The 55,530-nt window shown below is 38.7% G+C and overlaps 1 protein-coding gene across 1 annotated transcript; it reads left to right on the top strand.

Annotated features, from left to right (window-relative positions):
• Window positions 1–27,241: 27,241 nt before the first annotated feature.
• Window positions 27,242–44,850, top strand: LOC122071784 (putative ubiquitin-conjugating enzyme E2 38). Its single transcript, XM_042636191.1, has 8 exons — window positions 27,242–27,487; window positions 27,585–27,678; window positions 41,582–41,716; window positions 41,799–42,230; window positions 42,352–42,415; window positions 42,832–42,971; window positions 43,058–43,369; window positions 44,264–44,850. The coding sequence occupies exons 1-8, from the start codon at window positions 27,444–27,446 to the stop codon at window positions 44,537–44,539; spliced, it is 1,497 nt and encodes a 498-aa protein (XP_042492125.1). The 5' UTR covers window positions 27,242–27,443; the 3' UTR covers window positions 44,540–44,850.
• The last annotated feature ends 10,680 nt before the right edge of the window (window positions 44,851–55,530 follow it).

Consider the following 55,530-nt stretch of genomic DNA (forward strand, 5'->3'; position numbering starts at 1 on the left):
GTTTAACATTAAACATGTCCGTAGCCCGGTTAAGGCCCGATTAAAGCCCGATTAAGGTAGCCCGATTATAGACCGAGACCGACCGACCGAATATAAAGTGTACCATGCCCTCAATAACTAAGCCCAATTAGTTAAATGGGCGGACACGGTGTAGCCTTTGAAGGTCTTCAAGCCCGATTAAGCCCGACCGAAACCGAACCGGCCCGACCGGTTGACACTCCTCGGTTGAAATTCTAAACAACCTAGTTTAGATCATCCCTAGATATTCAATGGTTGGAATTATTACATTACCTTTTCACTTGGTACAATTAGGTGGACCATTTAAGAGATTCTTTCCATGAAGAGCATCCAAGGTCCTTGTTGACTAACTTGAGGATGTTGAGTGTTAGAGCAATTGTTATAATCCAATGGATATTTCATTGAATGTTCTTTGGGTAGGTTAAATATCAAATTTCAGTGTTGTTTTCAATAGATCCTCACTGCAACAATAAAAACAATGACAAATCCTTATCCCGATTAAATGGGGTCGATTACACAGATTTGTAATAGATAAATTTGCAAAATAAAAAGCAAAGGAAAGAAAGGGGAAAAGAATGGGAAAGAATAAAGCAACAACTCCGGGACCTCCCACCTAAAAGCGATCGGCAACAAGGATCTTTACCCCTAAATAGGTCTATTTGATGTCACTATGATCTAGACTGAGCTTTTACATGCCTTTCCTTATCAACTCTTCAATGGTCATTTTAGGCCTACCCCTAGTTGTCCTAGCTCCCTCCATCTGGATCTGGTCATTACTCCTTACAAGAGCATTCAAAGGTCTATGTTGAATTTGTCCAAACCAATATAAACGATAATTTTTAAGCTTGTCTTGAATCGGAGCAACTCCCAGCTGAATCGGCTCTAACCCATTCATTCCTTAACCTATCACTCCTAGTTTTGTTGCACATCCATCTCAACATTCTCATCTCTGTTACACTCAATTTATCTATGTTATGCTTCTTAACTGCCCAACATTCTACTTCATACATCATTACCTGTTTTAGATTGTCCTATAGAATTTTCCTTTAATATTAGGGATATACATTGATCACACAACACTTCAGAAGCACTTCTCCACTTTGTTTATTCTACTTTAATTACATGAGACACATCATCATCTATCTCACCATCTTTGTTTATGATTGATCCCAAATATCTGAAATTATTGTTTTAAGGGATCACTCTCCCTCAAGCCTCACCACATCGATATCTGTCCTTAAGTGACTAAAGTTACATACCATATACTCTATATGTTTTCTACTAATCTTAAGACCCCTAGATTCCATGATAGATCTCAATAACTCTAACCTTTGTTTGATCTCTGCCACTATCTCAGCCAATAGCATAAATATCATCGGCAAAGAGTGTACACTATGAAACCTCCCCTTGAATGTTCTTGGTTAAATCTTCCATAATAAACGTAAATTAATAAGGACTTAAAGCATATCCTTGATATAACCCAATAGTGATCTTTACCAAAAAAAAAATGTAACCCAATAGTGATTGGGAACTCATATCCTTGACTTGCCACGGTTCTTACACTCGTCACCACACCCTCATTATGTCTTTAATAATATGTACATATCTATATGATACCCATTTCTTCTCAATACATGTTAGATGAGCTCCCTGGGGACTCTCGTAGGATTTTTCTATGTCAATGAAGACCATATAGAGATCCTTCTTGTAGATTCTCAAATTCCATAAGCTTCTAAAGAAGGTAATCGCTTCCGTTGTGGATCTCCCAGGCATAAAACCGAATTGATTCCTTGAGATACTAGTTTTTCTTCTTAAGTAAACTTCAATAACCTTCTCCCATAATTTTATGATATGACTAATAATTTTTATGCCTCTACAATTATTGCAACTTTGAATTTCACCTTTATTTTTGTAGATTAATACAAAAATGTTACAATAACCTTTTTCTATAATTTTATGATATGGCTCATGAGTTTTATACCTCTATAGTTATTGCAACTCTGTACATAACCTTTATTTTGTAGATTGGTATAATACTTCTACTTCCTTCATCAGGCATTTTCCTCATGCTCATAATATTGTTAAATAATTTGGTAAGCCATTCAACTTTACATAGTCTCAAATTCTTCCACACTTCATGTCACACTCCATTCACATAAAACCGGATCGGTAACCGGACTAACACCTATTAACCCAAAACTTGTCAAGATCATCTGACGCAGTAGCCACAACACAGCATACACACAACTAAAGAAGCAAATTATGTATTTCAGCGGAAGTTGTATATGTATATACCTATAAATACCCCAATACTCTTGATAAACAAATTATATTAGATAATACATTTACATGTAGACTCGTAGGCGTGATATATACACAAAAATTATAATTTAGACATCCAGAGCACAAAAGGAGTTACATCACAAAATAATAAAAAAGAATCCCGAGTAGATATCAATGTTACTATCTCGCAACACAACTCTCACACGGGCACTCGACCTAGTTGTCAAGATCTTTGGGGACCCACCAATCCTCAGTTGAAAACTCCACAGTAGGTTCTGACTCTAGCTCTTTAGTCGGATAACCTGCAAGTTCATCTTAAAATGGTGTGCATGTGGGATGAGCTCACTAGCTCAGTAAGTGAAAAGAAAGATCAATCAATCATTCGCAATACAAATGCACCTATATATATATATATATATATATATGCAAGTTCATTTTTATAACCTAGATTACCTAAGAATCACATCTAAGTCATAGGTTATGTGCTACTCACGACCACATTGAGCGTATGCCTAGGGTACGAGTTACAAACTCTATCTAGCGATAGCCCCATAAGGTTGTCGGAGAAGACCAGCCGTGGGTACCAAAAAAGTAAATTGGGCCTTTCCTTGCATTAAATTAAAAGCAGTATGATTGGCCCTCTTGTTATATCACTAAAGTTGTCGACCGTTCTAGTGATCCACCGAGCGTACTTCTAACTGCCACCGTTGGTACACAATCTCGGGCTTCCCCCAGTGAGATACCTAACACCTAAACCCCTACTGGAAAGGGTCGTACCACAGGGACATGTCATTCCTAACCGCAAACTCCTATATGAGATAGTATGACTGTATAGTGCCACCGTGTCTCATTCCACGGGCCACCAATGCATTCATTTCCAAGTCGACTACGGCATCTAGTCTAGCAATGCATCACATTTAATAATTTAAAATCATCCATCTCATAACCCATAACAAGAAAAAGCATTTAACAATTAAGGATTTCAACATAACAATCATAAATGAATTTCATAATGTACAAGGCAATGCATGCAGATGGCATCCATGGATGACTAGTCTACACAATAGTAATAAAGTGAGGACATGGCTAATCTACAACGATAATGGAATGATGCAAAAATACTCCTAAAAATAAATTCAATGTCCTCTTCCCACTTACCTAGTTGTATACAATGATAACGCTTGGCATAAGGAAGATCCGACGTACGATGACGTGAGTTTCTAGAACAACCTATCATAAAAGAGGCTGAGTTTAGTATAACTCCATTTTAGGTTCACAACCAACAGAGTACGATGATCTCAACTCGTTTAGAATCACCAAAAAGGTTGCTTGATAAATTTAGGCACAATTAAAACCCAAAGGATCGGATTGGTAGGTCAACCGACGGGTGAGGTACCCATCAGTCCTTGCTTACCGCTTGACTCAGGGGCCTTGTAAGGACCGACAGGCTAGGTGCCCACCAGTCCTTGCTCGTCGTCAACCTAGGGGGCTCTGCCTGGACAGGCGGGCCAAGAGCGACGGGCCAGGTGCCTACAATTCTTGCTCGTCAGACGAGCCTGCAGGCCATCCAGGGCAAGCGGGCTCTGGATTGGTGGGTCCGACCATTTATAGGTACCCACCACTCAGAATCGAAATTTTTCTGTTCACTTTCATTTTTTATCCCACCTTGGGAAACCACCACGGGTCGATTCGACCATATTTTTCATAAATCAAAGGTCTCATATTGTGATCCTAACCTAGATATAGGACCAATTCAAAGTTTCAAGCATGGATCTTACCTCTTTACTCAAGAACAACTTCAAAAACCTCAAATCTCCTCTCTAGCTCAAGAGATCAACAAATGCTTCTCAAATCTTGCAATTTCTTCCTCTAAAACCTTCATAAACAATGTGTAGGTCCTTCATTATACCTTAGATTCATATTCTAAAGAGGGATTAACAAGATCTAAAAGGATTCCTATCCAAATCATAGGATTTCACTTAGGGTCTTATGAGGGTTTAAGAAATATAGTCTTTATTCACCCCATATTGTAGATCTTGAGATGAGGGTCACTAATCCGGTGTCAGATTCAAAAGATATGATCCCGGCGATGCACAATGATCATCTTCTTCCTCATTTCTTCTTTCTTTTTTCCTTCTCTCTCCTTTGTTTCTCTGTCTTCTTTACTTTTCTCACCCACCTTGTAAAACAATAAATGAGGGAAAGAAAAAGTAATAAATACTATTTATACTTGGTCAAAATATCTAATGACCAAAGTGGTAGGTCACACTAGTGGATCCGACCCACCTATGAGCACTCACCAATCGACCAAAACTTAGCTGAATTATTAGGAATTTGATGGGGCTAAGCCCCCAACACGTATATCACACCCGGTAATTGATTAATATGTATACTCATCATAAAATACGACTACGTATCTTTATTGTGCATACATGGCCTTGTGATATGTGCAAGTACACGGTTTCGACACGCAGACTTCACTAGGTGTCGACTCCAACTCATCTGGTCAACCTGAGTTTAGAGTCACCCTTGCCATCATGTTCCATAAGGTACTTGACTCAATTCGCTCAGGTTCTGGTCCTCCAAGACCAAATCGAACAACCGGGTCATTAGACCAAGTTTAAAAAGTAGGGTATCACATTTATCCTCCCCCCATTTTTAAAAATTTTCATCCTCGAAATTGTAGTACCTTGTTGTCCTAGAAGATGAGGATACTTGGCTTGGATATCATCTTCTTTCTCCCAAGATGCTTCTTCAAGTGAATGATTGGCCCATTGAACCTTCACAAAAGCTATGAAGCGATTCAAAGAGTCTTTATTTTTTGGTTTAGGATTTCAGTAGGCTATTCTTCTTAGGTTATATTAGCTTCTAAATATTCAGGTTCCACGAGCAGCACATGTGATGGATCATGGATGTACCGCTTCAGCATAGACACGTGGAACACATTGTGAATATTGCTGAGGGAAGGTGGAAGAGCCAACATATATGTTACGGAGCCGAATCGATCCAAGATTTCAAATGGGCTAATATATCTCAGACTTAGCTTGCCCTTCCTGTGGAATCTATGCAACCCTTTGGTAGGAGAGATTTTGAGGAACACCTTTTCCCCCTCTTGGAATTTAATGTCCTTTCTGCGGTTGTTTGCATAGTTCTTTTGGCGTGATTGTGCTGCTTTAATCCTTTCCCAAATGACGTTGACCTTTTCACACGTCATTTGTATCATTTCTGTTTCAAACATCTGTCGCTCACCTACTTCATCCCTATATAGGGGAGTTCTGCACTTTTTGCCATACAATGCCTCATATGGAGCCATCTTAATTGTGGTTTGATAACTATTATTATAGGAAAACTCCATAAGAGGTATATTCTTCCCAACAGCCACTCATTTTCTTGCACAGACCCTGAGCATGTCTTCTAGTATTTGTATGGTTCGTTCTGATTGCCCATCGGTCTATGGATGGAAAACAGTACTCAGATTCACTTGTGTCCCCAAGGCTTGCTGGAGACTTTTCTAGAATCTAGATGTGAATCTCGGGTCTCTATCTGAAACAATGCTTACCAGTACCCTATGTAAACAGATTATGTTATCCATATAGAGTTGGGTTGACTTGTCCATGGAGTAATTGGTCTTGATTGGGATAAAATAAGCAGTCTTGAAAAGCTTGTCAACTACCACCCAAATTGCATCTATTCCCTTGGGTGTACGGGGTAGCCCTATGATAAAGTCCATGGTGATCCTGTCCTATTTCCACTCCAGTATGGGGAGTGGTTGAAGAGTGCCATATGGTTGATTTCGTTATGCCTTGAACTTCTAACACATGAGACACTGAGCCACATATAAGGCAATAGTGGTCTTCATTGCTGGCCACCAATAGCTTTGTTTAAGATCTTTGTATATCTTTGTACTCCGGGATGAAGTGAGTATTTAGAACTATGTGCCTCCTTCACAATATTGTCCTATATCTCCATGTCATTGGGCACACACAACCTGTCCCAAAATAGTAATGCCCTGTTATTGGCTATTATGAAGTCAGGGTCATTCATTGTCTGCTCTTGAATTTTCAGTCTAATCCTTTGCAGCCCAGGATCTAAATATTGTTTCATTATCACCTCTTGTCTGATGGATGGGTGTACTTGTAAGACTGTCAGAGATATAGTCAATTGCTTAACATAATCTGGCTGATATTCTAGCTCCAAGATTGCTCCTTCATATAGAAGGATTTCATCCATCAACACCGCCTCTTGTATCAACTATGGACTGACAGCTAAGTACGAAAGTGATATTGTCTGAGCCTTCTGACTTGGAGCGTTAGCTACCACATTAGCTTTTCCTGGGGGATACTGAATGTCACAATCATAGTCTTTCATGAGTTCAAGCCATCATCTCTGCCTCATATTTAAATCTCATTGGGTGAAGAAGTATTTAAGACTCTTGTGGTCACTGTATATTTCACACTTCTCCCCATACAGAAAATAGCGCTAGATCTTTAAGGCAAAGATGACCACCGCCAGCTCTAAATCATGAGTGGGGTAGTTCTTCTTATACTCCTTAAGTTAACTTGATGCATAAGCTACTACCTTGTCATGTTGCATGAGAACACACCCCAACCCTATCTTGGATGCGTCGATATAGGCTGTCATCCAACCGGTACTATTTGGAATTGTCAATATAGGGGCCGCCACTAACCGCTTCTTCAACTCTTGAAAACTATTTTTACATTCTTCTGACCATTCAAACTTTACACATTTCCTAGTCAACTTAGTCATCGGCGTAGAAATTCGAGAATAGTTTTTAATAAAGCACAGATAGTAGCCTGCTAAGCCCAAGAAGCTTCTGATTTCTGTTATATTCTGGGTGCCTCCCACTTTACTACAGTCTTTACCTTGTCTGGGTCCACTTCGATCCCATTCTTAGACACCACATGTCCTAGGAATCCTACTTGCTTGAGCCAAAATTCACATTTACTGAATTTGGCTTATGACTGCTATTCTCTTAATCTTTATAACACCATCCTCAAGTATCTTGCATGTTCTTCTTTCGATTTCTAGTAAATCAAGATGTCATCAATGAAAACGATGATCCACTTATCAAGGACATCATGAAATACCAGGTTCATTAGATCCATGAAAGTAGCCGGTGCATTAGTTAACCCGAAAGACAACACTAAGAATTCATAATGACCATATCGAGTTCTAAAAGTTGTCTTTGGAATGTCACTGCTCCTAATCTTGAGCTGATAATAACCCGACCTGAGATCAATCTTTGAAAACACCTTAGCACCTTGCAGTTGATCGAAGAGATCATCGATGTACAGCAACGGATATCGGTTCTAAATGGTTAACTTGTTCAATTCCCGGTAGTTGATTCACATACATAAACTACCATCCTTCTTCTTAACAAATAAGACTGGTGCACCCCAAGGAGAGACACTTGGGTGAATAAATCCCTTTTTTAATAAATTTTGCAACTATGTCTATAGCTCTTTTAATTAGGCTGATGCCATTCTGTATAAAGCCTTAGACATTGGGGCAGCTCCAGGAATTAGATCAATGGCAAACTCCAGCTCTCTGTCCGGCGGTAGCTAAGTTAGATCATCTAGAAAGACATCAGGGAATTCCTTGACTACCTCCAATCCCTCTAATGGCATAACCTTCGCATCAACATCTAGTACTAATGCAAGGTAGCCCTGACATCCACTCTCCATTAGTTTTACTGCCTGCAATGTAGAGATGAGAGTCCTTCTAGGTCACTTTAACCCTTTAGCTTGATATACAAACTCTTCTCCTTCATCATCCACCACTTTAACTTGTTTTTCGACACACATCACATTTGCTCGATGAGCTGACAACCAATCTATGCCCAGAATGAGGTCAAAATTTTACATGTTGAATTTAATAAGCTAGCCATCCAGCTTCTTTCCACTAATCTCAACTGAACATGGCCCACACACTTCTTTCAAATGTTCCACCATGCCTATAGGTGTGCTAACCACTAACTTGCATTCTAAGGTCTTAGATGCCACATCAAGCCTCCTAGCAAATCTCTTAGACACAAATGAATGTGAAGCCCTAGAATCGAATAAGACATATGCATGTATACTTGATACAAATAAGACACCTAGCATTGCATTGCATATAAGTATAACAGGTTAGTCAAAATTTATCACAAAATCTTTTAATTTAAAGTTTTCATGCTACTACTTCAGTACTGGCTTCGGCCTCCTTAGCTGTTAAGGTATACATCCTTCCTTGAGGCCAGTTTCCCTGAGTCAATGTAGGTCTATAGACAGGAGGCCGATTTGGTGGTGCCACTATTGGGTATCGGCAATCCTTGGCAAAGTGTCCGTATGAATGACAATTATAGCATTGGTTCGGTGGTGCTTGAACCGGAGTTGGAGCTCTCTGTATTGATCCTGGTGTAACTGGAGGATGAGGGGGTCTCAAAGCCGTAGGTCTTTGGCGAAGTGCCCGTACGAATGACAATTATATCATCGATTCAGTGGTGTTTGAATCAAAGCGGGAGCTCTCTATACTGATCCTGGTGTAACTGGAGGAGGGGGGTCTCAAGGCCGCAGGCACCATACTAGTATTGGGGCAAAAAGATGTAGCACCTGGCCCACTAGCCAATCGGGAAGGATAACCAAATGGCCTGTAAGGCTACCGGTAAGAGGGACCATAAGAGTATGACTCACGAAAGTTCTTGTTCGAGCTATCCGAATTAGCATATAGATTTGCCCTCTTCCATAGTCCCAGTGTAAGGGGTGGCTCTCCCTTCTGCTTGTCTTTCATTGTCTTGACTTTTTGCATAATCTGTGCATAATCAGTTAAGTCCAATGCCTCCAGCACTTTACCAATAGATGTCTTTAGCCCCTTCAAAAATTTCTGGGATTTTTCCTCAGCCGACTTCATATGGTGAGGAGAAAAATAAAATAAGCTTTGAAACTATTGTTGATAATCTAGAACAGTTTTGCTTCCTTGAGTTAGTGTCATAAACTCTGCCTCTTTGCTGTCTCTGAAGCTCTTTGGATAGTAATTTGATAAGAACAATTCCTTGAATTGTTCTTAAGTAGGCTCCGGGTGAGTTGCCATCAATATAGGCTTGGAAGCTTTCCACCAAGAATCAGCTTTATTTCTAAGTTGCAACCCTGCACAGATAAGCTTTTGTGCCTCTGTGCACTCTACAATATCAAATACTTTCTCTAACTCTTGGATCCATCGATCCAGCTCCAATAGGTCATTATCCACCTTGGTGAAGATGGGTGGCATGTACTTCTTAAAAGACTCCACCACCTTTGTCATAGTGGTGGATGGTGGGTGATAAGGTGGATAAGTTGAATAGTAGGGATAGGGTGGATGCATCATGAATGGAGGAGTTCCAAATGGTGGAACCGGAGGGGTACCTCCCGGCTGATCTTGAGGTGAAACCTCGGGCAGTATTCCTCCGAATTGTACTCCAACACCTGACCCCATAGGAGGATCCTGTGGAATAACCCCTCTAGGAGGCTGACCCTATAGAGTAGGGTTTAAGTATTGTTGCATACCAGGTATGAAAGTTTGTTACTGTTGAAGCAACTACTGCTGAAAGGCCTCTTGCGACCGTTGTATAAATCTTACAACATCACCTAGAGTGATGATCTGTGGGGGACCTGGAAGCTCATTCTCAGGTGGGTTACCCTAGACTTCCCTTGATCTATGGTCCACTTGTGGTGGTGGATGTGAGGATTGCCCCATGGGTTAAGGTCCACGAGGATTAGGTGGTTGACCAATGGGTCGGGAACCCCGGGTGGTACCTCAAGCATTACCACGGGATCTGGTGCGTACCATGGTGTTCTGTACCTAGATTATTCTAAAATGTAAGCATTGATCGAATGCCACAACATTTAGATATACATTCACAACCAATTGCATTTTATATCACAGGTTACATTGATGCACCACACCACATGACCAACATGCCCACACTTAATTACTAATACATAGTTCGGTCTCACAACGATGTTTAACTAAGCAGCAAAACACCCCTATTGGCATCCAATTGGGGCCCATTAGGAATGAAATACGTAAAATTCTAGACTTAGGCTATTCTGGGCCTTAATACCCAAACCGACTGGATAATTCGACGGGCAAGGTCAGGCTGGGGCTCGTCGGTCACGTCCGAGCCACTTAAAAAGGGGTTTCAAACCTTATTTTATTATTTTTCTCATTTCTTCTTTCCAACTCAGAGCAAGGGCGATTTGGGGACCTATCCAACATGTCAACTCACATTCTCACCCACGAAATCGGTGTTCAACTCTTCTTCATCTCCTCAAGTTCTTAAGTAAGTTCCTTTTCTCCATTTTCTCTCTGAGAATCATGTTTTTCAGTGTTCTTTCCTTTTAGAAACTTAGAATCTCATCATATACTTCATTTCTTCCATGGAATGTTTGTTTCCTAACAATGTGGTGGTTCATTTGTGACTTCCATTTTTTATTGGTCTTGCTTGACCGATTATGGAGAGAAAATCTTAACTTTTTGCCCTAATTTTTCTATTTTAGGGTTTTCTTCTCATTTCATTTATTTCTTGCAAATTGATGGTTCATATGATATTCTTCACTCTCAATGCACACACACATTAGTAGAGAAATCATTTCCATTCATGTGTGCTTGGGATTCCCTTCATTTACTATGAATTTACCCCCTTTATGGTCAAAATCCTTTAAAAATTTGGGAGTTTTCCTCATTTCCTTTCCTTTCCTTATGAACGATGGTTACAACTATGCCCACCTCTATCAATTTGTAATACACTTGTCTTAGAATAATTCTTTTGCAAGAATACATCAATTTTCCACTATGATTGACTCAACTTTTCTCATATAAAATCCTCTATTTTTCCCCAAATGCTGTTTTTGGGATTTCTATCCATTTTTCTTCAGTATTAATGAAACTATTTGACACCATTGTGCTCTTTGTTGTCTATTTATTGCATTTAGGCCTTGAGAAAATATCGTTACCCTCACTTCCTTTCATCTCCATTTAATTGATGAGCATCATTGACTCATTTATTATTACATATATATATATATATATATATTTACCTCTTTGCTTCATTTAAATTTCACCACTTAGCATCATTGAATTTTGACATTGGCAAACACATTTTGAAGTTTTATCATTTATGTCACCTTTCTTAGGGTTCATCTCAACCCCCCCCCCCCTTTTTATGATATTGCTTATCACCTTCTCTTCATACTCCTTTGTTCATTACACTTATACATCATCCTTGGTATTTTCAGGATGTCTTCAAGGAAGGGTAAAGAGGCAGCTTCTTCCTCCAAAAGAAGAAAAACCACCACATCCAGGGGAAGAAATGCAGTCCCAGGTTCCTCTTCATCGTGGGTCCGACCCGTAAAGGAGCCTTCTGTCGATCCCACGGACTTTGACGAGGGGTTGTTCCATAACCTCGAAGCGGCTGTGGCATGGCTGGTCTTCTCCAAGAAATTGGTTATGATGGAGAAGACAGTGGTGATAGAGGATTTTGCAGTTTTTCAGTTGATGGAGAAATTCACAGCCCTAGGTTGGCAACCTATGCTCCACCCCGACAGTCTATGCTACGAGGACCTCGTCCAATACTTTTATTGTAATTTGGAAGTCTCCTATGAGAATGGGGAGTACTCCCTCACCATCCTGGTGAAGGGGGTAAACATTGTCTTGGCTGTGGACCTACTAGTTGGAATTCTAGGGATATCCTCTGAGGGTGCCTATTTTTACAATCCCCCAAGGATCAAGGCTGTGGGCTCGGACTTGAGCCCAGAGATGCAGAAGAGCATCTATATGACTATCAGTGGTAGGAAGGAGCATCCATCGTCTAAGACAACTTATACCGCCGATGCCAGAATGTTTATACGCCTTGCCTAGTTCAACTTGCTCCCCAGAGCGGGTCACAGGAACCAGGTGAGCTTTATGACATCCTACATTGCCTACTGCATCTATGTGGCCTTGGAAGGGGGTGCTTCCCGACTCTGCCTCCCCTACGTCATGATGAAAACAATGGAGTACCATACGACTCACCCCAATGACTCCGATTTCCCCTATGGTAGGCCACTTACCAAGGTGTTTGAGGATTTCTAGGTGGACATGTTGGGCGAGGAAGGGAAGTACCCAGGGGACAGATTCACCAGAGAAAACTTGAGAAGGATGGGGTTGCCAGTTCCAATGGGTGCACCACAGGAGGCAGGGGCCACGATGCGGAGGGCATGGAGGGAGAGGAGGATGAGGACTACTTTCCTGATCCCGACGAGGAAGTGATTGATGAGGAGGATATCCTTGAGGAGGAGCCCTTAGAGTCTCGAGCTGCAGATCTGCACTTTAGAGCTCCACCACCTTCAGATGGGGATTTTGATTTTCAGAGATTGATGGATAGTCTGAGTGCCGTGAAAGACGGGCAAGACAGGATTTTAAAACACATGGAGGAGAGTGTCGTCCGGGAGTTAGCGATACAACATAGATTGGGGAGAATGGAGGCTGATTTCTAGACTCTAACACAGGACTTGGACAAGTTTTCCAAGGGTATCACCGTCGATTTTCGTCGAGTGCATAGGGAGGTCACCTTGACAAACGATTGGCTAGACTTTTATAACTACCACTTTCATTGCAATTCGCGGCCTAAAAGGGGAAATACATCCACCGCGCCCAACGACAATTGAAGAAGTGGTAGATCCTCCCTCTACTTTTCTTCTTTACTATCTTTTCTATCTGATGGTGATTATCTTGATACCTTAGTGGTTGTATATTCTGATACATTCCTATGGTTTAGAACTTGGTAGTATTTTATGTGGATGTTTATAATTTTTTGGATAAGTTTTACTTGTTTAATTATCCTATTGTAGTTTGGTGGTGATAGTATCTGTCACCCCTCTTTTTGTTTGTTATATTTGTATAATTGCTTTGTTAGGTGACTTCTTTCTAAAAAAAATAAAAAATTCAATATAGTGTTGTTATGCTGCCAAATTTTTTTTATTAATTTAAGAATTTCGATGGTTTATGAAATCGACCAATTGATCTTTTGTTAATCTATTTAAGTTCTACTCTCATATATGAAATGAAATGCAAGAATTTAGACTTTTCATCTTATTACAAGTTTTAGTTCTTTAAAGTTTTTATGTTTATCCAACCCCAGGGTCCTATCATAAGATTCTAAGGGATCTATTATATATGCTGTGAGTGAGTAGAGCATCATGCTCTGATACCACCGTTGTCACACCCCGTTCACACATAATTGGACTGGTGATCGGGCTAACACTTGTTAACCCAAAACCTACCAGGATCATCTGATGCAGTAGCCACTACACAGCATACTCACAACTAAAGGTGTAATTTATGTATTGCAGCAGAAGTCTTACAAGCATATACATGTGAATACCCCAATACTCTTGATACCCAAATTGTATTACATAATACATTTACATATAGGCCCGTAGGTGTGATATATACACAAAAATTATAATTTAGACATCTAGAGCACAAAAGAGGTAATATCACAAAATAATTAAAAAGAATTCTGAGTAGGTATCAATGTTGCTGTCCCGCAACACAACTCTCGCATGGGCACTCGGTCTCGTGCCCAAGATCTTCAAAGACCCACCAGTCTTCAACTAAAAACTCCACAATGGGTCCCAACTCTAGCTCTTCAACCGAATAACCTGCAAGATCATTTAAAAATGGTATGCACATGGGATGAGCTCACTAGCCTAGTATGTGAAAAGAAAGATCAATCAATCATTCGCAATACAAATGCACCTATATGTATGCAAGTCTATTTTTTTTAACCTAGATCACCTAAGCATCACATCTAAGTCATAGGTGATGTGCTACTCACAACCACAGTGTGCGTATGCCCTGAGTACGAGTCACGAACTCCATCCTGCGATACTCACATAGGGTTGTCGGAGAAGGCCAAACGTGGGTACCCAAAAAGTAAATTGGGCCTTACCCTGCATTAAATTAAAAGCAGTATGATTGGCCCTCTTGTTATATCACTAAAGTTGCTGACCGTCCTAGTGATCTACCGGGAGTACTTTAAATTGTCACCATTGGTATACAACCTCAGGCTTGATATACCCAACACCTAAACCCTTGCTAGGAAGGGTCGTAGCACAAGGACATGTCATTCCTATCCGCATGCTCCTATATGAGATAGTATGACTGCATAGTACCACCCTGTCCTATTCTACTAGCCACCAATGCATTCGTTTCCAAGCCGACTACGGCATCTAGTCTAGCAATGCATCACATTCAATAATTTAAAATCATCCATCTTATAACCCATAACAAGAATAAGCATTTAACAATTAAGGATTTGAACATAACAATCATAAATGAATTTCATGATGCACAAGGCAATGTATGCAGATGGCATTCATAGATGACTAGTCTACACAACAGTAATAAAGTGATGACATGGCTAATCTACAACTATAATGGAATGATGTAAAAACACTCTAAAAAATAATGTCAATGTCCTCTTTCCACTTACCTAGTTGTATACAATGATCACCCTGGCACAAGGAAGATTCGGCGTGCAATTAGGGGTGTCAACCGGTCGGGTCGGTTCGGTTTCAGTCGGGCTTAATCGGACTTGAAGACTTTCAAAGGCTACACCGTGTCCGCCCATTTAACTAATCGGGCTTAGTTATTGAGGGCATGGTACACTTTATATTCGGTAGGTCAACTGATGGGCGAGCTAGCCATCGGTCCTTGCACGTCGCTCGACTCAATGGCCCTATAAGGATCGGCAGGCCAGGAGCAACGGGCCAGGTGCCAACCGATCTTACTTGCTGGTGGAGCCAGCAACCCAACCAGGACAGGCGGGCTCAAGATTGGTGGGTCCCTAAAGATCTTGAGCACAGGGCCGAGTGTCCGTGAGAGAGTTGTGTTGCTGGACAGCAACATTGAATACCAACTCGGGAACATGTCTTTACTTTTTAGTTTTTATTCTTTAATTTGGGGGGTAAAATATGTATTCTACAATCATTAAAGGGTCGGGCCAAGTCGGTGCACAATAGGCCGGTCTCGGTCGGGCTTTATTTGGTCGGTCTCGATCGGGTGCCCGACGGTTCAAGTAGCAAAATCGAGACCATTTATAAACGGGCCGGGCTCAAGCCCGACACGTTTAATAAACGGTTCGGGCCGGGCCGATCTATAAACGGTCGGTCCCGATCGATTTAGCCGGTTCGGGCCACGAATTGACACCCCTACGTGCAATGACATGAGTTTCTAGTATAACCTATCATAAAAGATGTTGAATTTAGTATAACTCCATTTTAGGTTCACAATCAATGGAGTACGATGATCTCAACACGTTTAGAATCACCATAGAAGGTTGTCTGATAAATTTAGGCCTAATCGAAACCCGAAGAGTCGGATTAGTAGGTCAACCGATGGGTGAGCTACCTATTGGTCCTTGCCCATCGCTCAACTCAGTGACCCTATAAGGATCGGCGGGCCAGGAGCGACAGGCCAGGTTCCAACTGGTCTTGCTTGCTGGTCGAGCCAGCAGCCCAACCAAGACAGGCGGGCTCAGGATTGGTGGGTCCCTGAAGATCTTGAGTACAGGGCCGAGTGCCCGTGAGAGAGTTGTGTTGCGGGACAGCAACATTGAATACCAATCCGGGATTCCTTTTGATTATTTTGTGATGTTACCCCTTCCATGCTCTGGATGTTTAAATTGTAATTCTTTTGTATATATCACGCCGTCTATGGGTTCACATGTAAATATATTATGTAATACAAATTGGATATCAAGAGTATTGGGGTTTTTACAGGTATATACAGGTATGACTTTTGCTGAAGGGGCAGTCTGATGATCCTGGCAGGTTTGGGTTAACAGGAGTTAACTCGATCACCGATCCGATTCTGTGTGAACGGGGTGTGACACTTCTATTGTGACCTCATCTTGGCTTGGTGTCTTTCCTGCTTTCATCTTTCTTAGGGATTCTTTAACCTTAGATATATACTCTTATCTTTGTATATATCTATGAAGTCTGTGGTCATTTTAATTACTCACACCACTTTTATTAGAGCTTTTTTTTTTTTTTTTTTTTTTGCTATCGCCAGGTATCCAAGCCTTCAGCTTGACTAGTACCGTGGGCCCATACTGACCCCACAACCACATGGACTGGGTCATACTGGGGTTGAATGAGAACCTTTCAACTTTCACTGAAAGCAATGAAGAACACTAAACACCCCCATGTGAGTGGCCCAAGGTGTGTCTAGTGTGAGTCAAACTTAGGACGTCCAAGTTTACTGCTCGTACCAAGTTCGTTGCTTACCAACTGCACTACCCCCTTGGGTTCTCTTATTAGAGCTATCCCCATTCTGTAATTCGAAAAAATACTCACTCCATCTCCTGTTAAAATTTTCATCCTTAACAAGCACTTTATAGTCATCACTTTTAATACACCGAACATGATCGAGATCTCTACTCTTTTTTTCCATAAATTTTGTCAATCTTGTAGATAGTATTTTTCCCTTCCTTGGTATCCAAATTATTGTACAAGTCATCATATTTCTTTGCTCAAGCTTTTCCCACAATCTTCTTAGCCGCATTTTTGGTAGCCTTATATCTCTTTTTCTTCCATCTCCACAGACCTTTGCCAAATCTTAAGATTATCCTTCTTAGTCTTGATGCCTGCCTGTACTTTTTCATCCCACCACCAAGTCACCTAAGGGCCTGCCAAGTACCCTTAGCCATCCTTAGTACCTCTTTAGCAGCTTTCTTAATACAATTTGTCATATCTGTTCACATCATGTTGGTGTCTCCTTCAAACTCCTACTTCCCATATTTTGTCACTTCATCTGTAAAAGACCCAGCTAAATCACCTTTCAATCTCTACCACCTTACCTTTAGGAAAACATCTCTACTAGACTAATGTTTCGATAAAATGAGGCACATATCCAAGATAAGTAATCTATGTTGTATTGTTAAGCTCTTTCCAGGTCTACCTTACAATTCTTACATTGCACTCTGTCAAGCTTCTAGTAAGGATGATGTCAATTTGGTTGGCATGATATCGACTCTTGTAGGTAATCAGGTGCTTTTCTCTTTTGGCGAAGAAGGTGTTAGCAATGGAAAGGTCAAGCGCAGTAGTAAAGTCTAAAAAAAATTTGCTTATCCCTACACTGCACTCTTCGATAGGTCCCCACTCTTATCAATAATCTCATATAATTGAAAATATTTTAAGAACTTAAGTAACTTAAAATTTCATATATATATATATATATATATATATTTCATTTTAATATATTTTTTATTCACCCAAAAAAAAAATCCCTTGCATATAATTAAAAAATTTTAGAAAAAGGAACTTTTTTCGAAAGCGTGGACTACACAGTGCTCCCATGATTCTATCTCTATCTTTCTCCTATGAAATGACTTCTCTATCCCTTGTTTGGAGGAGAAGAGATAAAGACGCAAGAAGTGAAAGTGTAGGCCGTGCTCTCAAATAGAGAACTACTTCCCTAAAATTTCTTTCTACCATAATTATAATGTTCTTGAAGAAAAGGAGAACCTATGATATGTAAACAAAATTATTTATTTCATCCCTTATTCCAATACCCTTCTTCACATTGCCTTCCTTCTTCTAACTCCTATACTATAGGAAAGAGTTACTTGAGAAGTGTAACATGTGAATTGGATTTTCTATCTACTTTTATATCCTTCAAAAAAAAAAAAAAAAAGTCGCACACTATATTTGGACCAAGTTTTCCTTTAAGCCGGTGGGAGAGTAATTCCTTTATTTGATTTTATTTTTATTTTTATTGTCATTGTTATTTATTTATTTATTTATTTATTTATTTATTATTATTATTATTATTTATTTATTTATTTATTTGTATGTGTGTGTCCTTTAATGACCATCGTCTGCTCAATGAAGGGCATTTGATACCTTCAACATATAAAGAGAGTAATGATGACCTTAGTTTTGTGGGTGAATCCTTCATGGGTGAAGGAAAACTTTCCCCTATTATAAACTCAAGGGAAAAGGTTCTCTAAACCTATGGTGCTTCCCAATCCATCTCCATTTCACATAGATATTGTTTATTATTTTTAGGAAGAAATGTGTGGCATCTACACCAATTTGGGGGTAAATGAGGATGCACATAAGAGCATCAATAGGGGTGGGGCAATCATTTCATCACTCTCTATTCTTAGACACGAGCACCACTTATTTTTCTCTTTTTCTTTAAAGTGTCATGGCATCCATAAACTAAATTCTTCTAGTTTTAATGCTTGATTTTCATGCACATATAACGCATGTGTTGGTGTACGATGTCTTGTATTCCGTCACAATTTAATCCAGGGAGTATTGGTGCAGTGCCTCGACAGGAAGGACGGCAGTCCCGCTATATATTTGTAGCGAGGGTCTCTTTCTCTGTAATATAAGCAATACTAAGAGGTGTGAGGGATGAGAATTGTAACCCTATTTTCCATTGATAGTGAAGCAGAATCTCATCTCATCGGGGACGTAGAAAATCTTGCAAAAACCTTGTAAATCTGTGTGCATTGCTTGTTCTTATTTTTTCCATTATCTTTTGCATCGTTTTAGGGTTGCGTTTCTACAACATGTACTTCCACCATGTGTATCTTTCATTTTGCTCCATCAAAAATTGCCACCAGGTAAATTTTCTTTGCATTGACGCCTAAACTAAAGAAGGTAATGAAAAGGGTTACTATCAGTTATGTCATTGTTTGTTGGAGCAATCAAAGTTTATATACATTATTAGGGAAAAGCTTCCCCATTTTTCCAAAGCACAATTTCCCACTTATATAGATTTTTCATTCTTTTTTCTCTCCCACTCTATATATGTGGGCCTCATGTGAATGATACATATTTTGAGACATGCCTAGCCATTGGTGTGGCATGTAGATTTTTTCCCACACTTAAAGCATGTAATCCCTCTCCCGTATAATATTATTATCACTATCATCGTTATCATTATTCTTTCATTCATCTATCCAATTTCAATGTTTGCCTTATACTAATGATTCTTCCTTTCATCTTCTCTGCAAATGTTTCTTAGCTTGTAAAGAAACTAGTAGATAAGTTTCCTCCACCCTTCTCTAGACCGAGAAGTTCAGATAATGTGCAGAAGGTATCAAGGAACAGCCAAGGTATTACCGATTTCATACTATATATAAGCGAAAAGCATTTATATATGTACTTTTCCTTCACCTACAATGTAAGAAAACCTTTTAAGGAATTATCTATGTTTTTACTATTTTTTTATTTAAATTTTCTCTAGGTATGCTTGTGTGTGAGTCGACGATAAAAACAACCGAGTAAGATCAAATGAGGTTTACAACGTTCTTTTTTCTCTAGTTCCTTTTCTTTCTTTTTTTTTTTTTTTTCCTTTCAAGGTAGTTGGTTTTATGGGCGAGTGGTAGCAGGACGTACGTATTGTAATCTTATTTTCACTTTCTTTTAATATTAGCCGTTCATTTAAGTTTAGATTAATCTAAACCATCTATTAGTTTTTTATATTGTAACTGATTCCTAGTTTTTAGGGTGGAGAGATGACGGATGTGGTTACTTAATTTGTGTAATATTTTTTTATATAAATAAATAATAAAAATCCAATAGCGGACTCCTCCTTCGATTTTGTTGGGAAATCTCAATTCTCTCTCTCTCTCTCTCTCTCTCTCTCTCTCTCTCTCTCTCTCTCTCTCTCTCTCTCTCTCTCTCTCTCTCTCTCTCTCTCTCTCTCTCTCTCTCTCTCTCTTCTTGCTTTTTCTTCAACGTTGTTCCTTCTTTCTACAACCGCCATCATCTTCATCTCTTTCTCTCTCTCTCTCAAAATAGGATGAGATAAGAAAAAAATCAACATAACTATTTTCAGGCACTGAACATATGAGAGATTGATAAACAAAACTTCAATTAGATTGGAGAGCGGTGAAAAAGGAAGAAGAAAGAAGGAATAACCTTAAAGAAGAAGCAAGGAGAGAGAGAAAGAGAGGGTCGAGAGTTTTAAGCAGAATGAAAGGAGGAGTCCACTTATATTGGGATTTTTATTATTTATTTATTTAAATATTAATAATATTAAACAGAGTTGTAACCGTTTACAACTCTGTTAGCAGGATTAACATATTTAACACGTGTCAATCATATCACTTACGTGAACATTCACCAAGCTCCGAACGTTCTGCATTCCTATTTTTCTGCACGTACCGCGACCATTTTGCCTGGTTTTATATGTTACATAAAACAAAACTTGTCTTCTCATGGTGTTGGATCCCACGTGACTCCAACATAGGCATCTCTTTTAAGTTGATAATTCCTTCATTTTGTCTTTTTTTCCATCATTCAAACCTTTTAATTTCTATTTATTGCATTGTTTGGTTGGTTTTTTTGGCTTTGAAGTTTTCTATCATACATGTCTTTTATTATTTGTTTGTTGGGAAAGGGATATATATGTCTCTGATATCAAGTATGTTAGCGGATAACACCAATAGGATCATATAATGGAGTATCAATCATGAAGGATATGAGGGTCATTTCAAAAAAAGAGAAGTGAGAATAAACACAATGAGTACTAGCATACTTGATATCAATGGCATATCCAACTTTTTCCCTTGTTTTATTTATACATGATTTTATATTTTAATTTTCAATTTTTAGTTTATAATATATTATTATTATTAATAATCTAATTATTGGATTTATTTATAAATTATTTCTCACATTTGATTCTCTTTTTCTCATGTATATAAACCACAGATATATTTATTATTTTTCTTCTATGTTTTGACCCTTTACTTAAAGTTGCGGTTTAATTAACATTTAATTTAATTATTAATTTGTTGCATGTTTTGTTTACAACTTTGAATTATTTTAAGATTTAATTATACTTGACTTCTATGATTTAGATTAAGTTGTAATAGCTATAAGTTTCTTGGTCAAGCATTGGACCTTTTATTTCTTCTTTTCCTGGTGGGACCCAACCTAGCTAGGTGATTGATTAGTTCTTCAAGTTTTAAACGAAGTTAAAGGTTTTTGTTGGGGTCACATTCATAACTAAGCTTTCTATTACCATTAAGAGTGACAAAATATAAATAACTGGTTTGAAATATCTATATCTTCAGTGGAGACTGGAGAGTAGTGGTTAGGAATATTTTGAAGCTCACATAAGAAAATTACATTTATTAGAATTATTGATGATTCTAAAGAACTGGTCAGAAATATTTTTGACAAGAAAAATCAACTTTGGAACTAGGGTGCATATTTGGCCTTGAAGGCCTGAACCGGCCTTGATCCGCCTGAACTCAAATAGGTCTTGATTTTTAACCCTAAGGGCAGTTAGGGTTGAAAAAAATAAACCCTGGATCAGGGTTGGGTTGGCCCAGGTTGAGGCCTAGGCCCACCCAGCCCGACCCAATCTTGACTTTAATTATAAATTAGATAATATGTTTAATATTGCTTATTTTATACATATTATTATATATAATATGTAGCCTGCCATATAGGATTAAAGCAGGTTTTATTAGGATTAAAATTCATTTTTTAATCCTCAAGTACTGATGTTAACCTATTGACCCCATCCTATTGCATTGCGGCTTGTGGCTTGGTCAGCTGAAAACTCCTTTTTTTTTTTTTTGGCCGGCCAATAACCTCTACTCCCCTAGTTAGGGCTAATTACGTCTAACCCAACCTGCTCTAAGTGCAAGTTAGGATTGATTTTTTTCCAGGCCTATGCTCAATTAATGGGATGCAGGGTTGGATTAGGTTATGGTTTTCAAAAACTCGGCCCATGTGCACCCTACTTGAAACTAACTAATATCAGAATTATTGTCCTATTGGAACATTACCATCAAAAAAGCATTTATTTTGGATTCCCTAAAAACCCACCAAATATAAATGGAAAATCTTGTTTTATTGGGACAACTAGTATCACAAGGATGGTGAAGTGGCAATAGGTTTGGAATTGCCATTGGAACATGACTTTGACTAATGATAAACTATTTGTTGATGTGGATTCTCCATAGATAATTATGCTACCTAGCAATAAAATCTTCATTTTAAAATTATTATTAGAGGGGAAAAGGCCTGATAGGCATCATGGCCCCTACATTAGACAATGTGGTGTGGTGTGGTGTGGTGTGGTGGGGTGGGGTGGGGTGGGGTGGGTTGGGGGGGTGCAAAAGGACAATTCCAGAGGCAAAAATCTTGCCCTTGTTAGTGCTTCCATTGGCCCCTACCATTGATGTAGAGCTATACTGCCTTATAAAAAACCCTCTCCCTTATTATGTGAAATGGGTATACTATGCTATATTTGGAGTATCCTAGCTCAGGGGAAGAAAAATGATGAAAGAACGTGAAAGGATAAAAACTAATGAGGAAAAAGTCTTAGTTCAATAAGGTGTGATTCTAAGTACTAAGGCTTACTTTGGTTGTCAAGAAAATAATAGAAAAGAAGAAAAAGAAAAATTGCATTATAATGTTATTATGATGCAATGATTGATTAATATATCTATTTCTCTCCTCAAATTCAAAACTTTTTGAATTTTTTCTTTTCTTTTCTATTCCTTTCTTAACAATCAAATTAAGCCTCATATAATTAGAAAATGGGGAGAAGAGAAAGAGGCATATTATTGCAAGAACCATCTATCTCTCTATAATTGTTGAAAAATGATATAAAAATTAGTGGATGGAGAGAAAAGAACCTTAGTCGTTTTATCTACCATTACATATTTTTCTCTACAACACCCTGTACGCTTTGAAGTTGTAAGTGGATCCAACGGATGTCAAGAAGTAGCTGACAGAAAGTGGTCTCAATCATCTAAGAAGAGTGATAGTAATAATGATAGTGAAAGGTACAGAAGCATGTCATGCTCTTCCTTGGTTCCTACAAACTCAATGATGTGCAATGGAGAGATAGAGGACTTTGGGGGCTTCTGTTTCTCTGCCCTTGAGAGATCTCATCTTCCTCCAGATGTTGTTGAACTAGTCCTAGCAACAACTTATTATTCGTCTTTTATTATCTTTATTTTCCCATCTGGCATGGTTTTTCCAATCATAAAATGGATGAGTGTCGTCGTCATTACAACAAAAGAGAAGATAATGGAGTCCCAATAATGAATAGATTGAACAGTTCATGACATGTAAAAAGGAAATCCGAGGATCAATAAGATGCTAATTTATAAAATACTATTGCATAATGTTAGGCTACAATAAAATCTCTCTCCCATAATTTCAAAACCTTTTGCAAACAAAAAAATACTTCTTTTTTTTTTGGAAAGGTTCTGCTTTTAATAAACAAAAAAAAATAAAAAAAAATAAAAAAATAATAGTTTTTGGTTTCTAGGCTTTTGGTGGATTGGGATTTCATAAGATATTATAATAAGGCCCTTAACTAAACCTACTATGGCTTCTACATACTAACACTTCTACTTTATGGGCTCGAATCTTAAAAGCTAGATATTTCCCTCATCAATTTATTTTGGATCTTGTTGTTTTTAATAATTATGAGTCATGACTCATGGATTTGAACTAGTATTATGAAGGTACTTCCATTATTTAGGTAGATGGAGTTCTGAATAGGCTTTTTTTTTTTTGGGAAAGATTTCATATCTATATACCATCCCAACTTAGGCCTAGTCGTTTATATTTAAGTGTGAATGAGCTCATTTTCAAGGGACTTGAAATCAGACTTTGATTTATTCAATCTTTCGATATGATGTGGCATACTGGCATCAATAATCACTTAGATTTTTATTTTTCAAAAAAAACTACTTCATTCAAAAGAAGAAAAAAAAAGGGAGAGGGACAAAGCCAAGCGCAACAGAGATTTTGCTTCAACATTGTTTCTCCAAATTAAAAGTTATAAACTTCTTCACCAAATTTTATAAATCTAACAAAAAGGAGGACAATTCTCATTGTTAGCCCTCCCGTCCCAGATGGAAAAGCTTGATGATTTCTTCACAATCAGTTTAGATTTGTGGCAACAGTAACTCATTATCATTGCGCCTGAAGAATTCCTTCAAGTATCCCTATCCCTACATAATCAGAATAAAGAGTAACATATATACAAACTATAATTGAAGGCCATCCTGTTTGATGAGTATTTTCCATGAAGCTACCATCACTAATAAATGATATAAGATGATCTTATTATAAGCTCTTGGTAACGTGATCAAGGGGAGGAATTTTGGATATGCCCCTTAACTAATTCTTATTAACTCAATGTGGCTTGACTATAGATACTGAATATAAAACACATACACACACACACACACACACACACACACACATCATACTATCATACTATTATATAAGTGCATGTACTCATGCTTTGTGGTTAATCTTTCTCTTGACTATTTTACCCTTCATTTTTATTTAAATTCTCTTTCTCTTTTCTTATATTTTTTTTCAATTTTTTTTTATTTCTCCCAAATTATTGGTATCATTTTTATTTTTTATCTAGATTTTTCTAATTTTTATTGTTTATCTTCAGTTTTTATTTTGGAGAGAAAATCTTCTCTTTCCTTAACTCTCCCCTTGCCCAAGATCTGATTTTTTTTTATTAGATTTGGTAAATAATCAATGGTAGAGAATAGGGGCTGAGATAGTTTGTCTTTATTTGGTAAACTTATATTTGTTCTAAAAAAAAAAACCTTATATTCTACCAAACAAGTACCATATGTCTTCACATTCTCTTTCCTTTTTAATTTTAAATAACCCTAATTAAAGAATATGTTGTAGCCTCCATCGAAGTATCCTTGGTAACTTCTCTCTTTCTTTCTCTCTCCAAACAACTTTGGATATTCTTATTTATAAGTTTTGTGCTCCTCTATCTATCCATCATCAAAAAATTCATGGTAACCTATCTTGCCACACGACTTTGATTCACCATTAATAGTCATTGTCTTCTTTACAGGTATGGGGTTTTTCATTCCTCTAACTCTCTCTCTCTTCTTCTATCATACTTTCTATTTTTCTTTATTTTCCAAAGCATTGTTCGCTCCCTTATTACTCTCACAATAAAACACAATTTGCTAATGAGGATATGGTTATTTTTCATTTTTTGTGTTTGATTTTGTTTCTGTTGAAGGTTCTCTGATTTGAACCATCAGCCAAATAAATCAATTGGAGAAGTTGTATTCGAGGTTGTAATCTGACTTTACAAAGTTTGCATTCAAACTAGATCAACCTTGCTTCATAATCTGCTTTGTTTTTGTTGTTGTTGTTGTTGTTGTTGTAAGTGGTGTTTTTTTTCCTTCTTCTAATCCTTTGTATCTGATACTCTTGTTATACTGATTTTTAGGGAGAAAAGGCAGTCTCAAAGAAAGGAGACTTGCTTTTGTGTTTTGCATCGATGGGGGCTTGCTTGAGCCTTATAAAAATAGATTGAGCCTTACAAAAATTTGGATCAATAAATTTGACAAAGGATAAATTTTATGATGTTTTTAGATTGTTGTAGACATTTAATTTCTTTGCAACCTGACAAATGCTTGCATGTGCATTTGCACGTATCAGCTTTACTAGTTTATATACATTCTTAATTTTCTATGGAAACTTAAACTTCATAGCAAGATTAAGTTTTTTTTTATGTTTTTTTAGAGATTTGGTAGCGGGACTTAAGACTCAGAACAAGTTAACTAATTTTTAGAGTATTGATTTTTATTTTGCCTTTTGTGATGTTATATCTGAAACTGAATGACATTTAGTTTTATCTTATCTAGTTTCCAAACGTATTGGTCCTGCAGGGCCATTGGGCTTGAGAACTGAGCATGGTTTCAAGTATCGGTCTGGTATCAGTATTGTATCGGATTGGTATTGGCTGAGACTGATCTGTGATCAATTCGGATTGGTTATCCAGAATGGTTCAAGGGTAAAATAATAAAAAATTAGTATTTTTATAAGAAAAGAGGGGCAAAATCGGCTGATACCCATTGATCCGATCCGATCCACTCCAGATTGGCATCGGAACTACCGATACCGTCCGTTAAATCCTTGGAACTGAGTCTCTTCAGACGTCTTTTTATTTCATCTATTACTTTTTACTTTATTTGACTTTATAGAGATCAATATGCTTTCCTTAAGATTAAGCCTAACCATTCCTCTATAACGGGCTACAATCCTAATAAATGGATTACCAACTCACGTCTTCTGCCAACTATATCATTTAATCCCTATTGTAATTTTATTTTTTAAAGGATCACTGAAGTTTATCAAGTAAGGATCATCCTATCATCATTTGTGATGGTAGCTTTGAATCTCCTACAAATGAAGCTGGGTGGACCAAGGATTTAGGGACGGTATTGGTATTGGTGTTGGTATCAGTATCAGTATTGGTATTGGTCTTTGCCAATATCTATCTAGATCGGATCAGATTGGATCGGTTGATATCGATCTATTTTACCCTTACTTTTTATAAAAAGTACCAGTTTTTTACTATTTTACCCCTAAAATCATCCGGATAACCTATCCGGATCGATCAAGGATTGGGGATCGATCTCAATCGACACTGACCTGATACGACCAATGCGGCCAATCCCAGATCGATACTTGCAACCATGGGGTGGACTTCAAGCTTATTTTTAACTTTTTTGTGGCTTTTATTGGCCTTGGAGCTTATCACTTATTTGTATGACAATAATACTGTGGGTATATCATAAGCTAGCACCTATTGCGGCTACCTCTATATTTCCTTTTTTGAAATGACTTTTATCAATTATCTCATATCTTTCCATGATGATATCGCATCATGTGCCTCTATTGATATTATCCATTAGCTTAATAGACCTTTACAATATACTTATACCTCTCCAAACTTTATTTTCTTTCGTAATTAAAATAAGGAGGGTAGTATTCGTAATTATTGGTCAATCTAGGGTTATTTCTGTAGAATGACAACCCCGCTATTTTTGTGTGCTTTAGAAAAACTTACTTGAGAAGGCGCGAATTGAGAGAGAGAGAGAGAGAGAGAGAGAGAGACTACTACAGACTACTGAATCGGTCTCTTTTAACAGAAAGTTGGAAAGAGAAATTGGAGAGAGAAGAATTGCTTGTACTAGAGAGAGGAAATTTCAGAAATGAGGAACAGCTGAGCCGATCGTGTGGAGCCAAAACCCTCACTCTCAGATTCTCTCCGAAAACTGCATTCCGGGGATGGAGCAGCCGCCGTTATCTAGATTCGTCTCAAGGAAGTCGAAGTCATTCTCTCTCTCCCCCTCTCTCCTCTGTTTATAATCTTTAGTGCTTTGAGCTCTTCTGTTCAATTATTACAGTTTTTGGCGGTGTTGTGAACAGGCTTATTTCAATGTCTGGGGCCAGCTCTTCACATTACGAACCTGACGTCATCGAGATCAAGGCACCGGCTTCCAAGTCTCTAAAACATAACCAGGTATTAATTTGATCTAGAAAACTCTCGTTTTGTGAAAGGGTTTTCCCCAATCAGTCGACTTATTACTGTTAAATGTTGATGCAACTGATGGAAAAATTGATCGGATTATCGTTTTCTTTTTGTTTCATGATTCTGTTTAGATTTCTGAGTTTTTTTATCGATCATTTCTTCTTTTTTTCTATATATATGTTTTTCAAACGCAAGAAATATAGTTTGGGGTCTGTGTGTACTCTCCGCCCTGTTGATTTCTTTTTGTTTTGATCTTTTTTTCTTTGTGATGTGAGGTGTTCTATAGACTGATTGTGTTGCTTGATCCGAGTAAAGGTAAGGGGTGGTGGTACTGGTACTCTCTATCGATTGATTAAGTTTCCCAATTTTTTGTGCAATTTGGACTTTTATCTTCTTCTTCCTTTTTTTTTTTTCCAGTCTATTTCACTTCGTATTGCTACCTTCGATACGCTTGGTTCTCCTTTATGAGTCGCATAATATCGAAGTCATTTTCTTGCCGTGAAGATAACCCACTGCCTCTTTAGCAAACTTCCTCAACCATAGAAACTAGCGTGAAAACAAAATTGGGATTTCAAAACAATACAGGCCCCGAGGGAAACAAACCAGAACCTGGGTTTTTGGAAGACAGTCTTGAGTGGACACTCCTCTTCTTCTATACTCTTTTTCAATGATCAGGAAAATGAAAGCAAAAGAAGCCCAAAAATATTTGAAGAGAAAGGAAGAGGGGGTGGTGTGCAGGTGGGCGTTGTTACCTACAACATTCTCAGGTTTCGAATCTTTTGACCGGAACATCCAATGTTTGTTTTGGTCTTTGAACTGATCTTCAAGCCTCAAAAGTCCAAATCACGAGGATGCATCCGTGGTTGGCCACCCGATCCAATATCAAAGTAGAGTATGATGTGTTGGCAGTGAGAATGTGAGATTCAACCTCTTGCATTTGTTTTTTGGATTCAATTGAGCGGCTTTGACAATTCAAGTTGGAAGGTTTTCTTTGGTGACTCGGGATCTGAACTCTATGGCTTTGGATGGGTGGGTGGAGTAGCAAAGGGGGTCGGGGAGCTTGGGTAGCAGGGGGGAGTCCGAGGAAATTCAGGGGGAGGGGCGGTTGCAATGGTTTCCAACTATTTTTTTGAAGAAAAATGTGAATGATTGAATTAGCCTTCGATTTAAGTTGTTATAAGCACATGTTGATTGACAACTAGCAAACAAATATGAAGATTTTAGGGAATATGGACTTGTGCCTTAATGAGCACAGTCCTCCTCTGTTTATAGCAAAATAAGTAGTCCTAAACAGCAGTCTAAGTAGTCCCTAAGAGCTTAAGGGTCCGTTTGGACATAACCCCTAAAATCCATTATTACAATAATGCATTATTCAACACTCCCCCTCAAGTTGGTGTGTGTATATCTATATCACATACCCAACTTGAACAAATAAAATAAAAAGTTTTACTACGAAGTCCCTTTGTGAGAACATTTGCTAATTGATCTTCACTCTACACAAAAGGAATACAAATAAGTCATTGTTCTAATTTCTCCTTCATGAAATGTCTGTCAATCTCGACATGCTTGTTACGATTATGCTGAACAGGGCTGTGTGCAATGTTGATAGCTGACTTATTATTACAATATAGCAACATCGGCATCTAGACGGACACACCCAGATCATGATTTTTTTTTACTGTGCCACGTAACCAAGTTACCACCAACAAATGTACAATAGCCAGTAGTAAAGCGACAATCATCTGCGGAACCTGCTCAATCAACATCAATGTATGCCTCAATCTTCATATGATCTGTAAGAGAGAATAAAATGTCGTTTCTTGTGGTAACCTTTAAGTACATAAGGATCCGGTTCACAACATCTATATGTGAGGAATAAGGATCATGCATGTACTGATTCACCAAACTTACTGCATGAGCTATGTCTAGTCTTGTGTGGGATAGATATATGAGTCTTCCAAGTAGCCTTTGATACCAACCATTATCAACCGATTCACCTTCTATGCTTCTGAGATGAGAGTTAGCCTCAAATCCAGTGGTTTACACCCTAACATACCAGTCTCTGAGAGGAAGTCCAAGGTACACTTTCTCTGAGAAAGAACAATGCCGTTGGTTGAATGTGCCACCCTAATACTAAGAAAGTATTTCAGTCTTCCTTGGTCCTTGATCTCAAACTCATTACCAAGATAGGCTTTGAGTTTATAAATTTCATCTGTTACGTTGCCAGTAACAACAATATCATCCACATATACTATCAGCACCATGATTTGATCACCCACCCTTTTAATAAATAGGGTATGATCAACATTACTTTGAGTAAAACCAACTGCTATCATGGCCTTGTGAAAGCAACCAAACCATGCCTAGGGAGATTGCGTTAATCCATACAGAGCTCTCTTTAGTCTATACACCTTGCCTTGTGTTTCAAGACTAGAGTATCCTGGTGGAATGTCCATATACACTTCTTCAGCCAACTCTCTATGAAGAAAGACATTTTTTACATCAAGTTGCTATAATTCACATCCTCGGTTCACTACATAGGAGATGATAACTTGAACATTATTCATGTTTGCCACAGGGGCAAAATCTCCTGGTAGTCAATTCCATAAGTCTGAGTAAAGCTCTTTGCCACCAGCCTTGCCTTATATTCATCCACAGTCTCATCATCATTATGCTTGATCATGAACACCCATCTGTAGCCAAATGCTCGCTTTTGCAAGGGAAGAACAACCAGATCCCATGTGTAATTCTTGTGAAGAGCTCTCTTCTCCTCATTCATTGCCTCCTTCCACTTAAGTTCTGCATTTGCCTCCTGCCAGGTTTTAGGAAGAGAAATAGAGGACAAGGAAGATACAAATGCACGATATGATGGGGAAAAGAGCATTGAATAACACCACTTTGGAAATTGGATGCTGGGTACAAGTCCTATTACTTTTTCTATGAGCAATAGGAACATCAAGAGATTGATCAAAAGTAAGAGGAAAGGTTATACCTGGGGGAGAAGACTCAAGGTCAGGAAGCGATGGAGTATGAGTGGTAGTGTCAGTTCTTTTTTTACAAGAAAATACTTGTATCACTGGACCTTCCTGTGTTTTTTGCTGGATCTATTGCTACCCATAAACAGTAACCGCTGGATCAATGGAGACTCTGAATTAGTAGTCTTGTTTTCAGTATTTTCGAGTAGCATGATCATCTATGGTAAGGAAAGGACAATCACAAAAGTAAGAATCTAAATCACCTCTTCACTATTAGATAACTGGATCGGGATCCTCTTCTGCCAGAGAATATGGCGGATGCTGGCAGAGACGGTCTTGGATGTCGACACTTATACGATCGAGATGAGAGACTGAGGCTGGGAAACCAAATCTGGTAAAAAACAGATATGAAGTCTACCGTTTTCCCCTTTTCTTCTTCTTCTCCCTCCTTCCTCTCCTCTCTTCAAATCGCCAAGACAGAACAGATTAGGGTTTCTCCTTCTTCTCCGTAGGAGACTCTAGCTGTTCTTCTAATGGCTTTGGAGGGGTTTTAGTGGCAGATTTCCTCACCAACATTTTCTTCGTAGCCCTCGATTTGGGGGTTTCAGCGTTTCGAGTTCTCATCACGAAACCTCGATACCAAAATCAAAATTTCTTTCCTTCAGATGAAATATGGAGACTGGGTTTGTGAAAACCAGTTGAACAAATGGTGCCGCAGTTCAACTTGTGCTTTACGCTCTCAAATAATCTTTATAAAAGACGGATTAGAGCGTGATAGATGAACCATTAAAAAAAGTGAGAGAATGAATTGAAACAACGGTTACAGTTCGATATAGCAGATGGCCGAAGATGGAGGGATAAAAATCAAGTCAGAAAATATTGGAAGGAGGGAGAAGAAGAAAAGGGGGAAACAGTAGACTTCAGATCCATTTCTTACTAGATTCTGTTTCCCAGCCTCTGCTCTCATCTTGACCATACACGTATCGAGATTCACATGTCAACATCTGAGACTATCTTCGCTAGCATCTGTCAGATTCTCTGGCCACAGAGGATTTCGACCCCAGATAACTCCCGCCGAAGAGGTGGAAAGTACACCTCAGTCTCACGAAAGATCACATCCATAGACACAAAGAGCCATCGAGAAGGTGGATGATAGCACCGGTAGCCTTTCTGAGTGGGATAATAGCCCACAAAAGGACACTGGAGTCCACGATGGTTGCGCTTGCTTGGAACCTGATGATTACGAACGAAGCAAACACAATCAAACACCTTGGGACGAACAACTAAATGGGGCTTTTAAAACCAAGTACACATAAAGGCATCCGATTGATGAGGTAGGCAGCAGTAAGGACAACCTCACTCCAATAGAGAGCAGGGACCTACTTCTCAAACATAAAGGAGCGAGCAACTTCTAGTAAATGACGATTCTTACGTTCAGCCACCCCATTTTGCTCTAGCGTAACCACACGAATGGTCTGAGGGATGATACCATTATCAATTAGGTAGGACTGAAAAGAACCATCCATATATTCCTTTCTATTATCAGTATGCAGAATCTTGATTTTAGCATTAAACTAAGTACAAACCATGCAATAAAATTCCTGAAAGCATTGAAAACTTCACTTTTATGATGCAGTAAATAAATCCTCACTCTAATAGGGAGTAGAGACCTGCATCTCAAACATCAAGGAGCAAGCAACTTCAAGTAAATGATGATTCTTACGTTCAACCACGGAACCACCCCTTTTTGCTCCGGGGTAACCGGACAACTGGTTTGATGGATGATACCATGATCAACTAGGTAGGACTGAAAAGAACCATCCATATATTCCTTTCTATTATCAGTATGCAGGATCTTATTTTAGCATCAAATTGGGTACAAACCATGCAATAAAATTTCCGAAAGCACTAAAAAACTTCACTTTTATGGTGCAGTAAATAAATCCAAGTAGAACGAGCATGGTAATTAATAAAAGTGACAAACCATCTATAGTCAGAAACAGAGACACAACAGGCAGGGCCCCAAACATCATAATGAATTAAAGCAAAAAGAACAATACTTCTATTATCAGAAAGAGGATAAACAGTCTGAAGTTATTTTTCCAATAACAAGCATCACAAATAAACCGGTCTATAATACAGTGTCTAACTAATGTCAGGAATAATCTAGATAAAGTGCCCCATGGGGGTGACCCAGACGTCAGTGCCAACCTAAAAGTTCTTAGAGTGCCAAATCGGATGAAGTATGTAGAGCCCGTGAGAGACTAGTGTCTAGGTAATAGAGACCACCACTCATCTACCATTGCCAATCATTGCCCCCATCACCAAGTCCTAAAACACAATGAGTTAGGATAGTAAATTAGTAGAAAACTTAGGAACATGTAACATAGAAGACAATGATAACAAAAGAGAGCACTGAATGGAACCCGATTTAGCAGTAGGTGAAAGGGAACCACCAGCAACACGAATTTTGGTATTACTTGAAGAGGGACAATAGGTAAAAGAAAAGGTGGGCAAACCGGTCATGTGATCAGTAGCCCCAGAATCAATTATCCAGGACTAGGAAGCTACAGATGCACTATGGTGAAAAACTATAGTACTGAGTGGGCTAAGTGGGAGGTAGTGATTGTTGGTAGAGAGGAGGCAGCAGCAACAGCAGAGGAGCCCATCTGAGTTAACATACGATGAAGCATAGTCATTTTGTCGGTAGAGAATGAGAGGCACATGTAGTAGTGGAGCTATCAAAATCAGCTGTAGTCTTGGACTAATATGCTTGGGTGTTCTTCCCACGACCTTGACTATGCCCGTGAGAATTGGCAGGCATCCATGAAGCTTCCAACAAGTCTCCTAGTGAGATGCTCCTTGCCACAATCGTCACATTTGACAACGGGCTTGTCAGAAGTAGCCCGGGAACCTGTACCAGTAGCAGAAACCAGGGCGGATCGATCCTGAGAAACAAGTTGTAGCATCTCAGATCAACTTTGTTCCTTGGCCTGAATGATGGAATAGGCTTCTTCAAGGGTGGGTGAAGGATCACAATAAGCACATTATCCCTAATTTGATCATAATCCATATTGAGACCTGCCAGAAAATCATAAACATGGAGCTCTTCCTCACGCTTCTTAAACCCAACAATATCAGTTTCACAAACAGGTTGATTAATCTCATAATAATCAATCTCATTTCATATACCTTGCAGATTAAAGTAACATTGAGCCACAGAAAGCTCCTTCTAAGTAGCCCGATGGACTTCTTCCTCAGTTTAAAACACTGGTCACACTTGCCCATGTGGAAATAGGTGGCTTTAGTGGCCTTCCAAATCTTAGCACCAAAATCAAGTAATAGATAGGATCTCAAAATAGTCAACACTATAGGTTTGAGCATATCCTTTAGCAAAAAAGTAAGCCTTTAGGCGCTCAATAGATCCGCCAAGCTTATGCTTGATGGTATACACCCAATGACATTGCACAAGGTCTTTACCTGGAGGTAGGTTATTAACTAAAATCCAAGTGTTATGAGAAAGCAAGGCATCCATATCTGATTTCTTCCCAAGATTAGATTAAATATCTTGATACCTGTTAGGAATAGAGTGAGAAGTGAGGGATAAAGCAAAATTACAAAGAAAATTAGAAAGATGGGAAAATAGAAATATATTGAGCAATAGGATAGGTTACCAAATATTTCTGAGTAAATGAATGAATATCTTCCGTAAAGCAACATGTAAGTCATCACCAGGAGAAGAACCTCCAGCAAAGAGTCTTTCGGCAGTAAGGAAGGCAATGAAGGAGAGTGGTTGCAACGGGCGCTGACAGCTTGGGACAACTGGTACTCCTTTGGATATAGGAGCAAAATACACGAGGAATGTCATTTGCAATTGGAATACTAGAATCTTTAGGTTGTAAGTCAGTACCAGCAGTATCGAAGTGGAAGAGTTTTCTCAAAAAAAAAAAAAAATCAACAATAGAAAAAGCAAGTGGATCTGACCCTCCCAGGCAAAGATTCTGATGAAAGTAAGGAAGGCAATGAAGTAGAGTGGTTGCAACAGGCGGTGGCAGCTTGGGGTGACTGGCACTCCTTTGGACATAGGAGCAAAATACACAAGAGGAATGTCATTTGCAATTGGAGTACTAAAATTGATAGGTTGTAAGTCAACTATAACATCAACATTGACAAAATTTTGACTAGTTATAGGGTGATAATATCGATATCCTTTTTAGGTGCAAGAATACATAAGGAAAACACACTTTATAGCACGTAGAGACAATTTGTCAATGCCAGGCTGAAGATGATGAACAAAATGTGTGCACTAACAAAATAAGATAAGACAAATAAAGAGTTAGGAGAAACAACAAAAATGGGAGGTTGATTGTGAAGGAAAGAATAGGGCATACGATTAATCAAATAATAAGAAGCCAAAATAGCATCAAGAAGCCAAAATAGCATCTCCCCAGTAGATTTTGGATACGCTTATATGAAATATCGGGGAATGAGTAATTTCTAACTAATGTTGGTTTATCCTTTCTGCCACACCATTTTGTCAAGGTGTATATAAGCAACTACTATAATGGATAATGTCATTCTTAGAACAACAACAACATCCAAAACCTTATCCAACTTAATGGGGTCGGCTGCATGGAGATTCCAAGAAAGGACGAGCCCGAGGATCCATGCGAAAAGATTGACGGGTTATGGCTAATTATAATAAGTGCCGGTTGTCAACCTGACATACCAATACAAAAGTATTAATATTTACTAATAAATACGAATTATTTGTTATATAGTTCGTATTAATCAGAATGACCCACAATATTTTATATATATATATATATATATATCAAAGAAGCATGACATATTCCGAATCTTTGGAAATAATTCACAATTTTGCAACTATGGGCATGCTACAAATGTTAACAAAGAGAGAATGAGAGAGATTTCCTTCACCTAAAGAGAAAAAATATAGGGAAAATGCAGTAAGGAAATAGGAAGCAAATTAATGGGTTAGGACAAGTAAAGAGAAAGCCACTATACTAGTCAGGGAGGGGTAAATTTGACCGAGAGAGAGATACCCAGAACTGCTAAAACAGGAAATAATTCCCATGCTCCAAATGCAGTTCACCACTGGAACCATTGCCTTTCCTGATATTTGTCACTTATGCCCTTTAAGAACTTATGGTCTAGATCCAATTCTTCAAATGCAGTTCAGTTATGATTTATGAAGTATTTGTGTCCACCTTAATATGATCCTCCAACTTACATGCATATTTACTTTTTCAAGTACGATATGAAAAACAACAATTCAGTCATCCCTATACCTTTGGTTCTCTCCCATTTAACATTTTCCCAATCTGACGAGCAATAAGAGTTTTTCCAGTGCCAGGAGGCCCATGAAGCAGCATTCCCTTGACATGCTTGATGCCCAATCAGGAACATAAAGATAAAATTTCACGTTGAGTAATCTCAAGAGCATTATTATTAGGACGTAAATTTTTTAAATAAACACCTAACTTACTTTTATTTCATAATAAAATTGTTTATAAACAGACATACTCAGAATGATCATTTAAAAGGTACAAACATGCCATTCAATAGTTTGTCTACAAAGGTGACAAAATAAGAAAACACGACCTACTTTTAACACATGGACCCCAAATATCAGAGTGAACTAAATAAAATAAGGATGGACTCCTAGACACGCTACAAAAAGGAAAATAGTACGATGATTACTCTTTTCAAGAGATAGACCATATGTTGCAGCCAGCTTGGAAAGAAATAAATGCCCTAGCCTATATTGGCAATGAAGTGGAGAAACACTATTAGAGGTAACAACCACTGCCATAGAAGGAGCAACATCAAAGTAGTATGGTTAATCCTTCTCATGCCCTCCATCAATTGTATTGTGTCGCGTCAATGACACTCTGCGACAACAAGTTCCGGCTCCTCTTCTTACTCGTTTGGATAAGGCGTGGGATCTCCACCAATCCGGTCTCCTCACTGATCCTCGAATCGAGCGCCTCCTTGATGCGCACAACGACTGGCTCATTGATCATGCTACCTTTTATCCAGCCATTTTCGGGTTTTTTATTGTCACACAAGGATTCAATGATCCTTCTTTATTAACATAGAGCCCTTTTATAGGGAAAGGAGTACATTGGATTCCATACATAGTACCGACACTTTTGATAAAGCAAATAGTACAAAAAGCAAATAGTACAACAACAATACAATACACTTTTGAAAAAGCAAATAAAGCAAATAGTACAACAAGACTTACTACTGACACTTTTAATAAAGCATAGACACACGACATTCGACAAGATAACCTTAGTCGCTATCAGAACTGTCAGTGTTGCTGGTTGGATAAAAGGTAGCATGATCAATAAGCCAGTCGTTGTGCGCATCAAGGAGGCGCTCGATTCGAGGATCAGTGAGGAGACCGGATTGGTGGAGATCCCACGCCTTATCCAAACGAGTAAGAAGTGGAGCCGGAACTTGTTGTGGCAGAGTGTCATTGACGCGACACATAGTGGAAAGAAATCGTCTCCATTCGTCTCGATGGCCGAAACGAGTGTGGTAAGGATCATATGGTTTGATGCCATAGATATGAAAACCAGACACATTATATGTGATGGCAGGGATGGTGGTGTTGGTCAAAAGTCTGATGGATGAGAGGGGGTCGGTGGAAGAGGATTTTGATATGGGGAATATCTGGATATGGTTCATCAGAGGAGGGGAGTAATTCAGATAATAAGTTAAGCCAATGTTCAGGTGGGGTGAACAACTGGAGAAACTGTAGGATAACCGGTCGGTGTTGGGGGTGGTTGTAAAGAGGATGATGGTGGTGAAGAGGATTTGGCCATCGATCTAAAAACCAATGAAGGGTAAGAAGGGAAAAATTAAGTGTGATGGTATGGGTGGAACAGAGGTGCCAAAATATGCACTTGTATATGAGAGGGAAGTTTGAGATCTCAGTAGGGGAGGTAAAAGTAAACATGGTGAGGAAAGGGTAGTCAGGATGAAAACAGAGTCCTGAGATGGGGATTCCGTATCGTCGAAGAGAGACTTCGAGGAGGCGGAATGCTGTGGATTTGCTATAAGAGAGGACTGTTCTTAAGGTGAGGTTTTGGAGGATTTCTGGTGGAAGGGTTGAAGGAAGGGAACAACAAAGGTTATGGCCAGGTGGTGGTGGAGACTGGGAAGTGGAGGCTTCAGGGGTTATGGGGAAAAGTAAAGGGATAATGGCAAAGGTTGAGGTAGGTCTGGAGAGGAAGTCTTCCAAAACATTTTCTTTTCCGTTAATGTGTTTAACATCAAAAGACCATTGGGAGAACCACTGAGCCCATCGGAGAAGTTGTGCCTGAGGGAGACGCTTCTGGCGAAATTCAAGCGTCCGAGGGAAACTGGACATGTCGAGTTCGACTAGGAACTGATGGCCAATTAAATGGAATTGGAACTTCTCTATGCCTCGTTTGACTGCTAGAATCTCTTTAAATGTAGAGTGATAATGAGCTTCAGAGGGCTTGAAGGATCCACTTTTGTAACCGCAAGCAGTTCTTTTAGGAGGAGCCTGTTCTTCAAGAAGGACTGCACCCCAGTGAGTATCACTGGCATCTGTTTGTAAAATTCTTTTTCCAGTGGATGGAATCTGAAGTGTGGGGAGGTTCTCAGAGAGTTTCTTTAAAGCATGTATAGCTGATGTGTGAACAGCAGACCATGGAGGAGCTTTTTTACGCAAAAGCTGATGTAACAGAGAAGTATGTATGATCTGTTGTGGAAGAAACTCTGTCATATAGTTGACTATCCCAAGAAATTGTTGAACCTGATTTTTGGTGAGAGGACCATCTGGAAATAGTTGCAAGAGGTTGCAATATGTGGTTGCAGATGATATTGTCCTTTGGAGATAGAAACACCAAGAAAATCAATAGAAGGGACGCCAATTTGTATCTTCTTGGGGGAGAGCATCAGACCATATTTCTGAACAAGCTGATGGAATTGCTGAAGAAGTACACGATGATCAGACTCATTTTTGGAGAAGAGGAGAATATCATCAATGTATATAAGAGCATGGTCTTGGATGGGAGCAAAGATCTTCATCATGGTTCTCTGGAAGATAGATGGTGCTGTCTTGAGACCAAAAGGCATGACTGTCCATTGCATATGATAGCCTGGAATGCAAAAAGCTGTCTTTGGTCTGTCTTTGGGAACAATTCCAAGTTGTCAAAAGCCTGCTTTGAGGTCAAACTTGGAGAACACAGTAGCATGGGCTAACTGAATAAGTAAAGCCGGACATGTAGGGAGAGGAAATTTCTCATCAGCCAAAAAGAAATTTAAAGGCCGATAATTAATCACCATTCTCAAGTACCCAATAGGAAGGACAAAGTGATATGTGTAAATTGACTAATAGATAACCCACTGAGGCTTCCTATGCTTCACCCAATACTTTTCAACTGTGATTAGTGCATACTGTTGAATAGAGTGATCAGTTGGCTGTATGCCATGACCACCCATACTAAGCCCTCATCCTGTCCTCTTGAACCATGACCTTTGCCAGGAAAAAAACTAGAGCCACACCCACCACTGCAACAGCAAAAATATAACTGTCCTTGGAAGATGAGGTGGATTTAGGTTTTAGATTGAGGGGCACACAATTTGTTGAATCCGACGATATATCTCATTTATATAGAGAATTTTCTCGCCAGCAAGAATTTGACTCTTGACAGGCTACAGGTCAGAGCATAGTTTTCAAGACATTGCCTTGGCGTCCAGGTTGCCTTGTTGGTTTCGCCTTGCTTTTGGACCCCTTCCAACTCCTTGGGTCTTTCTAATCTATTACGATCATCTAATTATGCCATTTCACATGACAGGCCAAAGATATAGCTTGTTCCGGGGCAAAGTCAGATGATACAAAAGAAAGGGTGGAACATGTCCCAACTGTCTCACAGTGTAATAAGAAAGAGACTGCTGCTTCAGATAGGAATAGTTGTCTCCTAGACGTCGTGACAACTATGGGTCGGAATCTAATCCAGATAAAAGTTTTGCAACAAAAACTTCAGCACACTATAGTTTAAGAACTTCATTATCAGTAGAGAGGGGCTGGTAAATATTAAGCTCTTCACATATGCCCTTGAGTGCACCATGTAATCACCAACAGACTTGCCATTCTGTTTGAAGGAGAGTGATTTTTCATAGAGATCATACACTTTGGACATATTCTTACCCTGAGAATAACTCTCGTTGAGATTGTCCCAGATACCCTTGGCAGTAGTGAAACATTGGCAGCCACAGAAGTTTCCATACCATTCCTAGCCAGACTAGCAGTGTACAGTCTCACTCACCCATTCTGAAGAGTCCTTTGAGTCTGCAGATGGTGGAGGAGAAATCAAATAAGCCTTCTTTATTTTTGCATTAATGTGTACTTTAACAGCTTGTGCCCAGAGAAGATAATTTGAAACACCACTTAATTTGATTGAAGTTTTTTTAGACATTAACATTGCCCACAGAGGGCTTAGGATCAGCCATACTGATGAACTGAAATAACCAACAAGAGAGAACTAGATGCAGCAATACTATGTCAAACCGAGAGCTGCTCAGAAGGCTCCAATGCAGAAGTAGAGTCGGTTACAGATCACAGAGAAGAATCTCAGGAGGATAGTAGCTCAGAAAATCAACAAATACCAATAACTATACATGCAAACAGCAGCAACCACCAATACCAGACAGCCAGTCTTTCCGCAGTAGTGAGCAATAGCCTGCGGTTTGTGAAATCACCACTCAAAAATCGCACGGAAACAGAGAACCAAAACGTTTTCACATAATCATCACAACATCATATGCAGGTAGGAAGAATAGCCAACCTGCCAGTAACAGGATCTCCTTGCGCAGAGAGAAATCACCAGTGCAGGAAAGAGAAAGTTCTTCTGTGCAAATAGTCAACATCTGGTTTTTCATGGTCAGAAACGATATCATAGATACTGGATCTTAGTGCTCTGATACCATGTCGGCATGTTGCAATACCAAAAACACTAGAACCATCCCTTGTACAAGGAAGAAGGAGAACAAGGAGAGAGAGAAAGCACTACAGGTAGTCTAAACCTACCATGAGGAATGTATTTATATTTTATAATAGAAGGGAACAAAGAGACCTACCGGTAGTACATAACATAGCAGTCTTAACATGATGTTAAGTCGATGACGTGGCTGACAATTCTTTGATCAATTTTGGAGAAACATTAAAATATGAATCCATATTGTCTATGTCTACTTATTGGTATCCATTTTGTTTGTAGAAATTTGGTTTGTTTTTGTGCTGAAACTTGCGAAATGAATAGAGGTTGGCATGGAGAATTTGTCCACATTCCACAACATTCTAGTGCTGGCTGAGCTGGCACCTGGCAGAAAACCATGGCAGTAGAGAAAAGCTTTCTCCGTGGGCTCATTGGAGATAACTATCTCCCTTGATGCTTTTTTTTTTTGGTAAAACAAATATTGGAACCAAGAAAAATAAAAAAAGAAAGAGCCAGGTCTTTCAGCCTAGGGTGATATACTTCAGACCAATAGAAGGTACATATTGGTTTGTTAAGGTGTTTCGCATTGGGTCTTGCCATGGGGCACTCCCCCCACCACCCAAAAGGAAAAAATGTATGTTGCGTTTCTTTTTAAATAACAGATTAAACAATTAACCGTTGTAAAGTGAGTGAATAAATTTTAACTGCAATACGTGTATCCCTTTGATCTACCGACCTTTGGATTTGTTTTTTGTATTCAGACTTACACCTTTAGTAAACAGTTCCACACAAGTGCAACCAGTTTTTTACGTTTTTATTTGACCTCATGAGGTGTACAAATAATGTCCTTACATTTTCCAAATGAATTTTTTAGTACTTTTCTATGTTTTAGTCTTCGAAGGAGCTGTTTCTTTGTAGGTTGTTCCTGATGACATCATTGAAATTGATGGAGATGATGATCTTGGAATTATGTTAATTGATGAGAAAACTAAAACAGTTGGCAAGGGAAAGGCAACAGAAAATGGGTATGACTACAGTTGGCAACAAGTGAAGGTATATAATCAGCCTCCTCCCTGGGCTATTGATGATTGTTTTCCTTTGCTCATAGCTCACCATATTCCTCTTGGTTTGACAGAATGCTTTGGCAAATGATTTTGTGGGTCCTACTTCAAGAGATTTTGAGTTGAATGATCTTCCCCAGTACCCTCTAGACAATCTTGAGCCAAATCCACAGGATCTGGTGTTTCTTGAAGAAGATGATGATGATTCACCAGATTTTGATTATGCTTTGTCCCTTCAAGCCCAATTCGATGCAATGGACCTCCCTCCCGGTGTTGAGGCATCCATTCCTTGGTTGCTGGACTCTTCCAAAAGTCAAAAGACAAGAGCTGGTACAAGCAGTTCACCAGTCCACAGCCAGTCAAGTTCTTGCGCTGATGTGGAACTGGTAGAGGTAGATGAAGTGGAGGATGAAGTCCTAAAGAAGTATAAGGTTTTTAAACAATTTGATACTGTTGGTGATTATTCAGATCATTTTCATGTTAAGGGAGATTCTTCACAAGCTAAGGTGAGTCAGTTTTATAAAAGGAGGTCTCTCTCCCACCCCCACCCCCACCCCACCTCCAAAAAAAAGTTCTATAAAGTATTCATTTTTCTCTTACCTTCTAGTTTTGCTTTTTCTTTGACAGCCATCAAAAGCTTGGACGAAGACAATTCAGGAGGAGTGGAAGATCATGGAAGCAGGCTTACCGGGTGAGTTTTTATATAGTAATATTCAAGATATGTTATTGCAGTGGAAATTTTTTAGATGATTATGGCCCCATCAGTTCTGATAATATTCATTTCTCCTCACCTCACTCACTCCTGTTGGATTTTTCCAGTTTTGGTTAAAGTACTTGGTTTTTAACCTGAACCTACATTGCTGATTTTAGGAGGATCTGAAACTTTCTTGTAATTGTGGTAATAAATGTGAAACTTACAATATTGAGAATATGAAACCCTTTAGGCATAAAATTTGGACATGATCTTGATAATTAGCTAGATCTGCCATGTCTGTGAATGTTACTGGTGACTAGTTTTTGCTCTTTTGAAGTTACTTTAATAGTCAATTTTGGTGGATTTTTGTCAACTTAATTCTTTGTTTTCTTGCCTCATTTTAATGCTGACAGATACTATATTTGTGAGAGTCTATGAAGAGAGGATGGATCTATTGAGGGCTGTTATTGTTGGGGCTGCTGGCACTCCCTACCATGATGGTCTTTTCTTCTTTGATGTTCTCTTTCCTTCAAATTATCCTAATGTTCCACCGGTATGTGCTTGATTATATTGTGATTATTTAATATATTTTATAATAGATTCTTTAACTCTTTAAGACTTTGTTATTGCTTCTGCCAGCAAGTGCACTACCATTCTGGAGGGCTTCGACTGAACCCAAACTTGTACCATTGTGGGTATGTCTGTCTGAGTCTTTTGAACACTTGGACTGGTGATGAAAACCAGAAGTGGATCCCTGGCAAATCAACCATGTTACAGGTCTTGGTGTCCATCCAAGCTTTGGTTCTGAATGCAGAACCTTACTTTAATGAGCCTGGATATGAAAGGAGCCGTGGGCAGCCGAGCGGTGAAGTGCTTTCCCGGAAATACAATGAAGAAACATTTATCTTATCCTGTAGGACAATGCTTTACTCGCTAAACAGGCCACCAAAGGTTGGATTGTACAACTATTCCTCTCTACCTTTTTTAAAATTTTGTTTCTTCTTTTCTTCCTTTTGGTGGGGGTGGGGGTGGTTATGGTTATGAGTAGCTTTTTGGCCCAAGGCAAGTAGTGAGATGGGGATTTTCATCTACTACTAATGAGAAACTTCAACCCTGGGTGTGACTACATCTAGTAACCTGCATGATCTTGGTAGGATGATGGATTCATCTCCCTTCACATAGCTGTTAACAAGGTTGTTTGAATTGCTTTTTAAGCTTCCAGATGTGGCACTCTAAATTGTTCTTGTGTTGTCAAGAGTCAAGACTTGCCATAGGCCCTAGGTGGGCACAAAAGTTACACAATACAATATTTCAAGTCCTCTCATTTTTGTGGTTTAACTGTAATTTTGGGATGGTTTTCAGCTGGTGTCAAAGTTAGTTTGGCCTAGTTGGAAACTAGGATTTCGTTGAACTGTAGAAATTTGCTGCTCTGGTGAATCAGAAGAGTGCTATGCGAGCAAAATTTAGGTTTTTTGGTTTCATATTGGCCAAGTGACTTGGACCTGCTGATGCTGCATGATACCAATCTTCCCTCATGGATGGGGCAAATCTCAGCTGTAGTAGTGGAGTTATACTCAGGGTTGCTTCAATCCCTGAATCAATACCCAAGTGCCTGCATGCAGGAATGTTAAAGTCTTTTCCTTGAACAAGTGAATGTGCATATAGGCACACATATTGACATACATTCATACGCTCAACAAGCATACACTACATGTGTTTATTTTCTTGGCATATAATCTATTCCATTCTTGGTACCAGTCACTTCTCTCTTATTTCGGGGGACTAATATTTACTTCTTTTTTTTTCTTCTTGTTGATCATTTTAACTATTGGTTTTGGATTGCAGCATTTTGAAGATTTTGTCATAGGGCATTTTTATAAGCATGCAAACGATATTCTGGAGGCTTGTAAGGCATATATGGAGGGTGCTAAGGTAGGGTCTGTCGTTAAAGGAGTCCAGAATGTTGATGAGGGTGACAACAGCTGCTCCAAAACTTTTAAGAAGAAAGTATATGATATTTCCAACTTGCTCTTTACAAAATTTACAGAAATTGGAGCAAAGGGCTGTATGCATTTATCACCCAAGCAAACGAAGGAGGAAGATGTGCTTGATGAGTTCTAAGAAATACAATGGTCTGTGAGATCAAACAGTCAAGGTGGATTGAAGCTGACATTGAGGCTAACAGAGATCTGGTTTTTTAGGCAAAAAACGCCTTTTGGAATTTAGGTAGCTTTTCGAACATATGGCTGTAGTTGTAATTTGTAAATATGTATAGATTTGACATGGGATTGAATTGTCTATATCTCTATTTAAATTTGATGGTAGGATCTCAATGGGATGATGGCATGATGCACATTTAGGCTGTTATTGGTATTCCCATTCTCATAATTCAGAATGCATTCCTAATTGAGAATGAGAACATTGTTTGGATATATGTTCTGATAAAGTGCATTCTTGATTTTAGAATGCTTACATCCTTTTTCGGCTTTTCATTAAACTCTTATGGGAATTGTGTTGGAAAAGCTACTATTAAAATAAATAATAGGAATGGATCAGGTATCATTGAAGCAGATACTTCACTATTTGAATCTATGTCCAAATTTAAGGGTGTCAATCAATTTGGTTTTGATTATTTGGTTTAAGATACAAAATGTAGAAATCAAAATCGAATCAAACGAAGAATAGGAACATATTTTCAAATTCAAAATCGAATACCGGTTATGGGTTTTATTAAATTTCTTGTTAGATTTTATATTTGTAGAATAGGAACACATTTTCAAATTCAAAATCAACTATCGGTTTTGGTTTTTATTGAATCCTTGTTAAATTTTATATTTGTTTATGTTCTACTTTAGGTGTTTAGACCAGTTAAAGAAAAAAAAAAAACTCATATTTTTTAGGGTCATAAATTACCAAATATTTTGTAAACATTAAAAAAGGATAGAATTTATCATCCACATGAAATATGGGTAAAAGATTGCTAGGCGTTGGGCAACCTTTTTTTTCCCCTTGAAATCTTAAAATATATAATTTTATCCTTATTCGATTAAAAAATAGTTAATTTGGTTTCATTCAATGGTTTTATCACGAAATTAAAACTAATCTGAGAAAAGATTTCAACTTTTGAAACCAAAACTGAACTAATCTACTTCAGTTAGGTTTTAAAACAGTTGATTTTAGCTTTGGTTCTAAATTGACACCCTTAATTCAATTACCTAAAGATATCGGAATTTGTATCCGATATTCAATTATCCAAGTAAACATCTGAATGAAAAGGATGCAAATCCAAATCCAAATCGAATCCCAATTATCTCTATCCTTTAAGATCTCTATTCCTGGCCAGAGAATGTGCTACTCCATTGGCTATTCTAAGAAGAGCTGCAAGAAACATACCTGGTGATAAATTAAGGAGAGCGGGATCTCTATGATGCGAGAGTGAAGTTTTTCCACCAATGAGGAGGTGGGTGATCGAATCATATAGTAAAGAGTGTTTAATTAGAAGAAAGAGAATGTAAGATCCACGGGTGAAATGCGAGAAGGGCACCCGTAAGAATATGCACTTTAACGGGGCTTCTTATTCCTTAAACTGAGATATGCAATAGGGGAGAGTTTGTGTGCACAACCCCAACCAATGGTTGTGTGCATAATGCAAGGTCGTGCACAAAACCTTTTGCCTATGCAATAGATCTGAAATAACTAACAGTCCATACCTGGATTAGGCTGGGTGGTAGTATTAGGGCTTATAACCGATGCCAACATTGAAATGTGTATCCTTGATTCCTTGATATGTATTCTGAAAACTCTCTCCTCCAATGTATGATGCCGTTTCGCCGTATCTCATTGCTGCACTCTCCTATGCCATTGCTTGAAGAACTTTTTACAACAATAAAACTGAGCTAATCTCAACCAAATGGGATAGATTACATGAAACCATAAAAATGTAAAATAATAATAGAAGTAAAAAAAAAAGAAAGATACACAATCTACCATAGAAGATAGCTCGGAGAACTTTCTACTATAGAAAATTTATCACCAATGTAATTTGTCAAATATAATCATTTAAATTTTAGAGGACTTTAAACCCACACATTGGTAATCTTTCTACCTGCACATACAAAGTGAGATTAAACTGAATTATATGAATACTACTTAGTTCCACACCATAATAATGAAACAATATTTTTGCAATTCTATAGAATTTTAAAGGGACTATCTAAATTACACCTCTAAATATGTATTTAGAACTCCTAACATTCTCCTGATTGCCTCTTGTCTAATTCCCAAAAGTTCTTCAAGTCAAAGTAAAAAATGATTTTTTAAAAATAATTTAGAAGTGATTTATCATTATGATGGGGAAAGTTTCTTGCAAAGGGCAATGTAAAATGGTTTATGTTAATGAGGGGTTGGAAAATGGTATCATTCATATAGGGTCCACAAAGTCAAAATAAGAGAGAATAATAGTTGGAATGCTATCATTTGTATAAGGTCCACATAATCAAAATAAGAGAGAATATCAGTGTCAACCCCTTTTTTTTTTATTTTTTTAAATTATGTGAAAATGATATGAAGGAATCTATAAAAGGGTATTGTAGCAATCTTTTTTTCTCTTATGTCAGTATCTTTGCATAATTTCAAATACATTTTTGAAATGACCAGATTTATCCTCATCAAAAGAAAACAAAAGATATGTTACATTTACACAAGAAGGGCGTTAAAAAAAGGTTACAAATTATTTGACAACTTCATAGCTATCAATAAGAAAATCGCAATTTTAAATATAAATGTAGTGCTCCTGATTCTTGGTCCGGTGGATTTAAGAAAAATTCAAGAAATTTTAAATGGTGCTGAAATTTTATGGTCAAGTAGACTCCAAGGTTCTAGTTCATGTATCAAATCCAACGGAGTTTGTTACGTGGCAATTAGAGCTTTGAAAAATAAGGATTATAAAGCAGTGAATAGTAATGGTTGGAGTGTCGGTCGGTGGTCAAACAAGCGTCGCATACTAATATACGATGGAGATATTTGATTGACTTAGACTTAAATTTTCTTTTAGTGAGATGTGATCAATTTAGACCATATGATTTATATCTAATAATTGAAATGGCCAAAAAAGAAGGCGTGCTAGACGAGGTATTCTTCTCTTTCCATTAGACCAAGGGGAGTCTTTGTCTACGTTTTTAACCACTCTTCATGGTTAAGTTTTTCTATGGGTGACAGGTCTCTTTAGTTATTTCAAGTCCCCTTGTTTCAAAGTTGAATATAACTTGTAAAGTGGGGGTAAGGTCCATTATTATATTGTGGAGGTAAAGTTTTCTATTCAAGAACGAGTCATCGCCACTGATAGTAGGTGAAATGAGACAATTGGGCCCTCCCTGGGCACGTACACTTGTGCCTAAGTGCAAGGGTCACTCTCGAACAGAAGCCACTTGTCTTATAATATTATAATATTATACTATTATATCATATCATATCATGTGATAAGTGATGATAATATGGATGTCATATAATGTGGTGAATATGGTTTGAGAAATCGGATAAGATCGGATCAACTTAGTTGATTGGGTCAAATTATATTGATATCGACCTTGGCCAATTCTAATTCTTGTCCGATACTGGTTGGATAGATAGGGACAAAGGATAAAACATTAAAGAAAAAAAAAAATTTTTAATTGAACCCTAAGTTATTTCTGTCCAATTCAAGCTGATCTAAATCAGTATCAAATTGATATCTGCCTTGACTAATCACAACCTTGATTCCATCTTTTCAAACCTTGGTGGTGAAACCTCTAGAATGTCTTTCACTCAATTCATTAAAAAAGTATAGCTAGAGTAAGAATGGTGATAGTCGGGACCACTAAGGACTACTTGTAACAATAATTGCCTAGCGCAGTCTATGGAGTTGTGGTGCCCTAAGTCCTCCTGCAAATTATTCATTCAATTCTTTATTGAAAAAAAAAAATTATTCATTCAATATTTATTTTGATCAAATTATTTAAAATAAATATTATATTGTTGAAATGCCCTCGCAATTGCCATCTACCACATTGTGCTTAAATGATTAAATTCTTTGGAAATTCTTATGGAAATGGTCAGTGAAAAAAATATATTAAAATGTACAGGTTTGTGGTATTCTATAGAATGGACACTATTTAGGATATTATTTTAACAACAATATTTATTTTATATTTAATTAAATAAAAATTGGGGCAATTAATTTATTAATTTTTTTTTAATAAATTAATTGAATCAAATTGAGCACTTAATAGAAAACGATAAGAAACTTAACCAACGCGAAAGACATAAAAAAATATGTTTTTTCCCCATAACAATAACAGACTTTATTGGTTTAGTTTTAAATTTCCCTATTCTCACACCAAAATCGATTCAACCTAATGTAAACAAAACTGAACCAATCAATTAACACCCCTGGACCCCTGGAGGGAGCCATTGAATATGCACCATAATCCCCACTAGCTGGCTTACCCTATCACTTTTGCAGTGGGTAAAGAAAGCCAATCCAACCTCTTCAAAGAGTTGACTGAATCAAACAGAGCATCCTATTCAATTGATTTTAATTTATCAAATTTAGATTATTAAAATTTTATTTTTATTTTATAGAGTGGACACTATTTATGAGATTTTATTTTGTATAATTTAATCAAATGAAAGATTGGGTATAAGATTGTGTTTATATTGTTTGGAATAGGAAGCATCCTGAAATAATTTTTTGAGTAATTTACAACATCCCCTCTGTGTTTTGCTTATATTACATCTCCCACCTCCGTGTTTTCAAATATTACATTAACCTCTCTTATTAGTTGACACATTATAATTAAGCTGACTCCATCAATTTTTGGCCGTTTAGCTTTCAATTTTTTTATAATACCCACATTACCTCCTGATGGAGTATAAATTACCCTTCTACCCTCCTGTGATACATCTTTAACTAAATTGAGGGCCTGTTTGATAACGTTTCAAGAAACGTGTTTCTGCCATTTTTGGACACAGAAATGGTAGAAATGGAATAAAAAGCGTTTGATAAAATTGTTTCATTTCATTTGTTTTCAGAAATTGAAATTTCTACCTATTTGTTCAAGAACTTGTTTCGTCGTTTCTAGAAATGACTCATGGCCATTCTTTCGCTGGTTATTATCGACTTCCAGAAACATGACTTATCAAATACCTTCAATTCCGTTTCTGTTTCTAAAAACGAAAATTTATGTTTCTGTTATTTCTTGAAATAGAAACAGTAAAAACGTTATCAAACGGGCCCTAAGAGTATCGATTTAGAACACTCCCTAGCTATCTCCTTCTCCTAGGTGAACAACGACTGGGGAACGGCAAACGGCGATCAACGAGCAGTGAGCGATGATCGGAGTTTGATCTCTCTTTATTATACCTTTTTTAACTATAATAATCCCAAAATTACAGTTTGTGTGAAGCATGAAACCAATTAGAACATCACGAACAATTTTCTTCCAAAATCCTAGGAAACTAACTTACCCTGAGCCCTTCAACATATTCCAGAGCTCAAATATGAAAGCTGTCCAAAAGCTTAGCTCCAACCCACAGTTACCATTAATGAGCTACAAATTACAAAGCACAGAAACAGAAAATTGATGTCAAGACCATAACTGAACTACATAAGCTACATAAATACTGAATCAATTCAGCAATATAAACCACCAAACTACATAATTCAAGTCAGTAAAACAAACCACGAAACCCTGCATACATTTCATTAAGCCGAACTGAAAATTATATTGTTATCCTATAAGGCTATAACAAACCACGCATGCTTCTACCTCTCAGATTCTCCGGTGGCCTATAATGTAGAATTCCCTTATAGTAACCAGACAATGGTGAGTGAAACCCTCAAACCCCTAAATCTGTTTCAAGTTGGGATAAAATGTTATGAGGGTAGAGACAAAGGTAAAATCGAAAAATAATTGTATTAAAAGGTAAAAGGGCAAACTCGTATTTTAACACCTAAAACTAACAGTGGCACTGTGTTAATTGACAGGGAAAGTTGGTGTAATATTTGAAAACAGAGGGGTGGGAGATGTAATAAAAGCAAACCACAAGGGAGGGGATGAAAATCACTCTATTTTTTTTTAATATATTTATTTATTTAAAAATTCATATCAAATGCAGCCTAAATCAAGATCTATATTAAATGATATGATAATTTTTTCAGAAAATAAAAGGTTGGGAAGATAATTTTTTCAGAAAATAAAAGGTTGGGAAGGAATCCCTCGGTAAGACCTAGGGTGTTAAACCCTAGCCTGAACCGAATATGAAATTTTGGAATTGGACTTCACCAAAAATGGAAAACTAGACTCTTATTGAACCCAAACTAATATAAAGTGATAAGAAACCGATCCTCACACATGTTTTCCCTCATAATCATAATATCATACTATTTTTTATCTAGACATTTCTAGTTTTTATTGTTTATCTTCAATTTTAATTTAGCTGAGAAAATCTTCTCTTTCCCTTTCTTTCCTTAACTCTCCCCTTGCCCAAAATCTGAATTTTTTTGGTATATATATATATATATATATCTATATTTTTTAGCTTTGGTAAATAATCCATGGTAGAGAATAAGGGTGTGTGATAGTTTTTCTTTATTTGGTAAACTCATATTATTCTACCAAAATAGTTGAGAAAATCTTCTCTTTCCTTAACTCTCCCCTTACTCCGTATCTGAATTATTTTGGTAAATACTCTTTTTTTTTTAGGTTTGGTAAATAATCCATATATATATATATATATTAACTTTGGTAATAATCCATGGTAGAGAATAAGGGTGTGTGATAGTTTTTCTTTATTTGGTTAACTCATATTGTTCTACCAAAATAGTTGAGAAAATCTTCTCTTTCCTCAACTCTCCCCTTACTCGATATCTAATTATTTTCGTAAATACTCTTTTTTGTTAGTTTTGATAAATAATACATGGTAGAGAATAAGTGCATTTGATAGTTTTTCTTTATTTGGCAAACTCATGTTCTACAAAAAAAAAAAAAAAAAAAAATTTCATATTCTACCAAAAAAGTACCATTTGTCTTCACATTCTCTTTCCTTTTAATCTTAAATAACTCTAATATGTTGTAGCCTCCACCGAATATCCATGGTAACTTATTCCTCTCTCTCTCTCTCTTTCTCTCCCTCCCAATATTTTTGGATCATCATTAATAATGGTTATTCTTATTTACAAGTTTTGTGCTCCTCTATCTATCCATCATCAAAGAATTCATGGTAATCTTTCCAGCCAAACAACTTCGATTCATCATTAATGACCGTTGTCTTCTTTACAGATATGGGGTTTTGCATTCCTTTAACTCTCTCTCTCTCTCTTCTTCTTCTTCTTCTTCTTCTTCTTCTTCTATAATATTCTCTATTTTTCTTCCCTTTCGATGACATTTTCTCTTCCTTATTATTCTCATAGTAAAACACTATCGGTTGAGGAGGAAGTGGTTATTTTCTATTTTTTGTATTTGATTTTGCTTTTGTTGAAGAATCTCTAATTTGAATCTACAGTCAAATAAATCATTTGGAGAATTTGTTTTCGATGTTGTAATCTAACTTTACGAAGTTTGTGTTTGAACTAGATCAGCCTTGCTTCATAATCTGCTTTGTTTTTTCTTTTTTTCTTTTTTGTTTTGTCTTTTTCTCTCTCTCTCTCTCTCTCTCTAATCTTTTGTATCTTAAACTCATGTTTAAATTATTTTTCTTTTCTTTATAATTTGATTGAAATAGATTGAGCCTTACAGAAATTTGAATCAACAAATTTTACAAACGATAATTTTTAGAATGGATTTAGATTTTTGTCGACATTTAATTTCTCTATCACCAGACAAATGTTCACACGTGCCTAATTGCTGCTAAGACATGAAACATGTGAAATTATTGCCCCACCTCTCATGTAATCAAGAATTTTATCCATATTAATACTCCAGCACACACTCTCATATTGGTGGATGAAAACATCCTCTGCCACTGATGTGGTGGTGCAGCAAGCATCTGATGGCCGAAACAACATTAGGGTACCTGTTGGTGCAGGCCTACAAAATTAGGTAGTGATTACTAACATAAATTTATATATGCATGGTGATATAGCCAAAATAACCTCTCGGTGGGGGCAATGACACGTGTCATTGCTGGGACACGTGTCCTCCGCCAGATGAAGGTTCCAAGAAACCACTCACACTCGAGCACGCTCAATCACCGAGGCACGCCCACAGAGTCACGCGGGATCACGTCGTCTGCATGAGGGGAATATTCCCCCAGAAGGTTGGACGTATTCTAGTAGGACTCTAAGAGGGAAGAAGGGGGAAAAAACCCTAAGGCCGAAGAGCTATATAAGAAGGCACGGAAGAAAGGGGAAGGTAAGCTCTGAGACCCTCACCATTACTCCCTTATTGAACTGTGCGGCCGACCCTGACTTGAGCGTCGGAGGACTAACCCCGGACAAAGTTCCGGGCCTCCGTCGTCTGTGTTTGTGTAGGTTGGACTAGCGGGGTTTTTGGCAGCAACAGATTGGCGCCGTCCGTGGGAACGAAGGTAATGGTGGGGAGAACCTACAACCGAAAAAGGACGAGAGCGACGTCCAACATTGACATGGGGGAAGAACCTTCAGGGGAGCTTCCTCCCTCGGCGGAGATTGGACGAGAAAGGGGCCAGGACGACCGGGAAGTGTCCGTCAGATACCAGCGGTCGGCTGGATATTTAGTACGCGAAGGCAGCGACCATCAGCCCCCCGTGGCCCAGGAGTACGTGACAAGGCAGCAGTTCGAAGACCTCCAGGACAAATATAACCGGATGGCCGAGACTATGAGGGAGGTCTCCAAAGCTGTCTCCCATAGGACCGGCGGAGCACCCCCAGGTCCCCACGTTCAGTTTGAGAGGCCTCGAGAAGAAGACCGAAGCAGTACGGGATCGACGAGGGCCGGTCGTGACCCTCGAAGCCGAGCAAGGGAGAGTCCCGCACCCCGAAGTAGGACGCGATGCGCCACCAGAGACCCGCATGGGGATCAGCACCAAGGAGACAAACAGAGGTCCGAGGACTCGGGATTAAAGAGGATGATCTTAGACCTGAAGGACGAAATCAGAAAGGTGGCAGAAAACCAGACAGGGAACCGCGAGCCCGACCTCACCAATGATACGGCCTTAGCTGATGAGGTCATGAGGGACCCGCTCCCGGTCGGTTTTCGCCTGCCCAAGTACGACACCTATGACGGGTCGGGGGACCCCGTCGATCACTTGGAAGGCTTTAAGGTCGCCATGCAATTCCATCGCGTCTCGAAAAATATTATGTGTCGGGCCCTCCCATTAACGTTCAGGGGGGCGGCGAGGCTGTGGTATAACCGACTACCGACGAAGTCGATCCATAGCTTCAGCGACCTGAGTTACTTCTTCGTGAAGGGGTTCTCTAGTAGCCAGCCCCTACAGAAGACTACGTTGAACCTAACCAACGTCAAGCAGCAAGAAGGGGAATCGCTGCGGAATTACATGAAGCGATTCCAACAAGAAAAGATCACAATCAGGGGCCTAGACCCGAAGGAGGAGTTCACGGCCCTGCTAGGTGGCGTCAAGGACAAGGAATTAAAGAGGTCCCTGGCGAAGCATATGCCTAGAGATCTGACCGAGCTAAGGGCGCGATGCGATAAGTACATCCAGATGGAAGAAACCCTCCAGGCAGATGAAGAAGTCGAAAGGAAGGCGGCGAGGAAGAGGCCCTTAGGGGTTGACGACAAACCCGTCGAAGAAGGAAAAAGACAAAAGTCCGAGCGTAGTCGGGCCCCAAGTCCACCAAGGAAGTTTGAGAGGTATGCACCCCTTAACCGAAGGCGAACAGAGGTGTTAATGCAGATAAAAGATTCTCCAGATGCCAGGGCCATGAAGTGGCCAGGAAAGATGGGGCGACATCCCGAAAGACGCAATGTGGATAGATACTGCCACTTCCACAGAGACCACGGCCATGACACCGAGGACTGTTGGCATCTCAAGGGGGAGATAGAAGGAATGATCAGAAGGGGATACTTAGGCAGATTTGTAGACCGGGAGAAGGAGCGGGCTCCAGAAGGCAATGGCCGGATGGAAAATCGCCAGAGAGATGGCGGAGGTCGTTATGAGAGAAGGGGGCTCGCCCGCAGAGGAAATCAAGAACAACGGAGGAACCGGACACCAGAGGAAGATGAACGCCGGCCCCGAGAGGAGAACAAGAGCCCAACAAGAGTTATAGCGACCATCTGTGGAGGCCCAGCTGCAGGAGAGAGTTCGGTCTCTGCCAGGAAGGCGAAGGCCTACGCGAGGAGCGTACATGTGGCAGAATGGTCGAACAAGAAGGCGAAGACGGGGACGATAATCTCCTTCTCAGACGATGATCTGGAAGGGGTACAGACCCCGCATGATGATGCCTTGGTTATCGCCATGACTATAGGAGATTGCAAAGTGAAGAGGATCCTAGTGGATAACGGCAGTTCAGCTGATATCCTGTTCCTCGAAGCTTTCCGGAAGATGGGCCTCGACGAAGGAAAATTAAAGAAGGTCGAACACCCGTTGCAGGGATTCTCTGGCGTCCCGGTGAAGGTGGAAGGGTCGATTGAGCTGCCGGTTCGGGCTGGCACCGGAGATCGCCAGGTGACGGTGATGATCAACTTCCTCGTGGTGAGCATTACATCAGCGTATAATGCCATACTAGGAAGAGTCGGGTTGAATCTGTTAAAGGCCATCGTCTCCACCCCCCATCTTAAAATGAAGTTCCCTACCAAGAATGGCGTCGGGGAGTGTCGGGGCGATCAGGAGACGTCCCGAAGATGTTACGCCACTACTCTCTAGGGAAAGGAAAAGGCGGTTGAGACGCTCCCGATAGAGGATCTACGTGATGATGCCAGTTATCAACGAGGAGAGCCGGCCGAAGATTTGGTGCAAGTTGAAGCTGAAGAAGGAGATCACACCCGGCAATTCCAGATTGGGGCTACCATGCCAAGGTCGCAGCAAGAAAGACTCATCTCATTCTTACGGAGCAACGCTGACGTATTCGCCTGGTCGGCATCGGACATGCCCGGGATCGACCGAGAAGTAATAGAACATCACCTGAATGTTAGCCC

Source organism: Macadamia integrifolia, unplaced genomic scaffold (assembly GCF_013358625.1).
Source record: "Macadamia integrifolia cultivar HAES 741 unplaced genomic scaffold, SCU_Mint_v3 scaffold_94A, whole genome shotgun sequence".
NCBI classification, from domain to species: Eukaryota; Viridiplantae; Streptophyta; class Magnoliopsida; order Proteales; family Proteaceae; genus Macadamia; species Macadamia integrifolia.

What these genes read in the sequence shown, in the direction of transcription:
- LOC122071784 (XM_042636191.1), top strand. Translation starts at nt 27,444, where the DNA reads ATGGAGCAGCCGCCGTTATCTAGATTCGTCTCAAGGAAGTCGAA. An exon ending in GAGATTCTTCACAAGCTAAG is followed by an intron (nt 42,231 to 42,351) that starts GTGAGTCAGTTT and finishes TTTCTTTGACAG; the next exon opens with CCATCAAAAGCTTGGACGAA. An exon ending in CATGGAAGCAGGCTTACCGG is followed by an intron (nt 42,416 to 42,831) that starts GTGAGTTTTTAT and finishes TAATGCTGACAG; the next exon opens with ATACTATATTTGTGAGAGTC.